The sequence below is a fragment of the Mustela lutreola genome, chromosome 15 (genome assembly GCF_030435805.1).
Source record: "Mustela lutreola isolate mMusLut2 chromosome 15, mMusLut2.pri, whole genome shotgun sequence".
Classification (NCBI taxonomy): domain Eukaryota; kingdom Metazoa; phylum Chordata; class Mammalia; order Carnivora; family Mustelidae; genus Mustela; species Mustela lutreola.
This window is the reverse complement of record NC_081304.1, coordinates 11,187,227-11,259,129: the sequence shown is the minus strand read 5'-3', so window position 1 is coordinate 11,259,129 and position 71,903 is coordinate 11,187,227. Positions and strand designations below refer to the sequence as shown.

The 71,903-nt window shown below is 44.1% G+C and overlaps 1 protein-coding gene across 2 annotated transcripts; it reads right to left on the bottom strand.

Annotated features, from left to right (window-relative positions):
- Positions 1-41,806: 41,806 nt before the first annotated feature.
- LOC131816326 (uncharacterized) lies at positions 41,807-63,328 on the bottom strand. 2 transcript variants are annotated; one of them, XM_059148969.1, is made up of 5 exons: positions 63,115-63,328; positions 54,916-55,112; positions 45,235-45,362; positions 43,070-43,243; positions 41,807-42,050 (listed from the first exon to the last, which is right to left on the bottom strand). In XM_059148969.1, the coding sequence occupies exons 1-5, from the start codon at positions 63,180-63,182 to the stop codon at positions 41,820-41,822; spliced, it is 798 nt and encodes a 265-aa protein (XP_059004952.1). In that variant the 5' UTR covers positions 63,183-63,328; the 3' UTR covers positions 41,807-41,819. The 2 variants fall into 2 exon arrangements, with proteins under 2 accessions (XP_059004952.1, XP_059004953.1); XM_059148970.1 differs by having other exon boundaries at positions 43,070-43,216.
- Positions 63,329-71,903: the final 8,575 nt, after the last annotated feature.

The following is a 71,903-nucleotide window of genomic DNA, read 5'->3' as shown; positions in this document are numbered from 1 at the left end:
ATGGTTGGCATTATTCAGTGCGAGGAATAGGCAAAAGAGATGTGGCAGAGAGTCAAGGGGTCTGAGAATGGGAAGATTTAGAGCACTCACTGTCTTAACCTCAAAACCTGATTTCCACAATGCTTTGGGGAAGATATTGTTGGAAGGGAGGCCCTCTGTGGCCCTTTATCCCTGATTTGTAGTATCTTGTGATGACGTGCCTGGATGTAGGTCTCTTTTTGCCTCTGATGCCGTGCCCTAGTATGGTCTTCCGCATGAAAGGCTCTTTTCGCTCTTGAAAATATATATTTTTCTACTTGCTGTTTTCCGTTTGGAACTAGAACTCGTGTTCGCATTATTTGGCTGTTGGACCTTCTGGACTGATCTTTTCTCTCATACCTCTTCCCTCTCCACCCAATCTTTTTCAACTCCTTATTTCTGTTTTTGTCTTTTTCTGGAAAAGAAATTGTGATGATCTTGATCTTCAAGTTCCTTCATGGAAATTTTTATTTGAGGTACTTTCTATTTACTTTTTTTGTTCTCTGATAAATAAATTCTTGTTTTATGGGTACATCATCGTCTCATAGGTCTCCAAGGATGTTATTTAACATTTAAAAAATCCTGAACTCTGTTTTCCTTCCTTCCTTCCTCCCTCCTGTCTTTCCCTCTCTCTCTCCTTTTTGCATCCTTTCTCCGTTCCCTCTGTCTCTGTCTCTTTGTCTCTATCTCTGTCCTCCTTCTCTGTTCCTTTTTCTTTTTTTTTTTTTTTCATAATTATCCCAACTTCTCGGCGCGTTGAGAAATAAGGCAAAAAAGTAACGTAGCCGTGAGATCAAAATACCACTTTTGTTAAACTATTGGACGCTTAGGTAGGGATATGGCTTAGAATGAGAGCCAAGTGGACCTGACTGAACCCCAGAATTGTAGACTTCCGTACGCAGTCACGGGCAATGCTGGACTGAGACAGGCCTCCTCTCATGGTAAGACTTACATCGGGGAAGAGCAGGAGAAAACACTGTCTCTGCTGGACAGATTCTCCTTCAAAATGGAAGCGATGCTGAACCAAGCCTGGCCAGTTCTTCTTCCTCAATTTACCCTTCTTGCTCTGTAGGAGGATCAAGTCAGGGATTGGGAAAGACCAAGCATGTGTCACATTTCCAATTAGAAGGAGACACCAGAGCTTGGTAAGTTTCCCTGCTAATGTCTCCTTGGAGAAGAGGGTCATTGCCTGGCTTCTGTCCTCCTGTACCTAGGAGAAGGTGGAGCAGGTGAAGGTGTTGACTGTTATGAATATTGCCTTCCATCTCATCTCCAGGATTACTCCTTGTGTCCCCCTCCCACCCTCTGTGATATCAGGTACCCCCGTTTCTGAGTCTCTCTGAGGTTCTCTCCCTAGTCCTCTGTTTTTGTTTTTGTTCATGGCCGCCATGCCCTGTTAAAGAAGTTACTCCTGCTTGCTTTCCATTCTGTACAACTTTGTTGCTCGTGGGTTTTCCTTCTCCTGGAGTGTCTTCCCTGGAGAAGTTACACTTTTATTCCTTTTCTTTGTAAAGAGGGGCACAAAAGCAAAAGCTCTGGATTTTTATTCTCACTGGGCCACGAACTAACTATATGACTTTGGACACTTGTTAGAAGGTCTGAACATTATAATATGTGTAAAATGCTCAGATCCATGACTGACACAGTGATAACCATTAGTTTCATCATCATAACCTCATTTTCTTCTTAGCGGAGTTTTGGGAAAGGGAGGGCGTAAATGTGAGTGTTCCCTCGCCATCTTTGTAGGTGGTCTTCATAGTTCTCACTTTTATTGGTGTTTTGTCCGGATTATCATTTCTGTGAAGGCAAGGGTCCATGTTTCTCTTATCCTTTACTGTATCATTACAGTAGGCACACCACAGAGCGTGGAGTATTGAGTTCAGACAATATTTGTGAGCAAATTACTGAAAACAGATTCACTCATAATGCTCATGTAGGAGGCAAGATTGTACAGGACATAAGAACAAGAGATTTTGAATCAGCCTTGTTGAACCTGAATTATTGCTGAGTCATTCACTTGTATAATCTTGTACATGTTCTTAATTCCTCCCATTCTCAATCTCTTCAACTGTAACCTGAGGATAAAAATAGTGCAGACCTCCTAGAGCTAATATGAGGACCAAAAGAACTATATTGTGTGAAGCACTTAGCATGATGCCTAACACACAGTCATCACTCAATAAATACGGGCTGCTGTTACTGCTGTTATTCTAATTGTTTCTTTTCTACATGCCATTATGGGGCTGGGCACATGTAGACACATCATTTATTGAGTGTCTAGGGTTTGGTGTTTCCTGTACTTAATCCCATAGTAGTGATGAGTGTGGTTTCTAGAGTCTGATGGCCTGGGTTTGAATTCAGGACTCAGCTGAATAATTTTGAGTGAGTTACTTAAGCCTCACTACCAATGTTTGGAGAATGAGGGTAGGCGTGAGGCAAACCCCATAAAGCTCTTAGGACATAGCAAGCTCCTAGCACGTAGTAAATAAATGCTCGTAAATGTCAGTGATGATGATGACAGAGAAGGTGGTGATGATGATGACAGTGATGATGGTGATGGTGATGACAACAGTGATGTCAGTGGCCATGTTGACCATGATGCCAGTGGTGAGGATGCTTATCCTGTTTTGGGAAGTACTCGAAGGCAGAGGGGTTGGATATCCATCTGTCCTCCTGATTGTGTGACCTTGGACAAGCTACCTTCTCTCAAATTTTAGCATCCTCATTCGTAAAAATAACAACTAGTCCATGCGGCTGTTGGGAAGTTCGGGTGGGACACTATATATCATTAATTCCGGGATGCATATGTTTCTGCAACCAGGGATGCACCTTGTGGTTCCTGCCAGATAGGTGAGCGTAAGTTTGAAATTTTATTCAGCAAGTACTCATCAATGGAGAAATGACCACAGTGCCATATTTTTTCTTGCAAAACAATGACTGGTTCATGAGATCTAAGAAAGATATTCAGGAGTAGATAAAGGCATGTTATTTATTTATGTTTTCCTCAACTACGTGCAGGAGGCTTTCTTATCCCATGCCAAGCAATGCAATTGAAAGCAGGAAAAATTGTGAAAGCAGATGCGGATGAAAGACATGTCAAAGCTGTGAGAAGCTGTTGTGATTGATTGTAGCAAGATCAAGGCAGCATCAGCATCAAAACTTGCAGAACGGGTGTCAGTGTTAAAAGAATAGCCCAGAGGGAGAATCGTTGATAGCGTGAAGGATGATTTTTGTGTGGGAAGAAAGTGGACATTGATGACTTTAATTTGAAAACCAATTTAAAACATTCAGACTCTGAATGTTTGATTTCTCTCATATTTTTTTCTCATTAAGACACAATATATAGTAAACAATTGTTAAATTGTAAGTCTAAAGCAGCTCTTTCAGTAGGTAGACAGTAAAAATTCATCTCCTAAATTTGCCGATGTCTTATTTATTTTAACAGGTGTAGAAAATAACAGTATGTCCTTTGGTTGATGGCATTTTAGATTTGATGAAGACTAGTCAAACATGGAGAATTCTCTGCACCATGCCATAGTTACTGTATTTTTGTCCCATTTTACCCCAATAGGATTTACAAAAACTCAGAAAAAATACATATCAGTGGTAGCCAGCATTCAAGAGGTTTCCTAGTGATTCCTGCATCCTGGCTTTCATGCCCTTATGTGATCCCCTTCCGCACTGAATAGGGCTCACGTGTGTGGCTAATAGGACATCTCAGCAATGACAGAGCATGGCTTCGTAGGTAGGTCATTCAAACATTGTCGAGTCCGTCTTGTTGGCTTAGATCACTCACTCTGGGGGAAACCAGCTCTGGTGTCATTAGGCAGTCCTAAGCAGGGGGTATAATGAGGAGGAAATGAGCCCTTTTGCCAACAGCCGCAGCGGTTATAAATATTTATGTAAATAGTATCATTCTCTTTGTGTGTGTTTCTATAACCCACTTTTTGATACAATAAGCTTGTGGATCACTTTTCATGTGAATAAATAGAGACCATCATTGGGAATGAATGCAAAGTACTCCTTAGTGTGCACCTGCTGTATTTTGCTTATCTAATCCCCTACTAATGGACTTTTAAGTGACTTCTAATCTTTCTCTCCTGTAAAGGAGGCAGCAATAAACAGTCTCGTATAATTGCTAGTCTTGGGACTGCTGATGGAAAGGTATGCTCATCCACATTTTGATACGTGTTGGCAAGGCACCTTCCAGAGGTCTTGCCCATCACTGTTTTATTTTTGTGTAACAAAACCGATCTCTTTACTTTTCGAGTCCTGTTATCTTAAAACCTAGTAGCCATTTGTTTCAAAGACTCGGCATCGCTTTGTGTCATTTTTCTATAATTTGACTAAAAAGATAAAACTTTAACTGGAACACACAGGTTTTTTTATTTCCTTCTTTATTAGGAATAAAGTGACATCTTTTCTTCAGGGGTCAGGTGGTTGAGGTAGGGCTTATTCTGGATAAATCTGTATTTACTAGTCTTATTCCTCAAGTTATTCATGACTCATTCTTGGAATAAAGGCAAAAACAAGCACATAGAAAGAGACAAATTAAAAAAAAAAAAAAAAAAACTCATGTTCTTCAGTGGCTTCTCTACCATCAGTTCCACCCCAGAAGGGTTTGGATTTATGACTTTGGTGTGTACCCTTCCATTCATTTTCTTTTGTATTTACCTATGTGACATGTGCATAAACAGAACATATAGACAATAGAACATAGTTCTGTTGTGTGTTGGCTTTAATAGAAATGTGATCCTCATATATATTTTGCAGAGTACTTTTTCCATCCAGTACTATGACATGGTGGCCTCTGACAGTTTCTTTCTTCTTCCAGACTTAATCTCATTCCCCATAACGGATATGGAGTATCTCGTAACATGGGTGTAACCATAGCTTGTGGAACCATTTCCAGCTGATGGACAGTTAGGTTGTTCCACTAGTAAAAAAGATAACTCAGTCAGCAACTTTGTATACATGTCTCTTTAGGGGACTCTTTCCCTAGGAGAGACAATAGAAGTGGAAACTCCATCAAAGGAGAAGCATATTTGAAATATAATTGCATTTATATCAGTGTTTCTCCACCATTTTTTCATTATTACCTTCTGCTAAGAGGAAATTAATTTAAACAAAATTAGTAAATTTAGAACGCCTGGGTGGTTCAGTTGGTTAAGCATCGGCCTTCAGCTCAGGTCATGATCCCATGGTTCTGGGATCCAGTCCCACATCCGGTTCCTTGCTCAGTGGGAAGCCTGCTTCTCCCTTTCCCTCTGCAGCTCCCCATGCTTGTGCGCTCTCTCTCTCTCTCTCTTTCTGCCAAATAAATAAATAAATCTTCAAAAAAACCCCTAAATTAATAAATTGACTTAGATGAATTAAAATAAGAATAAATTAAACTTCTTTCTGATGAGACAAATCAAGAGCCAAAGAATATGATTTTGTGGGGGCAGAGTTGAACATTGTAGCATCTAAGATATTTTTTGCCTCCAAGAACCACTTTTGCCCTCTTAAGAGCAATATTGCCCCCGCTGAGAATGCACAATTTGGATAAACACAAGCGGACAACTTTTTGGTTTGGTGAGCCTATCGAGAAGACATCTCTTTTTTGAGGGAGCTGTAAGATGCCACATTTAGGTCTTAAACTCTTGCAGCAGTTAGCACTTGTGGCTTGCTGAAACTCTTAAAAAATATTTACCGAATTGAGCCAAATGTTGACAATACAACGTCTAAGAGCTCATCGTCTTTACCATAAAGCACAACAGAGAGACGCTACTTAATTTGTTCTCCTTCTTCAGCCACTAATTGATATTGTCAAGAATCACTAGAATATAGAGGGAAAACACACGGAAAAGAAATAATTGGGCTCCAGGCTGTCACTCCTGGGAGCTTGCTCACGCATTCCTTTTGTAGTAGCTTTGCATGTTTAAGGAGAATGGAATCTGGCCCAGGAGGCTCCTCCTTTGAAATACACTTTGCCACAAGTAGGATGTCAGGAAAGCCAAGCCCTCACTTTGGTTATGTGAGAAAAACCTTGATGGCTTTGAAAGAAATCGGGGCCCTTCAATATTGGAAAGCTGCAACACGAGAGCCATGGCATTTAGAAATAATTACTCCTAGCTCTGTAGTGTGAACCTAACAATCATACCGATGTGAAAGGAAGGGGGGCTTTCAACCATCACAGGAAGAAGACTGAAGTCATTAGCAGGGAGTCTTGGAATAGGGGCACAGACACAGCTGCTATCTGTGTGTGTGTGTGTGTGTGTGTGTGTGTGTGTGGTGGTGGTGGTGTCGGGAAGGGAGGGAAAGGAGGCTTATGCCTCTGTGTTTCAGAGAAGCTCTATTCTCATCTCTCTGCCCTACCCCGGCTGTGTTATCTTGGGCAAACTGCTTGGGGACTCTGGTCCCCAGCTGAGCTGGAGGAGCTGGGAGCCAAAAGGTTTTGCTCAAATCACTTGGGTAGAGAGATTTAATGTCAAAACATTTAGAACTGCAGCTGAGAGCTAATAAAACGCTAATGTCGGAATGAGGAGGCTTCCTGGAGTTGTAAGGAACGTTTTTATGCATCTGTGAATGTTTTTATTTCCATAGTTATGGTTTCACTTTAATGTGGATTAGGAAAAAAATACAAGCACATCAAACTACTGATTTCACAGACAGTATTTATTGCTTAGGATGTAGTTTTTAAAAAATAAATTTGTTGTGAATTGATTTAAGTAAAAATAATATGTAAGGGTTGTATATGATTTTTTTTTTTTTTTTTTGAAGAGTGTAGATGCTTCTGGAATGAATTAAGTTTGGGAGCAGTGATTTATGCCGTTCCTCTCTGCCACTGGCTACATTAGCCACCCTTCAGCGTGCACCTGTCAGAAGCAGTTAAAATCATTCACTATGTCTTCTGTAGGTGAAAAGGAAGAACATGGAAGGAATTTCCAAGATGAATTTCAGCGCCCTTGTTAGAAACCCAAAACGCAAAAACACTTCTTAAAAATAGGGTGCACCAGGCTGAGCGCTATTCTAAATGTTTTATATATGCGGTTTCATCGAATCCTTAAAACCACCTTGGGAACTAAATTCCATTTTGATTATCATTGTCCCCATTTGACAGATGAGGAAATGGAGGCCCAGAGAGCTCTTTGCTTAAGGGTCTGGAGCTAATAAGGAAAGAGGGCAAGATGTGAACTCAGGCAGACGAACCCCGTGTTCTCCATGCTTATTATATGATTCTACACAACACCCACCATGAGACATCCCTCCTGCTGGAGCAGTTGGGACCTCATTTTGTTTTTTTAAGACTTTATATTTTTAGAGAAATTTTGGGTTTAAAGCAAACTGAGAGGAAGGCTCAGAGATTTCTCATAACCCCCATAACTCCCCTCCCCCTGACCCCGCCACTTCCCCAAAGCCCACCCTCTCATCACCTCCCTAGAGGGGTCCGTTCGTTACACCTGAAATATCCACAGTGACGCATCATCATCACCAAGAATCCATAATTTACCTTCAGGTTCATTCTTGGTGGTGTGCGTTTATGGGTTTGGCCAAATGTCTAGAGACACATAGTCCTCATGATAATATCACAGAGACTAGTCTCACGGTCCTCGAAATTGTCTCTGGCATTTTCGCCCTGCCTTGAGCGGGGGTGCCCAAGATCCAGCATCTCTAACAAGCTCCGGGTGACATTGTTCCGGCGGTCCTTGGACCGCACTTGGAATAGAAAGAACCTTCTGTTTTTGCAGGAGGCATGGTTCCTGTCCTGTCTTCACTTACACTGTCTCCGTGGCATCAGCTGAGCTCAGCCTGTGCACGAAGCTGGATACAAATTCATGGCAGGGAAACATGATATTTGGCAATCGGTGGGGATCCAGATTCAGCACATATGCGTCTATGGATTTCTCCCTTCCTTCGTTCGTTGGCTAAAAAGGGATCATTTTTAGCGTTTCTCCAAGAAAAACGCCAACAACTCCCTCAGGTCCACAGGGCACAAAGGCGTAGCCCTCTCTTTTTAGGGAAAGAGGGTTCCTAAGGCACTTGGAGAGGGTTCAGCATTGGTCTTGGGCTGCAAACTGGGTTTTTACCTTTATGTAACACTTTGGCCCTTTTCCTAAGTGGAAGTGTTTCGAAATTGTTTGACGTCCCTGCTCTGGGATGTCTATAAAGAGACAAATTGTCCTTTCATATGAGCTGACTTGGCAGGAGAGCGTGGCCTGTCCCTCTCGCTGTCCAGAAATCGCCTAACCCTGTGGCCTGTAAACTCTTCCTTTTTTGATCCTTTCCCAGGGTCCACTTGGAGACCGGAGTCTGCCAGTAATGCTCCCTTGGTCTGCATTTAACTGTAGGAAATTGTCGTAGGTGTAACTGTCAGCCCAGGATCCTCAGTGTACGAGAAGAACAACTTACATGTTTGAAATTCAGGCTCATTTCCATTTCAAGCCCCCATGTCACTAGAGTGGAAAACATTTAATTGCAGTTTTCTTCCTATTTCTTCCTATTCTGGGATTGGATTTAAATGTGGGGGAGCTAGATGTCTGATGATCTTAGCTACTCTTTAATGTACTCTCTCTCTCTCTCTCTATATATATATATATCTATATCTATACAATTTTTATTTATTTACTTGAGAGAGAGAGAGAGAACACAGTGGGGCAGAGGAACAAAAGGAGAGGGACAAGCAGATTCCTCTTGGAGCAGGGAGCCAGGACGTGGGGCTCAGTCCCAGGATCCCAAGACCAAGATCTGAGCTGAAGGCAGATGCTTAACCGGCTGAGCCACCGAGACACACCAATGTACTCTTTTTATAAGGGTGTTAGATGAGACATCTGCCACCCATTCTGGTCCACCCTCATTGGCCCGAGCATGTCACCATAGAGACTTCCTTGTTCCCATTCATATGCTTCCTACATGGCTTTACTTGCGTTCAAGATTTCCAACAAATATTTTATCTAAGCTGAGAGTCCTTTCTAGGCTAGACTTTTAAAACATTAGAGCCAGGAAAATATTATTTTTCCCTAGTTTTGAAGTTCAGTCTCATTTCCCTTTCAAGCCCCCATGTCACTAGAGTGGAAAGCATTTTTTTTTTTAAATTTTAAAAAGATTTTATTTATTTACTTGACAGACAGATCACAAGTAGGCAGAGAGGCAGGCATAGAGAGAGAGGAGGAAGCAGGATCCCCGCTGAGCGGAGAGCCCAAAGCGGGGCTTAATCCCAGGACCTGAGCCAAAGGCAGAGGCTTTAACCCACGGAGCCTCCCAGGTGCCCCTAGAGTGGAAAACATTTAATTGCATTTTTCTTCCTATTTCTTATTCCTATTTCTTCATTTACATCATCCCCTGAACCAATAAGCATGTTGTGGGGGAAAAAAAAAAATGGAAGAAGGGCCACCAAAGAGAAAACATGGGTTCAATTTGAAATAGATGAACTTGCTACAAAATCTTGTGCCCTAGATGAATGCTGTGGATCTAGGTGTGTTTTTTTGACTCTTTTTCCACCCTGGACATATTTTAATGATGCCATCATTCCCCTAAAAGTGAATCTTCATATTGTTCTTCTCTATTCTGGTTCACACAGTGCCTACCCAAAGAAATGTGGAGTCCCAAGCAGAGGGAGATCCAGAGCTGGAGAAGGAAGGAAGGTAGCAGAGCATACGTGAGAACTTTGTAGGGTCATGGCTTGGAAAATGCAGTTGATCTTGATTGGCCCAGCTATGGGAGTTTGCAACAAGGGTGATGAACTAGTGGTCATTAACCAGTGATCAAGATAATACTAGTAGCAAATTTGCCTCACTGTGTATTATAGGGGGTGGTTAAGGAGAATGACTTTGGAGTGAAAAAAAACCTCCATTTGATTTCTGGTCCTGACACTTCTTATAAAGTTGACTTTGAACAAGGTACTCTACCTCGCCGCTTTTTAAAATGCGGATAATAGGAGTATGTGGTAGGACTGTTTGAATGTTTGAATGAGATACCGTAATGCTTGCTTGGAGCTTGGTATAATAAGTGTCTGACCTTTTGCAAGCACAAAATTAATGGTAACATAATAGAATTGTACACATTGGGTTGGTTTTCTGAAAAATTCCTCCATTTAGTTATCTTCTAGGAGCTCCTTTGCATGGTCCTTATTTATGAAGATGGAAAAAAAAAACCTAAGAGGGACAAAGATCTCTATCGAAGTATGCTTAAGGTCTTTAAGTAGGTATAGCCAATGATGCAGATCTGCCATTGTTCCCTCTACCATAGAAATTATGGTGCTAACCCACTTTATTTTGAACACGTTGATTTAGAAAACCCAAGACCCTGGTTTTAATACACAAGACTTGATGCAACTTGTGAAATATTCCCAAATGCTTGTTGTGGGAAGACTAGGTTAGGCCATACTTGTGGAATCATAACCAAAAAGTAAGACACATGCTTTGTCGTTGGCAAAGGAAAGGATATTTTTCACCTGAAATATGCAGCTCATTTACGTGAATTGAGGCTGGATGTTTACAAGCTGCAAAGTTATAGACAGTTTTCCAAAAGTCCATGAGCAGGGACTGGTAAAATTTCTAGTGCTCTAAACTGAGTCTTATCATTACAAAGTTCCTGTATATGGATGACTCTCAGTCTGTTGTCACTAGCATGGTTTGGGGGCCTCTGCTCTGAATTTCTGGATTCCTTTTATCCAGGAACCTAAGCTTGACAATATCAAACATTTACCAGCCTCTGAGTTCCAACAGATTGGTTGCTATTATGTCACCCAGCTCATCTCCTGGGATGTCTCCATGGAGGCCCTCTTCCTATGTATAGATCCTCCTCCATTTTTTATATGTTCTACCTTTGCTTTTTTTTCTTTCTAGCCTACTCTCAGAGAAAACAAAATAAACATCATGGAGATTGACCAATATCACCTGATATGGCAGAAGATATATCTTTGTGTAGTAGTATAATAAAATTTACCTCTTTCCAAACTTCTTGATTTTTTTTTTTAAGATTTTACTGATCCATTTGGAGAGAGAGAGAGCACAGCAGGTGGTGAGACAGGGAGAGGGAGAAGCAGGTGATATAAGAATTCTAAGTTTGGGGGCACCTGGGTGGTTCAGTGGATTAAGCTTCTGTCTTTGGCTCAGGTCATGGTCTCAGGGTCCTGGGATCGACTTCTGCATTGGGCTCCCTGTTCAGTGGGGAGCCTACTTCTCTCTCTCTCCCTCTGCCTGCTTCTCTGCCTACTTGTGGTCAAATACATAAATAAAATATTAAAAAAAAAGAATTCTAAGTTTGTATGCAGTCAGTAATATGTCATCAAAATATATAAGGCAGTACAATTTTCATGATAAAAAATAAAACAATGTAATTGAAAACTATATCTATAAGGCAAATATGGACAGAACTACAACTGTATTGGAAAATTTTAGCATATCTGTCTCAGTGGCTGATAAAATAAGTGAATAAAGAAAACCAGCATCCATATACAAAATTTGAAAAACACAGTTAATAAACTTATGTATGTATAGATCTAGGGACCTGTACATAACATGTAGTCAACAACTAAAGAATGCAGATTTATTTCAAGTGCACAATAAAAATTATATGTGGAAACATAGAGGAAATCTCATCAAATTTAAGAATGCACATCAATGTTTGACTTCTAAACAAAATGCAGAAAAGTTAAAAATCAAGAACAACCAATGATGCTGAAATAAGTAGACAGGCATATCCAAGAAGTGAACTCTGCCCTGCACATCACATCATATATAAAAATTAATTCAAAGTAAATCTTAGACCTATTGGTAAGAGCTAAAGCTATAAAATTCTAGAAGAATCCATGGAAGAAAATCTTCATGGTCTTAGGGTAAGCAAAGATTTCTTAGGATAAAAAAGTGTGCTAATCATAAAATAAATGAATCTATTAGACTTCATCAAAATTAAAAAATTTAATTCAAAAGACGATGTTAAGAAAATGAAAAGCAGACCATAGACTCAGAGAAAATATTGACAATGCTTACATATGACAAATGATTTATGTCAAGAATAAAGGACTCTATATAGCTCAATGATAAAAGGACAATAACCCAATGAAATTGGGTAAAAGATCTGAATGGATACTTTATAAGAGATACTGTAATGGTAAAAAAGCAATGAAATGATGTTAAACATCCTTAGATAAATGCAAATTAAGACCACTAGGATGGCTAAAATTAAAAAGGTTAACACCAGCAAATGTTGCTGGGATGTGGAAAATTTAGAACCTAATTTATCACTGCTGGGAATGTAAACTTGTAGAAACTCTTTCAAAAAAAAGTTGGACAGTTTCCTTTCTCTCTTTTTCTTTTCTTTTTTAATTGAATTTTTTCCCCTTTGTCTTTTTCACTCCTCACCCCACCCGCCTCCCTTCTGGCAACCAATTTGTTCTCTGTATTAAAGGGTCTGTTTAATTTTTTTTTTTCCCTTTGTTCATTTGTTTTGTGTCTTAAATTCCACATATGAGTGAAATCATGTGGTATTTGTCTTTCTCTGATTTTACTTGGCATTATACCCTCTACGCCTACCCATGTTGTCGCAAATGGCAAGATCTCATTCTTTTTTTATAGTTGAGTAATAACCCTCTTTATATATATCACATCTTCTATATTCATTCTTCTATGGTGGATACTTGGGGTGCTTTCATATCTTGGCTATTATAAACAATGTTACAATAAACATAGGGGTGCATAGATCTTTCTGAATTAGTGTTATTGTTTTGGGGGTATAAATATTCAATAGTAGAATTACTGGATCACACAGTAATTCTGTTTTTAATTTTTCAAGGAGCCTCCATATTGTCTTCCATAGTGGCTACACCAACTCACATCCCTACCAAAGAGTCCACAGGATTCCTTTTTCTCCACATCCTTGCTAATCCTTATTTCTTGTGTTTTTGATGTTAGCCATTCTGACAGGTATAAAGTAACATCTCATTGTGGTTTTGATTTGCATTTCCCTGATGACTAGTGATGTTGAATATCTTTACAGGTATCTGTTGGCCATCTCTATGTCTTCTTTGGAATAATGTCTGTGTAGGACCTCTGCCCATTTTTTAATCAGATTATTATTTTTTTTTTTTGGTGTTGAGTTGTATAAGTTCTTTATATATTTTAGATATTAAATTTCTTATAAAGTTTATACCTTTTTTATATGAATCAGAAGTTTCATTCGTAGGTATGTTCATAAAATAAACGAAAACATACATCCACAAAAAGGATTGGACAGGAGATTTTCCCTGACTTATGATGGAGTTCTATCCCAATAAAGTCATTGTAAGTTGAAAATATCATTAAGTCGAGAAGGATACCTAACTTACTGAATATCATAGCTTAGCCTGGCCTACCTAAACATGCTCACAACACTTGCCGGGCAAAGTCATCTAACATAAAAGCTATTTTAGCTCATGTAACTTACGGAATACTGTATCGAGAATGAAAAACAGAATGAGCATGGGGGATAGAATGGTTGTTCATGTATCAGTTGTTTGCCTTTCTGATTGTTGGGTTGATAGGTTGCTGCAGCTCACTGTCCCCACTCAGTATCATAGAGTAGATCAGACCTCATATTGCTAACTTAGGAAAAGACCCAAATTCAAAATCTAAAGTATAGCTTTTATTGAATACATATCACTTCTGTACCATGGTAAAGTCTAAACACCGTAAGTCGAACCATCATAAGTCTGGGACCCTCTGTACGGAGAGATGTTTATTGTAATGTTATTTATAAGAACAAAAACATGGATGTAACCCAGATGTTCGTTGGTGAATGGGCAGATTGTGACATGTCCATTCAATAAAATACTCTTTCAGCGATAAAAAAAAAACAAGCTACTGATCCATGTAACAACATGCCTGTGTCTTGAGAACATTATGATGCATGATAGAAGATCAAGGGTTTATGACTTTATTCATGTGAAATCCTCTGGTAGAGGACACTAGTCTTGCAGTGACCGAAAGCAGTTTAGCAGTTGTCTGGGGCTGAGGGTAGAGACAGAGAATATTTTCGATTGAAGAAAATGGTCTTTAACTTAATTGTGGTGGAGGTTACATAAGTGTCTACATTTTTCAAAACTCACTAGACTGTATATTAAATGTGTTCATTATATGGGAGGCAACTATACCTAAATAAAATTGATTTAAAAAGAAAAAAAATCAATTAAAAATATTCAGAAATGTGCTTCTAAGTAAACCATGGGAAGAAGAGGCTACAGAAATAGAGTAGTAGGAATCATTAAAAAAAAAAAAATCACTGTTCATATGGAACCTAATTTTTCATGGAGTTCTAGGGTAAACTAGTGTAAATTTAGTGGGAAATAAGATTGTTTCCAAATTATCACTGTTGTTATTAAGGGGGGGACAAAATCTACAGCGATGTGAATAATTGGAGAGAGGTGCTGTTAGAGTTCTAAATGGTTGAATCAAGCATCAGCTCTAGTCTGGGCTGGAGAGCCCATATCACCTCTCCTAGTTTAAGCTATAGATGCCTCTCACTGCAATTATAACTCTATTAGAACAGGCACGTTATAGGTCCTCCATAATGCTTTGCATTTCGCTCACGGGGTGTACAACGTTGTGTGCTGTTCCCATTCCCTGACTTCCGGGAAGCGGGGAGAGGGAATATTTGACTCAACTCCAAATGATGGGCAATACTGACCTTTGGAGAGAAGAAAGCTACATTCAAGGTATCAAAGAAACCCCTGCCAAGGTTTGCCCTAATGATGCTACATCCGTTAAATCTGCCTCTCCTTCAATTCATGTTTCTAAAAATACATGGAACAACAGAGAAAATGCCTGTGAAAGAATGCTAAGTTAAAAAAAAAAAAAAGAAAAGCAGATTAAGAAATTCGGTAGACGTCTTCATCACAACTGTATATAAAGCAGATGGATAAGAAAAAGGATGGGAAAAATGTAGCAAATTCCTAACCCTGGTAGAGCTGGGATAGGAGGATTCAGGGTGAAATAAACTTTCGTTCTCCGATTTTTTACCAAAACAAAGGAAATTCGAATGCATCAATTCTGTTCAATGGCAGGGCCCACTTCCTCCCTTTCAGAAATGCCTGTTTGCGAGGCAAGGTGGGAGGGAAGATTGAGGGTGTTGACTTTTGACAGACAGGAAGGACTGAAATTCACCATTTGCTTTTCAATCTTTAAGTACATAATCAAATTATACAAAGGTCAACAGCAGGCATCCTTTCCAGCCTTGAGTCTCAGAAGAGAGGTACCAAAAGCTCTCCTTCCCAAATTCCCTCTCTCACTGACCCGCCATGACCTAGAGATTTCAGGGCTGTGGCCGGGAACAGGGTTCTGGTCTGGAGCAGAAAAAAAACCAGGGAAGGCACATAAGCCCGAAGGGAGCATAGGAGCAGGGAATGAGCGGGGTTTTCTCATGAGATAACTTCTTGCCTAGAACCAAGAAGGAAATCAGCAAGGCCATCCACCCTGATAACTCAGTCGGCCATGGGCTTGGACACATCCTGTCCACCACAGCCCAAAGGAAGCTTGGACTTCCGACTTAGATAAACGTGGGAGAAGAACCATTTGACCTTGGACAAGTTACCTTTGCTGACCCTCAGCATGCCCCTTGAAAAAGGTGGGTGGTAAAAGCTATCAATATTATCCAGACTTATTCTCCCCCCCCCCCCCCCCCCCCGCCGATATTTTAAACATCAGAATCTCACTCAGGCCAACTTCAGCACAACAATGGAGACCTTATCTGATGGCTGCTGGAGTGACCTCTAACTGAAGAAGAGAAAGAAGGAGGAGTAGAAAGCCACCAGCAACCCAGAAAACGATGATGTCTGCTTTCCTTTCTTACTTCTCTCTTTGTCCTGTCTTCATGCTTCCACCCCACCCTCCAGGCCGGCTTCTGAGCTAATTATGGGGGCGGGTGGGTGGGTGGATTGCTGTATAAACTTGGCTGTGAAAGTGGTTATTTTAAAAATACTTGCTTGGGGACTTTCCGTGTTGGTGACACAGGTCCTCAGAATTGTCTCTTGTATTGACTGAAGGGCTACAGTTTCTGCTTCTTGTCTTGGCTGCTACGAAAGGCTGCCTGAAGGGCCTGGAAACAGCCACACCATGTTTTCCACTGCATCAAAGTGGGCTGTTGGCCTAGGATGAGATGTGTCCGTGTCCTTCTTCCGCACACTAATTTGTCCTCCACAACCTGGTTTTGCTGGGTTGTAAAATTTCAACAGCTGGTAAAGAGTGAGGGGAGTGGATGAGAAAGCCCCCTCCACTCTTTTTTTTTTTTTTTTTTTTTTTTTAAATTTGCACAACTGCGGAGGAAATTGTTCATGACAAGGACTAATGTTTTGTGAATTAATATACCCCATTCTTCGTAGGCATGATTGCAAAGAAATTGACCAGAGCGGAGAGGGAGGGAGACTAAAGCCAGAAATACTAACAGATTGATTTTCATCTTACCTCTATGGAAAAATTTTACCCTGTGAGTCAGGACATGCATCCGTGAAATATAAATTCTCACTTTTAATGACTATAAAGAAGGTCATTCTACTGTTTCAGAGTTAAAATCGACAGCCTTGATCCGCAGAGTGGCTGGCCTTTTCCAAGTTCCAAGAAGAGACACTGACTGGACCAGCTTGGGCAAGCTGCCCCTTTCTAGACCCATCATCTGGGGCCACATCACACAAAATGGCTTCCAAGGGTTTGCCACTCTGGATAAGGGGCACAGCGACAGGGGCATGGGACGCTGGACCTCCCCTTTGTGAAGCATCAGCCCCACATCCTCAGGAAGTGAAGACTGGATTTATGTTAAAACCCCAGCGCCATATTCGACAAGAAACAAAATGAGCATTTGTTTCTTTTCCTGAAGCATGGCCCTGTTTCCTGAGAGCTCAGAATGACGGAACCAACTCTTGGTTCTGCTGATGTCTCTATGCTGGGGCGGGGGTAAAATGGTACGTGTTTCTAAAAAACCCCAAGAAACTGTTGAAGTAAGCAAATAGCTGTCAGGGGTATCTTTTAATTTCCATTTTATTCATGAAATAGTCACTCCTGGTACTATTTCAGGTCTACACAGAGCTGAAGCTCGACCTCCTCAAGTTATTTTGAGAATCCTCATGGTAGTCCTTTGGAAAGGGGGGACATCATAATCCCCATGTCACAAACATGTTCAGTGGCACTCAGGGGAGGTCACCTTGGAAACTTGTCCAAGGTGATGTGAATTGGGGTGCAATTTCACTCAGGTCCCGGCATTCCTGGCCTAATGTCATGTTCACTAGACAAGGCAGGGTCCTTTTAAGAGTTTCACCCTCTCCATAGCTCCAGACATTTATTTCAGCAGAACTTGGTGTCTGTTCGAGCTTGGCAAGGTTTGTTCGGTCCATAATGACTGTTGGGTGAGAGCTTGGCGTATGGGTCCTGCCCTGAGTTAAGCTTAGGGGGCAGCTTCAGGATTATAATATTGAACAAATAGTTCTAGGGCTGTTTAACTTATTTTATCCTAAATCCTACTTAGAAAATGTATTGAGTATTTTGAATTAGACCAGAGAGAAGGGAAACTCGAAAACTTTCCTACCCTTTGACCAAGCGTTTTACTTGAAGATGTTTCTAATTTTTTCACCAGTATAAACAACTTTGCAGTGAACCTTTTTTTCCCCTTCTTCTTCCTACACACATCTTTGTAGTACGGTTTCTGGTATTTTCTGAGGATAGATTCTTAGAAATGGAATTTGGGGGTGCCTGGGTGGCTGAGAGGGTTAAGCCTCTGCCTTTGGCTCAGGTCACGATCTCAGGGTCCTGGGATCAAGCCCCGAATCGGGCTCTCTGCTCAGCAGGAAGCCTGCTTCCCCCTCTCTCTGCTTGCCTCTCTGCCTACTTGTGATCTCTGTCAAATAAATAAATAAAATCTTAAAAAAAAAAGAAATGGAATTTTGGATTCCAGGTATATGGGATAATTAATTAACTAATTAACTAACCAACTAATTAATTAATTCACCAATTAATTACTGTTTAAGGGTTTACAACCATAGCAACAGTATGAGAGTGTGTTTGGTCTTGCTTTCGTACGAACAGTGCATATTATCAACATCTGATAAATATTTGCTGTAATAATTTTGATCTCTTTAGAGTTTAAATGAGGTGTAGCGTATTTTCGTGTTTGTTCATGATTTGTGTTTCTTTTCCTATAGTCTGTTTTTACCCTTCACGCAGTTTTGTTTGTTTCCTATTGAGATGTTTGCCCATTTCTTATTGATTTGCAGTAACTCTATATTTGATATTATTTCTTCATCCACTGTAACAGCCGAAAATATTTTCTTCCAGCCACTATCGGTCTGTTTGTTTTTAACCTTGTTTTTGGTGTCGTTTGTAGTATAGATTTTCTATTGTTGTGTTGTCAGATCTATCAGATCTGTTCATTTACACCTTCTCAGTCTTATATCTTGCTTAGGCAGGCTTTCTTAGCCACAAATCAATAAAAATATATTTCTGTTTTTTTTTTTTCTCCTAATGCTTTTGTGGTTTATCTTTCGGTATGTAATCTATCTGGAATTTGTTTTTGTGTATGGCATGAGGGAGGGATCTAACTGGTTTTTTCAAAACAGAAAATCTTGACACAATTATTAAATACTGTTTCTTTTTCTCCTCACTTTATTTTTTTTTTATTTTTTCTTAAAGATTTTATTTATTTATCAGAGAGAGAGAGAGGGGAGAGAGTGAGCACAGGCAGACAGAATGGCAGGTAGAGGCAGAGGGAGAAGCAGGCTCCCCGCCAAGCAAGGAGCCCGATGTGGGACTCGATCCCAGGACACTGGGATCATGACCTGAGCCGAAGGCAGCTGCTTAACCAACTGAGCCACCCAGGCGTCCCTTCTCCTCACTTTAAAAAATGCCACATCACCTACAATATGCTCACATATTCGTGCTTCTGTTTCTGGGCCGAAAATAATAGATTCTCATATGTAACTGTCACCCAGTCAGGATTAGACAGATTTGCAGTTTCCGAATTATCAAAACCAAACTACTTTTCTTTTCTTTTCTTTTTTTAAACTTTTTTTATTTCTTTTCAGCGTAACAATGTTCATTGTTTTTGTACCACACCCGGTGCTCCATGCAATCTGTGCCCTCTCTTATACCCACCACCTGGTTCCCCCAACCTCCCACGCCCCCGCCCCTTCAAAACCCTCAGATTGTTTTTCAGAGTTCATAGTCTCTCCTGGTTCACCGCCCCTTCCAATTTCCCTCAACTCCCTTCTCCTCTCCATCTCCCCTTGTCCTCCATGCTATTTGTTATGCTCCACAAATAAGTGAAACCATATGATAATTGACTCTCTCAGCTTGACTTATTTCACTCAGCATAATCTCTTCCAGTCCCATCCATGTTGCTACAAAAGTTGAGTATTCATCCTTTCTGATGGAGGCATAATACTCCATAGTGTATATGGACCACATCTTCCTTATCCATTTGTCCGTTGAAGGGCATCTTGGTTCTTTCCACAGTTAGGTGACCGTGGCCATTGCTGCTATGAACATTGGGGTACAGATGGCCCTTCTTTTCACTACATCTGTATCTTTGGGGTAAACCCAGTAGTGCAATTGCAGAGTCATAGGGAAGCTCTATTTTTAATTTCTTAAGGAATCTCCACACTGTTTTCCAAAGTGGCTGCACCAACTTGCATTCCCACCAACAGTGGAAGAGGGTTCCCCTTTCTCCACATCCTCTCCAACACATGTTGTTCCCTGTCTTGCTAATTTTGGCCATTCTAACTGGTGTAAGGTGGTATCTCAATGTGGTTTTAATTTGAATCTCCCTGATGGCTAGTGATGACGAACATTTTTTCATTTTTATGTCTTCATTGGAGAAGTGTCTGGTCATATCTTCTGCCCATTTTTTTATATGATTGTCTGTTTGTGTGTCCATTTACTATAGCACCAAGAACCATAAGATACCTGGGAATAAACCTAACCAAAGAGGTAAAGGAACTATACTTGAGGAACTACAGAGCACTCATGAAAGAAACTGAAGAAGACACAAAAAGATGGAAGACCATTCCATGCTCTTGGATCAGAAGAATAAACATTGTTAAAATGTCTATACTGCCTAGAGCAATCTATACTTTTAATGCAATTCCGATCAAAATTCCATCAGCATTTTTCAAAGGGCTGAAGCAAATATTCCTAAAATTTCTTTTTTTTTCTATTTTTATTTATTTATTTATTTTTAATTAATTTTTTATTTTTTATAAACATATATTTTTATCCCCAGGGGTACAGTTCTGTGAATCACCAGGTTTACACACTTCACAGCACTCACCAAAGCACATACCCTCCCCAATGTCCATAATCCCACCCCCTTCTCCAAAACCCCCTCCCCCCAGCAACCCTCAGTTTGTTTTGTGAGATTAAGAGTCACTTATGGTTTGTCTCCCTCCCAATCCCATCTTGTTTCATTTATTCTTCTCCTACCCACTTAAGCCCCCATGTTGCATCACCACTTCCTCATATCAGGGAGATCATATGATAGTTGTCTTTCTCTGCTTGACTTATTTCGCTAAGCATGATATGCTCTAGTTCCATCCATGTTGTTGCAAATGGCAAGATTTCATTTCTTTTGATGGCTGCATAGTATTCCATTGTGTATATATACCAGATGTCCATCAACAGATGAATGGATTAAAATTTCTATGAAATCAGAAGAGACTCTGAATCGCTAAGGAAATGTTGAAAAGCAAAAATAAAACTGGGGGCATCACGTTACCTGATTTCAAGCTTTACTACAAAGCTGTGATCACCAAGACAGCATGGTACTGGCATAAAAACAGACACATGGACCAGTGGAACAGAGTAGAGAGCCCAGATATGGACCCTCAACTCTATGGGCAAATAATCTTTGACAAAACATGAAAAAACATACAGTGGAAAAAAGACAGTCTCTTCAATAAATGGTGCTGGGAAAACTGGACAGCTATATGTAGAAGAGTGAAACTCGACCATTTTCTTACACCGTACACAAAGATAAACTCAAAATGGATAAAAGACCTCAACATGAGACAGGAATCCATCAGAATCCTAGAGGAGAACATAGGCAGTAATCTCTTCGATATCAGCCACAGCAACTTCTTTCAAGATATGTCTCCAAAGGCAAAGGAAACAAAAGCGAAAATGAACTTTTGGGACTTCATCAAGATCAAAAGCTTCTTCACAGCAAAGGAAACAGTCAAAAAAACAAAGAGGCAACCCACGGAATGGGAGAAGATATTTGCAAATGACAGTACAGACAAAAGGTTGATATCCAAGATCTATAAAGAACTCCTCAAACCAAACTACTTTTCTTGAAAGGAATAGTCCTATCTCAACTCTGCTAATGCATTTGCCACTCAGATCTTCAGCATTTATGGCTGATTTTCTTTCTTCTGTTGCACGCTGTTCTGTGTTACTCCTGAAATATCTTACCGCGTGAACAGGCCCAATATCTCCAATAGGCGGTAGCAGGTCTGGTAGCTTTACCTCTTGCATATCCCCCGCGACACTTCAGTTTTATGTGGAGCCCTGAACTTAGCCAGTTTCAACAGACTTTGCCTTTGGATTATTCTTTAGCCTTGTTTTTGTTTGCTTCCAGGAGAAATCACAATATCCTGGGTTCTTAGAAGTCGGAAGGAATCGTAAGTCCTCAGAAGCACATAAAACTTCCCACTCCTAGCACTTCTGACTTTTTGGTTTGAGGGCTAGCCCTAGAATTTGAATTAAAAAAAAAAAGATTTTATTTATTTATTTGACAGACAGAGATCACAAGTAGACAGAGAGGCAGGCAGAGAGAGAGAGAGAGAAAGAGAGAGAGGAGGAAGCAGGCTCCCTGCTGAGCAGAGAGCTCCATCTGGGCTCCATACCAGGACCCTGGGATCATGACCTGAGCTGAAGGCAGAGGCTTTAACCCACAAAGCCACCCAGGTGCCCCTAGAATCTGAATTTTTTAAACACTAGCTAGTTAGTCTCTCACTAGTTAGCTAGTCTCTCACTTGTAAATAAGGTGATAATTGGACAACCAGAGCTGTGAGAACAAAACCTCTGGTGTGGCAAATGATTCTCCAGTGCCGGTGCTTCTAGTTTCTAACAAGAGACGCTACAAATAAATTCCTGGGTCTTACTATTCCAAAGACTCCTTGGACATTTACTTCAATGCAAAAAAAAAAAAAAAAAAAAAAAAAAAAAAGGAGATCTCCTAACAAAACAGAACCAGCAAAGCCAAGAAAAGAAAGAAAAGAAAAATCTCAAAGCACTAGATTGTGAAACTTCTCTGTTGAGTGTCTTGTACCCTTTTAGAATAAAGGAGAATTAGGCATGACACCTTCAATAGCCTCCTCTGAAAGCACCATCAGAAGAAAGATTCCAATGCTAACATCAGTCTGTTGCTGTGGAAGCTGACCCAGAATGAACCACTGCTTCCTTTTTCACCACCATCTCTTCTGGAAATTATTAAGAAATAGATGCCAGAGACAGGAATTTGAGAAAATGCCAGCAGTTTGCTTGATCTGGTTCTTTAGAGATGCAAATGTGCAAAAGGAGTTACAAACACGATGGATAGAATGATAATATTTTATCCTGTCATCTATGTATCAAAGCTTAATTGGGTCTTGCTTAAAAAAAAAAAAAGACAAATGGGTGCTCTGTTTTTCAAGAGGAGAGGAGACGTCTAGATCTTTTACTTCTGATAATTCAAGTCCAGACTCCACAAATTAGTTCATTTATAAAGGATTCCATTTCTCAATGCCAATGTATAGACAGTCCCCCTACTTAATGATCGTTCAACTTAATGACCATTTTTTTGGGACTTTACAAAGTGTAAAAGAAGAATACATTCAGTAGGAACTGCACTTCAAATTTTGAGTTTTGATCTTTTCCTAGGCTAGTGATAAGTGATACCAAAAGTGATCTCAAGTTTTTTCCTTTGGCTCTTTTAAAGAGAGGTGCCTGTTGTAGGTTGAATTGTGTCCTCCCCATCCACAAAATTCAAATGTTGAAGTCCTAACCTCCAGAACTTCAGAACGTGACCTTATTTAGAAGTAAAGTCATTGCAGATATTGTTACTTAGGATGAGGTTAGACTGGAGTGGGGCCCACGTACACAGAGAAGCCGCATGAAGATGAAGGCTGAGATCAGGATGATGCACGGAAACAAGAATTGGCAAAAATTTCCAGCAGGTCTCCAGAGGCTAAGAGGAAGCATAGAATGGATTCTCCTTCTCAGCCCTCAGTAGAAACCAATCCTTCCAACCTTGGTCTTAGTCTTCTGTCTTCCAGAACTGTGAAAGAATACATTTCCTTTATTTTAAGCCCTCCAGTGTTTGGTGCTTTCTCATGGCAACCCCAGGAAACTAATACAGGCTTACCTTTACTTTCTTGGAAAGTAGTTGATTTTTCAGGTATGGATGGTTGAACCAGAGGAATCAGCTTTGAGGCCGGGTCATTGGAGACAAGTGATAAAGACTGATTTACAATCGGATTTAATTAAAAGCAAACTGTTATTCAACACTTCCTCTGGAAGCATCCATACTGGATGCTCAAGGGGGCTTTAAAGGTAAGATATGGATCACCTCCTTAAGAAACAGTCTAAGAAGGGATAGGAAAGCATAAGAAAAGCAGACATAGCTCCATAAAATTGTCCTGTAAGATAGGTCCAAATGCTCCTGGACTTAAGCATAACAAATTATGTTGGGACGATCAAGACAAGTTTTTTTTTTTTATTTTTTTTATTTTTTAGAAGAGACCATATTTGAACTAGTCCTTAAACACTGATAAAATTTTGATGGGTAGAAATTGTTGGGAGAAGAAGGAGAGAAAGTAGAGGGAGAAAATTTCAAAATTGTTTTATTCTGTTGTGAACCAGAATTGTGGGGATTTGAAAATATGATGTTTATAAAGTCCCACTTATGGCACAAAATTTGGAATTATTCTTATTCCTCAAGTTACAAACACAGCTTGTTGTATAATTTCTAAATGAGTAGGACTGAATGGATAGTAAACTGTGTTCAAATTGTTACTAAATGTAGATGCCTCTTTCACCGGTAAAGCCAATTATTCACTCTTCCATGTCATTACTGTAATTATTCCAGAAACCAATCTGTTGTTTGTACGGTTTGGAAATTCTATGATTGTAGCAATTATTACACTATTATTTTAACACTTATATAAATAATGTATGATCTTTATGTGTTATGTGTTATGTTATGTATATTATCTAAACTTTTATTATGTGCTGGTGCTAAGCCCAATATGGAAAAATGTGCCTAAAAAAAGATAGATAGCTTTGCAGCTATGTTAGATGTGGGAAAATGCTCCAAAAGCAATGGCACAGGGGTTATCATACACAATAAGGGTCATTTAGAAGAATTCTCTCTGCAAAACATGAGAGCTAATGTTGAAAAAAACCCAAACAAGTGGGTACACCTTAGGTTTACAAAAACTCTGTAATTGGACAAAATAATGAGGAAACATGGAAAAACGGATAGCTACCCATCTGAAAGAACAGTTTTGCTTGTAGCTTTATGTGCTCAGAGAATATACACTCCAAACTTTGTAGATGTTCCCACAGGATAATTGCTCCTGAGATACACGAATTGAAGAAACACACTCCTTGTGCAAAATAGGACTGCCTTTAGCCAAGAAGGTCCACCAGGGTCGGAGGCAGTAAGGGTGGAAAAGCTCAATAAGCTAGAGAAAAGATGAGTGGGTTAGCTTCGTGGGAGCATGGAGGAGCAGGAATTGGACTGGAAAAGGGTCTGAGGAGCACCCACGATCTGCCTCCATCTCCCAGGTAAAGCAGGCAGTAGGGCAACAACTGAAGGTTTTGAGGCGGGCAGTTGTGTTGTATCTGAAAAGGTAGATGCTTGCCAAAGCTGAACATTAAATGAATGATTCCTCAGAGCCATCCTGTAGGATGTTATTACTACCTACACGGGGCAGACATCATGTGAGATGTACCCAGGTCCAGAGATCCAACACAGGTGTGCTCATCACATTTCTCTCCTGCCAAGATAGAGTATGTCATGTCCCCCATCCCTGCCTTTGGCAGAAGGAGACATGACAGGTACTTGCTCCTGATTCCTGGAGTCTCCGAATTCTAGGGAATCAGGGAAAGCAGCTCTGTAATGCTCTGGGTTCATATAAATGGCAGCTCTTTTTCTTTCCTTTTTTTAGTGTACATTGCTGGCAGAATCACACAGCTGTTCCCTGAATCAAAGATCAACTTGTGAGATTAGTTTTTACTGGTGGTGTAGGGTTAATTGCTTCTGTAAAACATCTGTTCCATAATGAGAAAACAAAGATTCCTTTGCCTCGACTGAGTATAATTACTTGTGGCTACCAGAGGGAAAGTTTCGGGATCATCATCAAAATGCAATGAGGATTGTTTGCAGGGGGACTTTTCTTCTCTATTTTATTCTTTCTAGAAAAGTAGCGAGGAGACTGTAGGAAGATCTGTGTTTATTACTTCTTTATAGGCTGTGAAAGAATAAAGCAAAACTCCCCAGTTGGGGTAGGCTTAGTAATACAGTTGAAGCAGACCCCAGTGAATTAAGTTCAGTCAATTCAAAGGAATTCCATTTTGGAAGGAAGTGAGGTTATATCAGAGTTATGGGTTTGTCCAACCAAGCCCATAAATAGTGGCAATTCTAGGGCATCATTCACCCCTTTGAGTTTAAGATCTGCTCTGACAAAACATGACTATTTTGGATGCCTGGGGCTTGCTCTCATCTGCAGTTCAGGTCCGGATCCTATGGCTGGAGCCTGACTATGATTCCATCTCCCTAACAGAGGGCTACTGTCATGTTTGATTGTTGGCTGTCTCTCTCTCCTTCTCCATGTGTCACTTCTGCCATACTCACCATCACATGCCTCTGCCCCCTGAACTCTCCATTCTTCCTACAGTTCTCCCTACATCATAACCAGGCCCTGACCTGACTTTCTTCCTTGAGCCTTGTGAGCTCCTCAGGCTCGACCCTACTCTGTTTTCCCTAGTTTCCTAAATGCATCCGCTTCAGGTTTTTCATTTCTGCCTTGCAAGTTTCCCAAACCAGATTCCCTCCTGGAGCTAGTGTAATAAGTTGGAGGACATTTGTTTCTCTCTTTTTACTCTTCCAAAGTCCTTGTCCTATGCAGACCACTCTTCCCCTGACCAGGAATGCTGGTCAATACTTATTCCCTCCCAGGGGACTTCATCTTTTTCCTTCCATTACCTTCTATTTGTGGGAATTTGCAGGGCATATCCTAGTCTTCTGAGCTCCAGATCCATGTAGTTAACCAACTGAATAGCTCCTCTTTGATGCTGTCTTTTTTCTTAGGGCTTCTATATAAAGTCCAGGCCAAATGGCTGAAAACAATAGAATTTGCTAGATAACATAGTTATGTTAGAATTACTTTTCTTGGTAAAAACAATAGCTTTTCAGCTAGCATAAGGATTGCTATGAATGAGCGCTCACTGGAGAAAGGAAATTATTTGGGTTGTGTGTGTTGGCAAACATGGTTTGGAGGAGCCCCTTATCATGAGCAAGGTATGAGAAGCTTGCAAGGTGGTAGCCTATTCTCCTAGAGTGAGTATCTGAGGCCAGGTCCTTGAATGATCTTGTGTTCAGCCTCTGACTCTTGGACGGTTCTGGGTTCCTGAATCCAACTGAGAGTAGTCGAGTGGTGCTTCTGGAAGGTTGTGGTGGTTGTCTTGGCCAAAACTTTTCTAATTAAGGTCCCAAAAGGCAGAGAGCTAGGACTTCATTTAAATCTACAACACAGATTACATGACCTGTTTTGTCTCTGCTTGCCAGTAAGTGTTGAATAAATGTCCATGCAGGAGGGAGAATTTGGTCTGACATTTTCTTTCCTTATGACCTAATAGGAAGGTTGGAAAAGAATAGCTAAACCTTCCCCACCCTAAATTTTAGCATCTCTCATTACGTACAGAAGGAACTTAGAAGTTGTTCGAGACCCTTAGGTCAGCTCACAACATAAGTACATGTAAACAACTTCAGCCATCAAATTATGAATTGAAACAGACTTAAAACAGAGAAGTATGAAGTTCTTTATTTGGACAACTTAGAGTTGTTGCTCTAAAGGAAAATGTCTTTTAAACTCCAGGAAATATCTAGTGGAAGGTGGAAAAGGAGGAAGTCAAAGATTAGCAGATGGCCACATGAAAAGTCAAGAGGGCAAGGATGCAGACGCCCACTCTGGGAAGACAGCTGTGGTTGAGCTGGAGCCCTTTTGAATCCAAGGGTCATGATGAGAAGACTGGTTGGGAAAAATGTGTTCCATCGCAATTATCTTTGCCCATAAGGATTTGTGACTTATTTGCTTCCCTTTTTCCCTTTAAAAAAATTTATGTAAATTCAATTTAGTTAACATGTAGTGTATTACTAGGTTCAAGGTAGAGTTTAGTGATTCATCAGTTGCATATAACACCCCGAGGTCATTATATCCAGTGCTCTCCTTAATGCCCATCACCCAGTTACCCCATTCTCCGACCCCACCCACCTCCCTTCCAGCAATGCTTGGTTTGTTTCCTATGATTAATTCTCTTATGGTTTGCCTCCCTCTCTGTTTTTTTTTTTTTTTTTTTTTTTTTAAGATTTTCGTTTATTTGAGAGAGAGAGAGAGAGAGAGAGCACAAGGTGGTGGGGGGAGAGGTACAGGCAGAGGGAAAGGGAGAAGCAGACTCCTCACTGAGCAGGGAGCCTGACATGGGGCTTGATCCCAGGACCTTGGGATCATGACTTAAGCTGAAGGCAGCCACTTAACCAACTGAGCCATCCAGGTGACCCTCCCTCTCTGTTTTTATCTTATTTAGTTTTTCTTTCCCTTTTTATGTTCATCTTTCTTGTTTCTTAAATTCCACATATAAGTGAAATCATATGGTATTTGTCTTTCTCTGATTGACTTATTTCACTTAGCGTATTACCCTCTAGCTCTATCCATGTTATTGCAAATGGCAAGATTTCTTTCTGATGGCTGTGTAATATTCTACATATATGGACTATATATATCATCTTTGCTTCTCTTAAATCAAGACCAGACAAGAGCCAGATACCAGCAAGTTCATGACAGCAGTGACCTACCAAATAGTAGGACAGTGTGGTTAAGGACAGACCTCTCTGGTGTGAGGAAACACCAGTTAGGGCTCAAGCCCTGCTTTGTCATTGTCTTCCTGCTCTGTTTCCTCTGGTTTGAGATGCAAGGTTGGCATCTTGGGGACCAAAAAGCAAACAGCAAACAACTCCCAAGAAGAGATTTTATTCTGGGGTGAACATTGTCTCAACTAACAAAATATTTTACTGTGTATATTAATCTCTGGACAGGACAGTGGTAAGAAAGAAAAGTGGATCAATGAGGGAAGGATATGGCTTCCACTCCTCCTTCCCTACTTTCATTTTTTAATGTTGTTCAATGGATCCCACATGGACATCCTTTCACGCCAAGGCAAACTGCTTTATTTCTTATTCAGTCATCACAGCATACTGGTCTGTTCCTCGGCTTCCGGATGGATGGTGTTTGCAACCTCAGCAGGGACATGAAGAAAGAGAAAGAAAGAAAGAAAGAAAGAAAGAAAGAAAGAAAGAAAGACTGATTGGCTAGTCCAGAAAGGAAAGGGCTAGGGACAGTATGGTTTTGAAAAACTGAAAGGAACAGCTGGTAAACCTTCCTGAAGGCTATGGCTTTTCGTTTTCCAGATGCTAACTTCTCTACCTTAAAAAGAGGCACAGAGAGAATCATCCCAGCTGGGAGGTAAACCAGCTGGCTGACGGAATAGCAATGATGTATGCATTGGCTCATCTCCTTTCCTGCTCTGTGGCAGGGCCTGACGTCTTTATACATGGTGTAATAGCTCTGGAAACCCAGAGCACCTTTCTGTGAAACGCTCCCAGGCCATCCCGATATTTCCAGAGTATGGAGGTCCAGGACTACTTTTGTAAAAATTAATTAACTCTCCACTTCCTTATTTATTTTGTTGAGGTATAGTGGCCATAGAACATGACTTTCAAGTGTACAACATATGTTCGATATTTGTACATATTAGGAAGGGATCACCACAATAAGTCTAGCTAACATCTGTCACCATACAGAGTTACAATTTTTTTCTTGTGATGATGACTTTTGAGATCTACTCTCTTAGCAACTTTAAAATATGCAATATGGTATTAACTATGGTCCTCATGCTGTATGTTAGATCCCCATGACTTAATTATTTTAAAACTGGAAGCTTGTGTCCCTCATCCCTTGCCTCTGGCAACCACCAATCTGTTCTCTGTATCTACAGACTTGGGTTTTTTTTTTGTTGTTGTTGTTGGTTTTTAAAAAATTCCACATGTAAGTGAGATCATATGGTATTTTTCTCTGTGTGACATTTCCCTTAGCAAAATGCCCTCAAGGTTCTTGCATTTTGTTGTAGTAGCAAGATTTCATTCTTTTCTTTCTCTCTCTCTCTCTTTTAGAGAGAAAGATGGAGAGAGTGCAAGTGTGGGGGATAGGAATAGAGGGAGAGGGAGAGGATCTCAAGCAGACTCCTTGCACAGCACAGAGCCCAACGTGGGGCTCATCTCACAACCCTGAGATCATGACCTGAGCTGAAATCAAGAGTCGGATGCTTAACTGACTGAACCACCCAGGTGCCCCAAGATTTCATTCTTTTTTTGTGGCTAAATAGTATTCCATAGATGTGTATATCTTTATCCATCTGTCCATCAATGGACACAGGTTGTTTCCATAGCTTGGCTATGCTGAAGAACTGCAACGAACATAGAGGTAGATATATCTTCTTAAATTAGTGTTTTCATTTTCTTAGATAAATACCCAGAAGTGAAACTGGTGTCTTATCTGGTAGTTCCAATTTTTTTTAAAATTAAAGTATAATTAACATAGAGTGTTATATTAGTTTCAGGTGTACAAAAAACAATTCAGTATTTCTGCACATTACTCAGTGCTCACCATGGTAAGCATGCTCTTAACCCCCTCTGTCAGTTTCACGCATTGTTAGTTCTATTTTTAATTTGTTGAAGAGCCCCCCTACTGTTTCCACAGTGGCTGGATCATTTTACATTCCTTCCAAAAATGCACAAAATTTCCAGTTTCTTTACATCCTCACCCACACCACTTGCTATCTTCTGAGTTCTCTCTCTCTCTTTCTTTCTTTCTTTTTTTTTTTAAATAGTAGCTGAACTAATGCATGTGAGGTGGAGAGAGAATACATTTGAAAGTAGTTTTGTTCTCTACTGGACGCCCTGATGATGGTATCTTTTTTACCTATGTGAGTATGAATAAGAATACTTCTCCAATCTATCCTTTCGTGTCTCACTCTGGTGCTGTCGTTACATGAAGACTAGGCAGGCGGATCCAAGCAGAAAGACACCGTCAGGTGCCTATGGCATGAGAAAATGGGAGAGAATCAAGCAGGGCACATCTTATGGGAGTAGGGGAAGTTCAGTGCAAGTGTGGACAGGGCCCAGCTGAGCCGGTGAATGCTTCGTGGTAGACTGGCCAAATTATATCCCTTGGACTGAGATCCTCATTAAAGGCCTACACCTCAGAGACATTTTGGCCGACCGAGGTGCATCATTATGAAGACCGGGCATGATAACAGTAATTTAAATGAAGTTAAAAGAGCAGTCTAGATGAGAACAGGTACTCATGTTTCAACCGCTCTCAAGAAGTCTCCATGGGATGAAGAAAATTCACTGGAGGAATAAGGAGCAAAATCATCTTTTGAAGGTGACCTTGACCAGCCGTGGTGAGCGAGGTTGAGAAATAGGGAGCTCGTTCCACATCTTGAAGGGTTCTGTTGTTTTCTTTCAAGTCATGCCAGTACAGAACCATTTTCGGCAGCAGCTGGGTCTACCCTGTGACTCAGTCATGTTCTGTCAGAGCTCTGCATCCAACTCTTACCTTGTCTTTGCTAGCATAGCTAAGTGGCCACCTAGTCCCCCACAAGGGGAGCTGCAGAACCACTCTCTCGGGGAATCCTCAATGGAGAATGTGGCATATTTCCCTGCACCTGTCCCTAGCTGTGCCTCACTGCTGTCTTTCATACCCTTTGTACCCGTCAGGGTGACGGTAAGCTTCTTGGTAGAAAAGGAGGGGTCATTTTCTTGCTGCACTTTATGACACCCAACAGAGGAAATGCACAGCATAGGTGTGGGAGTTTGGCTGACCTATGGTAAAAAATAAACATGGTTTCCTGTTTGCCTCTTATTTTCATTCCTAAGTGATTATGAGGAGTTGCTGGTACTTCCTGCCAGGACGAGCATTTTATGCAAGCAAGAAGGTGTCATTTGGGGACCAAAAAGTATCCATAGGAAGAAACTTGCAAAAATCTTCACCTCTCACTCACCAGTATCATTGCTTAGAGTAATACTGAGTATCTTAAACTGGGCAAAATCATTGTATTATTTGGAGGGTTGGAAGAGGGACACCTGGGAGCATTATAATTTTCTCATGCATCGGAATAGCTTGAAGCTATTCCAAGCCAAGAAAATAATCAGCTGTCCGTTTGTCCATCTCCATCCATTCATCCACCCAACCTCCATCCATCTTTCAGTTGCCTTTTTACTCCCAACTAATTTTACACAATCTAAGATTGATCTCACACAGTCTTGTGACTTTTAATAATTCCAGGTGTACAGACTAGCTTTCCCATGAGACTGCAAGCTCCTGAGTGAAGGGAGACCATCTAATCCTTGAAAATGTTCTCATCAGCATGTAAAGCAAAAGGCCAGGTGCCTAACAGGTGTACAACATATCGTGTTAAAACTGAATGAGCGAGTGTTAAAACTGAATGAGCCCCGGGAGCCCCACCTCCCCTGGCAGGTAAAAGACCTCCAAACCAAGCCCCCCTCCTCTTTCTCTGAAAGACTGCTGCGGCATGGCTGTTTTCAGACTGATTTACAAGATGGGCAAGACGGCCTCAATTACTCAAAACACACAATGCTACCTCAGGGAATCGTCTGCCAATTGCAGGAGAGCCTGCTGACATCCACTTTTCGTTCTTGGAGCTTTCAAACCTCCTGTCTGCCCTCTGCCACGAACACATTCGCCTCTGAGTCACCTGGAGGGCTCGCCAGCATCATCAGTGCTCCCTGGTAACAGTTGCTGCATCGGTACAAAACCACGCTTGGTGTCCAAAGCCTGGGCGCCATGTTTCATTTTCATTCCTCCAGTTCTTGGCCATTCAGTGAATAGCCTTTGAGTACCAGGCATTGGACTGGGCATGGGGGAATACAGAGGGACATTAATCCGTAATCACCACTTTTTAGGAGAGCAGAGCCCTCAAGATGGACAACAGATGACCACAATTCATTATGATAAACATCGTAACAGTGGAGCAAAATAGAAAGGAGCTGATTCCATTGGCAAGCCAGGTGGAGGCTTCGCCAAGAAGGTGACCTTCCAGTTGAGTCCTGATAATAAGTGGGAGGCCCCCAGGGGAGAAGGAGAGGCAGGGCAGTGGTGGTCGAAGGGATCTGTGTGCACAGAAGTGGACGAGTGGAAGAGTCCAGGATACCCAGTGGGAAGACGCCACTGGGTGTGAATGGAGGAGTGTGGGTGTGAGAAGGTGGAGCTCAGAGGAGGTGGAGGGAGAGGAGCCCTGGGAGGGGAGGCTGGAACAGGTACAGAAGGGCTGTGAGTGGGTGGCATGCTGAGCATGTGAGCTCTTGTTGATAGTCAACGGGGAGTCATTGATGGAGTGGGGAGACAGAATCATATTTGTGCCCAGAAAAATCTACTGAGAGAATGGTTAGAGAGCTATTGTAGGTGTAGAGGAGGAATGATGAGCGTAAATTTAAGATAGAAGAGGGAGGCTGGAGATGAGGGGCATACTTAGTCTGAAAGATGCTTAGGAGGTTGGTGCCATCGGTGGGTCACACACACACACACACACACACACACGCACACACACGTTAAGATCAACTCCAAGATCCCAGTTCCAACAGCTTGGCAGCTTTATTAAATGAGATGGGGGAATGTGGGAGAGATTGAAGATGTGGGAGGGAGTGTGATGTTTTGGACTGGACGTGCTGAACTAGACCCACCCAGGCAAGCCTGGAACTCAGAGAGGGAGGGACAAACGTCCAAAGGGTGTCCTTTTGGGGTTATAGAGCTCTGCACTTGGCTCACAGATCGCAACTTTAAGGCACCATGGGAAGCTTTTTCTTCTTGGGCATTGGATCAGCTTGGGTACGAGTGTGTCACTGAAATGTTCTAACAGCCTGACCTTATGCAAGCTGAATGAACCTCAGGTCCCAGGCTGCTCGCATATCTGAAAGATGGAGGATGTTTACACCCATCTGTGGTGTTGATGTACGGATCCACAGTGAGGTGGTGAGGTGCTGAGACCCAGGAGACCCTCTGCAAACACTGTAATCAGCGTGGGGTAGAGTTCTGAAAAGACCGTACTAAGCACTCGCATGGGCTCGGTGCAAATCTAGTTATACCCAAATTCTCAATAATTAAAACAAACAACAAAAAAAATCCAGGAGATCCTTCTGCCTCCTCAGCTAGGTGCAGGGTTTCATTATGCTTCCCCAAGCCCTATTTTCTCACCTTATTATTTCTTGAGAAAGGCCGCTGCTTCTGAAGGACACCGGGCCCTGACATTCAGCTCGCGGGTTCCCTTTCCTGGCATTCCAGAAAAACAAGTGTTGGGAAAACAAAACAAAACAAAAAAAACCCAAAGCCTACTGTCCACACAGCAGTCTTCAGCGACTTCTGCAACTGCTCAGTTACATGGCTATTCACGACACGCAGATTATAGGGTTATTTAGCTAAAGGCTCTGTGGCTCGACCAGATAAAACTAAATAAAAAAGAAACATGCAAACGTTGGATGTTTTTGGAGCATATGGCAGCAGTTAACTTCTAGTCAGCAAGAAATAGGAACAAAACCAAACCAAACCGTGAGGGTTTCTTTTTTTTTTCCTGTTTTGTTTTGCTTTGTCAAGGATGTGGATTATCAGGGACCCAGGAGTGCTTAGAAGGAGCAGCCTTGTTTAGAAATACCTTGTATGAATAAGGAGGCTAGAAGGGAGGGATTCTTGCAGTGTTTACGTGGGCCTTGTTTGGGTGGCTGTTGTCAGGCCTGTGTTCCGGAACTTATGTCGGGTGGTGGTCTAAATAAAGATCTTGAGGCCAACCTGGGCAAGTAAACCTATTCCAACAAATGGCCACCATGTACTTGGTTGCCAAAGCCAGAAACCTACAAGCTATTTTGGAAACCTTTTTCTCCCTCACCAGTGGCATCTATTCAAACATCAAGGGTTGCCAGGGTACCCCAGACCGGGCCTCTGACCCGTGGCTGTCTCTCTACATCTTTTACCTCCCCCCTGGGTCGGAACATCATATCCCTAGCCTGGACCATGGCGCTGGTCCCCCAGTTAGGGTCTTTTGTCTCTGATTCTCTGGTTCTCTCCATATGGTAACTGGGGGTCATCTTTTAATAGGCAAAAACCACATGGCTCTCTTGTTGTTGAAACCTTCACTGGATTCCCACTGCCCTGGAGGTGCGGTCGAGCCTTTGCTGTGGCTTCTGAGTTCCCTCCCAACACCTGACCTCTCTTCCCCCTCGCCTGGCCCCATGCTTGCCCCTTTGCTGTCTCCCACTCCAGAACATGGATCCCCGTCTCCGTTTCCTGAAAACATTGTACTCACTCACCATCAGGACTCCATAAGAACGGTTCCCATGCCCGGAAGATGCCTCTGTTGTGGCTGACTCATCTTGACCTCAGTTTAAAGGTCACTTCTTCAAAGAAGCCTTCCCTGATTTTCCCAGGAAAGCCTAGTCCCCCAGCCAGTATGCCACAGAGAATCCTGCATTTGCTGGTGGCCATCCCCCATGGAGCATACTAGATTGCCACTCCTTGCTGGTCTGTCCTTCCCACTACCTGTCAGGCCCTTTTGTGTGAGGAAAGGAGACCACATCTGTCTCGTTCCCTGGGGTAGCCCTGGACGGTGCCTGGGACACTGTAGGGACTCACTCAAACACTTGCCAAATGCATGAATGGGCCGGAGATACAGATACTTGCCAGCCGATGTGAGGGCATCCCTGGGGAAGAGGCTCTTGGAGCTCCCGCCCCACGTGCACCGGGGAGGACGCATCCCCACAGCCAGCTTGAGCAGGGGACAGTCAGAGTAGAGACTGCATCAGACCTAGCACAGTGATGACTGCCATGTTCTGGACCTCAGAGCTCGTGGGTGGGGGTAGGATGTGCAGGCAATGGGTGCTGCAGGGGCGATAGGGACTGGGGGCTCCATGCAAACAGGGATTGCCATGCTCACGGTCAATGCCCAGGGTCCGAGCTCAGAGGGCCCCGTCTCTGCTCTTCCTCACTCCCTATCCCCCTGCCTCCCTCCCCGATCAGTCACCCTTAAGATCCACAATCCCGTGCAAATGTAAACCCCCAGGGATGGGAAAGGACCTCTCTCCGGATTACCAGTTGTGACCACACATTCTCCCCAGCCCAGGCAAGCCCAGTCCTTCCTACGAGCTTCGCAGATTTCCTCTTCTTCCTGCCACCTCGAAGCACGGGGGAGGGTTTCCGAAGGCACCCATCTCTTATTCTATCTAGTGACGTCGTGGAGGTCGTGGTGACAAAGCAGATGGAGAAGTTTAATTAACAGACAACAAAAAACGACAGTGGCTAGAGTCTCAAATGCAAGGTGCCCCTGAAACACAAAACTGGAACGAATCCCATTTATTTGGGATTTCCAGGCTGGCTTCCTCCTTGTAAATTGCCAACAGCAGCGGCTTCCCTCCACCGGGCGGTGCCTCCCAGACAAGGCTCCGGACACCTGGCGGTGCTGTGGTGCGGCCTAGGGGCACCGCTCCTCATAGCAGAAGACTTTTTTTTCACTTTCAGGGCAAAAAGTAAGGTGTCAGAGAGAAAGGCGGAGTTTCCAGGTGGCCGTGAGGGTGCGTTTTGTTGGCTAAGGGGTTGCTGTGGTGGAGTTCGCTGCCCCAGTCCTATCCCTCATCCTTTCTCTCGAATTCACTGCACATGAGCAGGCGCACACGTCTGTGCACACGCAGAACGCCCCACCCACGAGCACCTGCACACACATGCACACACATCTGTGGGCATATGCACTCACCCACACACTCAGGTACACACATATGTACACGAGCCCAGATTTGAGATTTAGCGTCAAGCTTCGGAGAAGATAAGGAAAAAACAGACGGCTCCCACCTCGTTCTCACTATGTGCCAGACCCTTCCTCCACCTCGCCTTGGTGAGAGGCTCACCCTCGTCTCCCTTCCTCGCCTGAGAAGGGCCGAGGGCACGTCGGGTGGGGAGCTCAGCGAGCTGCGGAGCTCCAGCACCCCATTCTCTAACAAGGCAAGTGAGTAAGCATTTCCTGGCTGCGATGGTAGAAGCAGGAGTCAGTCCCAAACCAGAGAAAACGCTGACCCCCAATTCTCTTCCCCCCAGGGAACAGAGATGGGCAGGCAGGCTCACTGTGGAGGCAACCCTAACTAAATGCCCCTCAGTTTTATGGACCCTGAGTCAGAGGGGAGGGGAGGGGGGCTGGGAGCGGGAAAGTACTGGGGACTGAGGCCGGTGGGGAAATGTCAGTTTTACCCCTCGCTTTGCCCAGCAGAGGCTCTAAGGAAGGGCCTTGTCTCTGCAAGGCCCCCGGCAAAGAGACCCAGGAATGAAGGCGGCCGGCGAGGGCCCAACTGTGAGACAAGCATGGGGCCACAGGGTCCTGAGTCTGACTGCGATTCCCTGTCTGTGGTCAGGCCTGAAAAGTCACACCGAGGTTCCAGACTGCTCAGCGTCCCATGCGTCTTGCCCCAGGTCCCAGTGGTGAGGGGCAGAGCTGGTCCTCAAACCGACCTTAAGCTTCTCACCATCCCAGGAGCCTGCTCCCCATCCCCTTGCCTTTCTCCTAACTTCCTCATTTCTGGAACCTCCGGCCACCAAAGATCCAGCGGCTTCTTGCGGGGTTCTCCCCATGGAACCCTCCCCCACCTGCTCCCCTCACCTGCCGGGAGGCGGGGGCCCTCACTTGTACATCAGAGCCTCAGAAGGCAACAGCCAAAATGGAAAGACATTATCTCCAAGCAGTGGCAGACGAATCCACTGGTGTTTGTCAGAGAGGCCTGGGTGACGTTATCAAGACAGTTCAGAGAAGAGCAAAGATCCCAGAAACCGCAGGGCAGAATGGGTAAGAATGCATGTGCTGCTCTGAGCAAATGTGGAATGGAGATGTCCTCTGTTGGGCAGAGGACAAGCCTGGGAGGGCGTGTCCAGGCCCTAGAGGGTGCTGGTCTCTACCTGTACAGAGAAAAGGCAGGTATGTGATGGCACTGTTAGACTTTCCTGGATCTTAATAATAGGGGTTTATCTGAGTGGAACAATAGTGCGAATTAAATGAGCTAACTCCACAAAAGCTTTGGGCACAGGGCCTGGAACGAAGTGATTACGCAGCATATGCTGGCCAGTTGCGATCATTATTACTTCTCACTTATGAATCTTGCCTTGCTTGAAGCTGAGAATGGAAGAAAGCTTTGTCTAGGTAAATCTTGCTTTGTGTATTAATGGGTTCCTGCAAAGCTGTATGTGAATCAGATATATTGCTGGTTGTGATTTAAATTGATGGTTCTTCCTTTTAATGCTGGAACACATGGCTCAGAGTTGAATATGCTCTCTCTGGGTCTCAAGCTTTCAGTGGCTTCCATTGTGATGGTACAGAGCTTTTCTCTGCTTTGGAGTGGGTGGAAGGCTACACCTTGTTTAAAAGAAAGCATGCCCAGGTTGGATAGTGTTGATGTCAAGCCCTCACTGGTACCCCTACAGAGCTTGGCCTTCTGGACAGAATCCTCTCCCTGAAAGCAGCAGCAGGTGGGAAGGAGTGGCTCACAGAATAAAAGGAGAGAAAGCCAGAAATTTAGACACAAACTACCAGGTTAGGCACAAGATATGCAGGAGGGTTTCTTTTTCTTTTTCTTTTATAATATGAACTTAAAAAAAAAAAGATTTTATTTATTTGAGAGAGAGAGAGAGAGAGAGAGAGGAGACCGTGAGAAAGAGCATGAGAGGGGAGAAGGTCAGAGGGAGAAGCAGATTCCCCGTGTTGCGGGAGCCCGATGCGGGACTCGATCCCTGCACTCTAGGATCATGACCCGAGCTGAAGGCAGTTGCTTAAGCAACGGAAACACCCAGGCACCCCTGCAGGAGGGTTTCTTAATACAGATGGCCAATTAGCCTGCAGGCAGGTAGTGATGGGGGCAGCATTAGGCAGCCCTCTACCATAGATCCTTCTAGAAAAGGAACTGGATAAGTTCCTGACTCCATGTGTAGCCCAAGGACTGTGCTAAGGACTTTGCATTTTCTCATTTCATCCCCCCGATGAGAGCCAGTATTTTCAAAATTAAGGCTGTTTTACAGAAGAGGAAGTCAAGGCTCAGGGAAGTTTAGCCCCAGATTCCTTGGCCAATGGATAATGGAACCAGGACTCAAACGCTACAGGATTCCAAAACCCACATCCCTATTACAAGATCCCCAGAACCCTGTCTATGCGGAGGAGGCAGAACAAGGACCCTGCCCCACCGGGCTTCCTTGCTGGTAATTTCATCTCCAAGAAGGCAGATGAAGCCCACTGAGAGATTTTCCACTTGCTACTTAAACCAGAAGACTGGCTGGGAGCACAAGGGTGAGGGCAGCTTTGGGGGACAGTGACCACTGGGTCAGAAGGATACCACAATGGTGAGAGTGTAGGTTCTGGAGCACCATCTCCTGGGTCCAAATTCTGCTTCTGTGACTTAGTAGCTCTGCTCCTTTACCTCGCCTTGGCTCTGTTTTCCTCTTTGGAAGATGGGGATAATAGTACCCACTTCGTAGTGAGCTCTCAGAAAGCTGATGAATCGATACACTTAGTAATAATGTTAAGTATTAGTATGCAAAAAATTTTGACTGTGGGTGTTATTGTTACTTGAGTTCATTTTTGTAATGGAAGATTTAGATGGACATAATCATAGACTCAGGACCTTAGGGAAAAAAATTTAAAAGCCTGAGGTCAGCAAAGCAGGTACCTTTGCCAGAAATTATAAAGGGGAATCTGGATTAAGACAGCTCAGCAAACTTTTCCTGTAAAGGCCCAGATAGTAAATATTTTCAGCTTTGGGTCTCTGTTATAGTCAGTCAACTCTGCTATTGTAGCAATAAAGCAGCAGTAGACAATATGTAAACAAATGGGCATGTCTGTTTTCCAATAAAACTTTATTTATAGAAACATGAGGAAAGCCAGATTTGGCCAGAGAACCACAATTTGTGGATCCCTGGCTCAAGCAAAATGGGAAACACTAAAATATAAAATTCTGCCTGTGTAATTGAAAATGATGTCAGTAAAATGAAAAGCAAGCAGGCAATTAATCAACATAGTTACAAAGGGAGTTGTTTGCCTCAGATTGAAAGAGGACATTTTCGCAAATGACATATCTGAGGGTTAGTATCCAAAGTATATAAAGAACTTATACAACTCAACACCCCCCAAAAATAATCCAATTAAAAATGGGCAGAAGAAATGAACAGACATTTCTCCAAAGAAGACATCCAGATGGCCAACAGACAAGAAAAGATGTTTAGCATCACTCGTTATCAGGGAAAAAGCAAATCAAAACTAAAAGGAGATGTCCTCTCACACCTGTCAGAATGGCTAAAATCAAAAACACAAGAAACAAGTGTTGGCGAGGATGTGGGAAAAAGGAACCCTCATGTACTGTTGGTGGGAATGCAAACTGGCACAGCCACTGTGAAAAACAGTGTGGAGGTTCCTCAAAAAATTAAGAATAGAACTATCCTATTATCCAGTAATCACACTACTGGGTATTTACCCTCCAAATACAAAAACATTCATTCAGAGATACATGGACCACTATGTTTATAGTATTAGATACAATAGCCAAATTAGGGAAGCAGTCCAAGTGTCCATCCATAGATGAATGGATAAAGAAGAGATAAATGTACATATCCACCTGGATATTGTCTTTGGAGAAATGGAATATTACACAGCCATCAAAAAGAATGAACTCTTGCCATTTTTAATGGCATGGTTGGAGCTAGAGAGTATAACACTAAGCAAAATAAGTTAGAGAAAAACAAGTACCATATGACTTCACTCATATATGGATTTTAAGTAGCAAAAAAAAAAAAATGAGCAAAGGTGGGAGAAAAAGAAAGAGAGAGAAAAGCTGAGAAGCAGACTGTTAACTATAGCAAAGAAACTGATGGTTACCAGAGGGGAGTGTGATGGTGGAATGGGTGAAACAGGTGATGGGGGTGAAGGAGGGAGGACCAGGTGTTGAACAGAAGTGTTGAATCACTCTATTGTACACCAGAAACGAACATAACCCCATGTATTAACTATACTAGAATTTAAAATGAAATTAAATTTAAAAAGAAACTCCAAGAAAAAAAAAGGCAAAAGAAAGGGGACCTGTGCCCCAAGGAGGAGGAAATGCAGTGTCTTCTGAAAGGCATACAGCTCAGAAATATGTGAAGGTCTATAGCTATATGGTGGTGTCAACAGAAAGATGAAGCCCTCCATGAATTTGTGAAAAATGTTAAGGATTTTTTTAAAAGAAAGAATAAGTTTTGTTTCTGTTTTGGGGGTTGTTTAGTATGTTTAAGAGATGGAAACAAGGGAAGGATGGGGCACCTTCCTGGGAACAGCACTATAATGAAGCAGAAGCCATGGCTTCTCTAACTGTGGCTACATGGAAAGGGACCCAGAAGTGGACCAGGAGTCCTATCAGGAGATGTCAGGCAATGGTGGCAAAAGACAACCCAGTGAAAACTAGGGAAAGAGATCAAGGCCCAGAGGAAACCTGGCATTACCAAAAATGGCAAGAGAATGAAAAAACAATCTAACAGCGCCTAGATGCAAACACTAGCTGTCTCTAAACGGTGTGATTTGGGTCATTGTTATTTTCCTGATTATTCAACTTTTGAGTAGTTTTGATTATAAGCACCCATTGCTTTTAAAATCAAATGAAAATGAAAACCAGTTAAGATGGCGGAGGCTTCCTGGAGGAGCAACCTTAGGATGGACGCTTAAAAATCATGAGAAGATTATTTTCACCCAGAGAAAATAGAAATTTCTCACTGTAAGTCTGATCTGCCAACTAGCGATGTGTCCACAATGTCCACAGACATTGATTGATCCATCAGTCATTTTATTACTTTCTTTTAGTGAGGGCAGAACATGCTTCCTGGTAATCACCCAATACTTGCCTTACCAGCTTCCCTTGGGGTTATGGCATGGGCAAGCTGCACCATCCTGGTCAAGAGTTGCTGAAAAATCTACTGAGTGGCTCCCAGGAGAGGTTCTCCTTGTGTGTGCACACGTACATGCACATATATGTGTGAGTGTGTGTACACATGTGCATGTATTTGTAGCATGAGGAGAACATTTGGCCTTCCAGTGTTTGGTGTATTCATGTGAGGATGTGGTGTTTGGTGCAATGGCAACTACTTTGTCACCACATGGAGTAAATCCCAAGGTTGCCATCCAAAACTCTAGTGATGATAGACCAGGAAATGGAAACAGTGGGGTTCTTGATTCATTGTACTGTAGCCAACCTTTCCCCCCATCTTTAGACTTCTGAGAAAAACCTATTGGATATCCAGTTCTGGTTAAGTACTGCAGTTCCTAATTGTCTCACTCACAGAATATTCACACAGAGGCACGTTGGTGGCTCTCAAGCTATCTAAAGTTTAAGTCAGGTTTGAGAATGTCTCAGCATTCCTGAGTCTCTGGACTCTCACTGTTGTAATGCAAAGCCTTGCAGTAAGGTGCCAGAATGCAGTTTTAAAATTTTTATTATTTCATGTCATTAGATTTTGTTGCTTTAACTATTGGGGGGAATAAAGGGATCTTAATGTGACTCGCTGGCTTCTCTTTCTCATGGTTGCTGTCATCTTTTTTCATACCCAGCTCTGTGGAAGACAAGGATAAATCCTGGAGATTCGCTTCGGTGGTGCATGAAATGCCCATTTTCTGTAGGTGTGGACTCATGGGCATGTCTTGGGGAAATACCAGTCTTCGCATTTCCTACAAGGTGGAGAATAGTGGCAATAGCATATAGCTTAGCAGGTTCATATCCTGGCTCTGCCCTGAGTGTTGATAATCTTGGGCAAGTTACTTAACATGTCTCAGCTTTTCTTGCTTCATCGATAACATGCGGATGTTGATGTGGCAGAGGTCATAAAGATTAAGGTTTGGTAAAATCTTTAGCACTATACCTGGTAAATGGTACAAACCCAGCACATGGATGCTGTGGTTCCCAATCCATGGGAAAACAAGGGTGAATTTGTCACCCTGCCAACTGGTGAAGGGAACAAAGTTGGGAAGAAGTGATGATGAATGAAGGTGGTAGACAGAGAATTTGTTAACAAAGGAGATTCCAAGACCCGACCCAAACCCTCTGAACTGAAATCACTATAAGCCTGGGAATTTACATTTTAATTAGGCTTCCCAAGTGATTCATATGCACACTCAAATGTTAAAAATCATAAGAGTGTATATTTAGAAAGGCATTACAGTAATGGTTTTAAGGAAATGCATTTTGGAATGGTACCACTTGAACTGACCCGAGTCCAGAAGGTCACAGGTAGGATAGAAGGATAGGACCGAGAACCATCTTCCCTTATTACAAAAGCTTCCCTTTCCCCCAGAGCTCTGTCTCCTCTTGAAATGGTCTTATTTCAGAACACCAAGCTGCAAACATTTGCCTTCAGATCTCCCCCTAAACCTAAGGTAACCATCCATTAGGTACTAGGCTACCTTTAGTCTCTTGTGGTAGATGAGATTATTGTTCTCAGTTCTTCATTCCCTCCTACCTACGAACTTGCAGTCAACAGAAATGGAATGAGTGTATTTCTCTGCAGGCTAGCAAGTGAGAAACACATGGTGGTTGCAATGGTAAGTCAGTAAATTTGGGGGATGTTTGTTACGCAGCATCCTTGTGGCCAGAATTGACTAATACCTTTCTTAAAAGGGGAAATAACTGGGGTTTGCTAGTGTTCTCACTGAAAGACTTAACAACTCTTTTCATGGGGAAGCTTGCTCACCGTTGTGGCAAGGGCCTGGAAAGGGGAGAAGATTTGTCCAAACTGATAGCACTTGTGCACGTTGATGTCTCCAAAGCGACTGCGGCGCTCCTTCCGGCCGGCCAGTCTCTTCTCTGCCTTCATGTCCATGAAGTGCCGGAAGGGGCCCTGCTGGGGCAGACGGGCCACATGTACCTGTAGCGAGGAGCCGAGGTAGCACGTGGTTCCCAAGTTCCACGTGCTCACACCGAGACAAGGCGTGTTTTTGACAACAGCCAGCTCTTGTCCCTGCCTCTTGATATCAGTTAGATTCCCACTGACCTTTCTAAATTTTCTGTGACCTTGGGAAATGGATCAAAGGGGCATCCTTTCTGTTTGTTGCTGGGAGTCCTGCATGCTAGGTTGAGTGTCAGGGCACTGAGCTCTAGTTATGAGCCCGCCCATCGCTATAGGACCTTGGCTCAACACCCACCCATATGGTAGATTCTTTACAAGGTCTTTTTCCAGCCTGGAAATGGCACAGATTATATGAAACTGGAATGTCAAGAATGCCATGGGTTGAAAGCTATCCTTCTTGGGGGCAAGGAGCAGGAGGCAGGGTGTGATGTGTGTTGAAGGGTCCTAACTTGCGATTCTAATCTCGCTTCTATTAGAGACTGAGAAGCAGAGGAGCCCTGCGTACATTCCACTAGGAGAAACACCACCATAAGGTGCACAGTGAATTTCCCCAGCCAGAGAGTTCCCCTTCACTGCACCCTCTGCCCAGACCCAGCTCTCTACTGGAGGTGGTCCTGCTGGGTGCCCACTGCTGGGCACGTCCAATCCCTGCCTTCTGACTGCCATGATGTTTGTTTTCATGGGGTCGTCCTGATTCTTGATCATCTCACCCTCACTCAGCTCCCTCTCCTGCCCCAGCCTCTTTGTGCAGACAAGAGAGCATCAGATTATGCCTACATAATTGGTTTCTTCAAGGAGCTGCTACCCCTCTTGCTTGGCCCATGTGTGGCCAGTGGGAGAGTGGTGCCCAGTTTCAATTCTGACCAGGGGGGCCACCCCAGGCACGCCCTGCCCTCCGTGTCTGCAAAGGAGGCTCAGCAAACATTATCTCTATTCACACTGTAATACTTTTACACCCCACAGGGCAGGGGCATGGCTGGGAACATGGGCAGGGGACACACTCCTGTGGCTGATGGCCCAACATGCCCTCTTCCTGGCCGACACACCTGCACGGGTGGGGGTTACTTAGGAGTGGGTGGCCGGACACGTTGTAGGGCCCTCATCCCAGTTAGGGGTTTGGGCCATTTCCTGCCTCCCACACAGCAGGAAACACGGATGTGTCTGTTGTTTTACTTCTTTCTAGGATTGCCCATAAGGAGCCCAGAGGACACAGCACTAGCAGCTCTGGGGGCGGGCAGAGGGGCTGACCAAAACCTGGGGCCCCGAGGGATGCCAGAGATCCAGCATCCCACTTCCTGGATGGAGAAACTGGGACCCAGCCAGTGGGAGGGCTTTGCTGAGGTCTCTCTGTGACCTTCTCTTGCATCAAGTATAAATTCACTGCATTGCTTCGGGGTTGGTGACTCTGTTCCGAGGATGGTGCTATTCAGAGCCCACCTTGGAGAGTGAGGGCATGAAGCAAGCCGTGGGAGTGTAGATGGGGCCTGGGGTGCCCTGAGCATTCTGGAGGGGCCAGAGCCCCCCGGGAGGGTCCCAATGAGAGACCTCCCATTGAGGCTTCTCCCACTCTCCTTTCCCTGGTTTGCCACGTGGGCCTTCTCGGGCAGAGCCAGCATCTTCAGCATCATCATCACCTCCTTAACCCAATTAACACGTGCCTCCGTTTCTGCCTGGGTCTCCTCCCCCTCCACCCCTGCCCTGTCTTACTGCCCCCCCCCCCACCTACCTCCCTCCTATTCCTCTTTTAAGGCTCTGATTTTGGCTTCCAATGAAGGGCCTCCCCCAGCCAGAACAGGCTCCTTCTCCTCTGGGCTTGCAGACGATTGACCCCAGAGGGGGTCTGTGTGTCCCACCTGGCTTCCTGTGAGTGTCTCACTCCACTGACTCCTGCTCCTGTGGTCTTTGTCAGGGCTTCGCTTGCTGAGTGTACTCCGTGGGGGGGGGGGGGCACACCCTCAGTCCTCAGCGTGCAAAAGATAGGGGGAAAGAGGGATTTTTGGAAGACTCACGTCATGTATTCGTAAGCTCTTTGCTATTGGAAGAGAAAAGTCCCAGCTTCGTCCCACAGCTTTGGTGGTGCTCAGACTCGAGATTAATGGTGGATAAACAGGTCCCAGCGGGATCGGTAGCTTCCAGTCTGTTCCAGGGAAGTGAGGAGAGAAATGCCACACTCTTAGGATCCATGCACAGCGCTAGACCTAGCGTTCGTATCTTTGGGTTTGACCCCCACCCGCAGAATAACAAGGGAGGTTTGCGCCCCAGAGAAGGAAGCAGACCCTCAACCCAGAGCCCAGAAGGAAAGCCCTCATTAGGAAAGACACATGGAACCTGTAGGATATTCTGATTTGCTTTCTGGAATCTGATCAGCATAGTGGGCCGTTCTCTTTGCTAGGTGGATTATTGGCAAATTGTTTTGCGGATGCCCCATGAGTTGATTGCTGCTCTGGGGAGTTAACCGAGTAGAGAAGCTCATTATGGGGTCCAAGACGGTCATTTAATCAGGTTAACTAAATAACAAATTAGGGGACCCTCTTGCTTTTTTGGATTTGCGAAGAATTATTTTTTCATATTCACGCAGAAGCCTGCCAACCTTTTCGGGCTGGGCCGGACGGTAAATAGGCTGGGCTCGGCGGTCATATCCTCTCTGTTGCAGCCACATGGCACGGTTATCGCGACACAGAAATAGCCACAGATGACACGTAAATGAGGAGCTGTGGCTGTGGTTCAATAAAACTTTATCGATGGGCACCAAATGTCACTTTCATAGGATTTTCATGTATCACAAAATATCATTCTTTTGATTTCTTTTTTTTTTTTCCAGCCATTTAAAAATGGCAAAACCGTTCTTAGTTTGCAAGTCATCGAAGACAGATGGCAGGACAAATTTGGCCTAATGGGCTGCAGTTTGCCAACCCCTGCATTAGTGGATGCTTCAGTACACCCCCTGTCACAAGGAGACAAGGGCTAATTTCCAAAATAGAAATGAGGATTCTGAAGTTTTCTCAGCAGTTTCAAAATCACTGCGCAAGATAGACAACTGGCCCGTCACCAAGCCTGAAGCAAACCAAGCCAAGGCTGGCTGGCCTAATTCAAAGACAAGATCTAGGGTTCCCAGGGACCTTGAAGCCATACAGTTCATCTTCTAGACATGATGCGTGACCCACATTGAAACCAGTTAGGGACACAAGGCTCGCTTAGAGATACAAGGCTCTGGAGTCCTGGAGTAAATGATCTCATCACCGTGACCCTCAACCCCTGATTTTCACCCTGGCGACTTTGATGTGAAGCAGTTCTGCTTCATGTAACCCAGCTTCGTAAGGATGTTGGACAGAATTTCTACCCCCACCCCACCCCACCCCACCTCCATGCACCAGACACGTAACTGAAGGCAGGACTCCTCCTCTAGGCTTTCCTCTACCAAGCCAGCCGTGACCTTCGGAGTTGCTCACTAGACCTGCGTCTGGGTGGTACTTGCTCGTGTGGCTCCTGAAAGCATTCAGCAACCCCCAGCTGAGGTATTGCACTTGAACAGAATTTCAAACTAGAGAATGAAGTAGGCTTGACAGCGATTTCCCCAGGATGCCAGAGTAGGTAGAAAAAAAAAATAACTCAGAGCGATTCTTTCTGGCGTCTGCCACGATACTTCAGTTTTGAGTCCACAGTAAGGTTCTGATATTTTCCAAAACCTTCATGGGTGGAAGTAGGGTGGTGGAGGGCTAGCAGAGCCGAGCCCAGGGTCTTGTACACAGCGGATTCTCAGGAAGTGTTTATAAGACAAATGAGAGGGGGGAGGCATTTTGGGGGGGGGGGCGCTGGACTGCTAGTTGAAATCCCTCTCGGGGCTCTATGGACATGTGTTACTCTGGGGGGGAAAGGTCCCCTCTAGAGCCAGACAGACCAAATCCTTTCCTAATTTTACACCACCAGCTCTGTCTCAAACAGCTGTCTCTGGCTCAGTGCTATCTTCAAAGAGGAATCGGGGGCGCCTGGGGGGCTCAGCTGGTGGAGCGTCTGACTCTTGATTTTGGCTCGGGGCATGATCTTAGGGTCGTGGGATGGAGCCCCGCCTTCGGCTCTGAGCTGGGCCTGGAGCCTGTTTAATATACTCGTTCTTCCTCTGTCCCTCCCTCTCCCTCTAAAATTTAAAAAGGAAAAAAAAAAAAAAAGAGGAATGCAGCTTTTCTGAGCTTTGCCAAAGTCTCCTCGGTCAGTAAGTGTCTGCTTTCGGCTGCACTGGCAGTCGGTCTTGCTGGAAGCCAGCACTGTTCGGCAAGTGGGAGGAGGCAGCTCCCCCTTCCTGCCCGCACCCCCCCTCCCCAGCTCAGGATGTGGTCCTGGGTTGTGGAGTATGCCCCTCCGCATGGGAGAAAAGCTCCAGAGGGTTAGAAGGGATGGGAGGGGGAGGAGGCTAGGGCTTCATGTGGTTCTTCTCCCTTACAGAGTAATTATGACATTTCGGCAGTTTTTATGTTCTTCTCTTTGGTAATTTTTTCTCGGGGTGGGATGGGGGAAAAGAATGGTTGCCAGGGAGATGGAAGGGAAGTTGGAAAGAGGCTGCCCTCTGGGACTGATTAAAACCGGAGAAAGATACATGGAGTCCTAGAAGACAGAGAAGGTTTTTAAAAAGATTATTTACAGCCGAAAAACTAGCTTCCTGTCCTCCGTCCAGAAAGCACTTCTCGTCTGGTCCAGGAAGGGCATCTTTGCATCTTGGCATTAGACTCTGAGCTCTTGAAGGCACCGTTTGGGTCCTGTTGGTCTTTGAAGCCCCAGCACCCATCCTGAAGTCTGGCATATAGTAGGTGCTCAATACATGCATGTGACAGAGTAAATAAAGACTGAATGAGCGAGGGGAAGACATGCTGAGCACCAGCAGCTTTCTGGGCAATGGATTTTGTGCTCAGCACGATCCTAGCTACTACCCACCCAGGGGTGGGCTGTCTGCAAAAAGGAACAGCGGTCTAGACCTGGGAGAGCACCTTGAAAAGGTGCGAAATGTGTTGAATTTCAGCCTCTTTGCTGCAAATATATGGAAAACTCCTTTATTGCTGCTCACGTGTCTGGCCCGTCCTGTCTTCAACAGTTTCTCTTTAAGGGGAGTTTGGCTTTCGGACAGTGGGAAATGATCAGACTTTGTCTCCAGCAGAAATTCTCTTCCCTGGTGGTGTGTGGGAGCATTTGGGGGCGGCGGGTGTGGAGGATGGGGCTTAAAAAATTCCAAAGCCAGCCGGCACCCCAGGCCGAATGCACCTGTGTTTCGGCAGGTGGGACCCTGGGCAAGCCCTCCAGGGGATTCGACCGAGAGCAGCCAAGGCTAAGAACACCCAGGGAGAGTTGAGTTCACCTGCGTTGACACGATATTACTAGACAGCTGCTCCTCTGACTGCAAGTTCGTGGCCAAACCGGGGTGGGAGGTAGTGGGGGGACGTTTAAGGGTGGAAATAATAATCCTGTGGATGATAGTCTTTGATTGGAGTCAGCACTTTTTATTTTTGACAGTGACTTCAATAAGTGAAAAAATAAAACCTTGAGACTTTGTATCAAAAAGTCATTTAGTTGGATTTTAAAGCTTTATTGCTTTTTGGCAGCTTTTGAAGGGGGTTGGGGTAGCGAGGAACATTTAGTGTTAAGAGAAATGTCATGATTTTTTTAGAGTGAGGTTGACATTATTATTTTCTGAATCCCCAGCTCCTAACGTGGGGCCTACCATGCAGCAGATACTTAGAAATGCTGGAATGATTACAGCAGTTACTGCTTGCTGGATGCTTCCTGCTATCTTCACCTCATTTCATCTTTAGAGTAACCATGTACAATAGGTCCTATTTGAATCTTCATTTTACAGGGTGTGGTGGCCGACTTCTAAGATGGCCTGAGATTCTGTCCCCTATTATGGATGCCTTTTATAGTCCCCCTCCCCTTGAGTGTGGGAATATGATGGGATACAGCTCATAGGTATGTTACATTGTGGCAAAGGTGAAGGGATTTTGCAGATGTGATTAGGGCCCCTGATCAGTTGACTATATAAATTAATTAAAAGGGAGTTTATCTTGGGTGGGCCTGACCTAATCAGGTGAGCACTTTAAAAGAAATTCAGGGGGCTTGAGACTCAAGTCATGCTGGGCATGCAGAAGGATGTCACCATGATTTTTTTTTCTTTTTCTTTTCTTTTTTTTAAAGATGTATTTATTTATTTGGTGAGGAGAGAGAGAGGGCACACAAGAGCAGGAAAGGCAGAAGGAGAGGGAGAGAATCCCAAGCAGACTCTGCACTCAGCAGGGAGCCTGGCATGGGGTTCGATATCATGACCTCAAGATCATGACCCTGCGATCATGACCTCAGTTGAAACCAAGAGTCTGATCCTTAACCGACTGTGTCACCTAAGCACCCCAATATGTCACCAAGATTTCTAAAGCTGCAAGCAAATGGACTCTGGTGACAACCCTGAGTCTCAGATAAGAGCTGAGCAGAGGACCCAACTAAGCTGTGATTGGACTAACCCACAGAAACTGAGATAATGAGTAGGCGTTGCTGTGACCTTCTAACCCCGCGGTAATTTGTCACACGGCAATAGAAAACAAATACACTAGTGAAGGAATAATGATGCAGACAAGTCACAGGACTTGGCCAAGGTTGCATATTAGGAATGGTGGAACTGTGTGTGGAACCCTGCTGTTTCTGACCCCTTACTGTTAGTGACATTCACTGTTTTACTGTTAAGTGAAACCGACTGTTTCACTAACGTCGGTTTGTGAAATAAGGCTCATCTGCTTCAGCTCACCGATGTTCCATAAATATAAATGGAACAAAACCAAGGCTGATACCAAACCCTGCTGCTTGGTGGAACAAAGTGGAATCAGAAGCAGGATGTGTCAGCATACATCACACGTGGTTTCTACACACAGCGGGTGTCAGAGCTAGGGTGTCTTTTCAGACTCTTGCTCCCAGCTGTCCCCACACGTGGACACATTCTCACTTACAGGAGAAGGGCTGAGGAAAACCCTTCTAAGAAGGACCAGGAGCACAAAAGCCAATTTACGGAGCGTCAAAGAAACCTCAAGGAGAAAAGAGACATGGCCAGTGGTCACGTAGTGACACCCATCTGTTTTGCTCCCGTTGAGATGATGCAACCGACTTTTCTGATTTCCAGAGTTTAGATCATCATGATTATTAGGGTTGCCCTTCCTTAAAGAAAAGCTAATCTTTACTGCTAGTAGTGGTAATGTACATTTTAATCTAGCTTTTCCTGTGTGTGTGTGTGTGTGTGTGTGTGTGTGTGTGCGCGTGCATGTGTGTGTGTAAAAGTTTGTTGGTGGGGAAGGGGTGTCTTGGAATGTTACTGTTTTCTTCCAGCCAGCTTGAATGTATCTTTCTCTTTTCTCCTCACTCACCTGTCCTCTTTCTGCCTGGGAGGTAGATGTGATGCATAGAGGTGAGCAGCCATTTTGGGAGCATGAGGACTTATCCTCATGATAAGAAGAAGTCTATGAATGGCTTGGGTCTCTGATGTCATCATAGAGCTCCCGCCAGCCTTGCACTGCCTTCCTCTGGACATCTTGTCATATGGGGGACATACACACCTTTCTGTTGGTGGAATTTTTTTTTTTCTTCTCCCTTCAGGTCACATGTAATTCTGTCTGATACGAAAATCTAAAAAATAATGTACACTCCCCAAGTATTTGAAACATACTTGGTAAGTATGTTAACACAGTGTTAACGTGTGCAAGGAATAATCATTATAATTTAAGGATCCTTTCTAGAGTATAATGAGGGTGAGGGGGGAACTCAGGGATGCCTCTCTCCTTCATTACTGACTCATAGGAAGGATGCATAATGGTGTGAGAGGAGGAATAGGGTGGCTGAAATAGATTTGAACCACAATAATGAATCACTCATTGGCCCTGATGTGTTTAATTTTGTCTAAGGCACAGAAGACCCAAGAAGGAGCTGTTCTTTGTCTTTGAGCAACTCTGACGTGAGCATCTGTTTGAGATCTGAAAAGTATATTCAGATTCGGGGTGAGATGAGTGGGGTTGCCCACTGCGCATGTCATTGAGGTGATCGCCTTGTATCACTGCATACAGGATCTGTAACAAGAAGGGGACAGAACCACTTTTCCCTCCCTGGTCCAATCACAGCTGAATCACTGAATTCAGCTCGGGGCATCTAGGTATATCGTCCCTCATTCATTGTGATTTGGGGCATGGCCGAAGGACGTGGGAACAATTAGACTGAAGGAGAGAGAAGCCACTGGGAGACACGGCAGCTAGGAAAGACTGCTTCATAGCAGAGTGATCAAACCCAGCTCACCCCACCATCTCACCCTGCCCCAACAGATGGAATGGGAACCAGTGATGGAAGCTTCCAGGAGGCAGTTCTGGATGGGGATTTGGATTTGCTTAGGATGCTAACAGCTGTAGCTGCCGAAGACAGAGTGGCCCAGCTCAATAGATGGTCCTGTCGTTGCTGGCACTTTAGATGGAACAACTGTTTGCAGAGATGGCATCCAGGGGACCCCGCGGGTCACGTGTTCGCACCTTCGCTCAAGAGTTAGAATTACTTAGTGTCTACTGTGTGTCAGGCTCTTAATGGTCACACTATGACCTTGAAGATCTCTCCTATCGTGGTGATTCTCTGATGCTCTGAGCGCAGTGAACTCGGTTTTGCACAAAGCAGAACCGAAGCACCCAAATCCGGGACCAGTTGCACCAAGTCATGTGGCCTGTCAGCGGTGGACCCATCCCTGTCTCTGAGCTTTTGCTCTGTCTCCTCTCCTTTCTCTTTCAATCATCTGCTGCTTTCAGAGAAAACCAAGTCATGCTCTGCTAAGCCATTAGGCTTGGGGAGCGTGTTTAGACAGGATGTGCAGTTACCCAATACTGGGCTGAGTGATGTGTTTTCCTGACTCCGACAAATTGAAGCAAGCTCTCCTTTTGATCTACAATCTTCCAAATCGCCCCAGACCCCCCTCCCCCCGCCCCCGAGCGGAGGCGGGTCACAGGCAAGGGATGTGGTTCCGATTTCATACAACACATGGCTTTCTGACTAGGGAGTGGCTGAAGATTCCTGGTGCACTTACCCATGCTTCGCTCAGCCTCGAGATTCCAAAGATTGCTGTGCAAACCGCACACTTCTCAGGGAGCCCATTTCCCCCAATCCTTAAACGTGTATGAACCTCCCCCCCTCCCTTTTTCTATTCTCTCTCTCTCTGTCTCCCTCTCCCATGCACGCGTGCACACACACACACACACTCTACCACTCCACTGTCGATCTGTACATCCTACACCCCCTATGGACGTTTCCAGCCAGGATCTCTTGCCTGGCAGGCCCTCTGTGGGGTTGGGAGTGCCTCTCAGGCAGCGAAAAGCAGCCTCGCCTTTGCAGCCGGTCATTCCACCAGCAAGGGGTCCTTCAGCGGAGGCCTCTCCGAGCTTCTGAATGCATCAGGCTTGCAAGACGGAGGGAGAGCAAATTGGCAGCTGTGTTGGACCGCCTGACGCTGGGAAAAACATCTGTTGGAAAACTTGCTTTGTAATTTCCTGAGCCTTTTGGGGTCAGAAGTGGGTAGAAACCCCCAAATGGAAGAAAAGCCTAATTACTTTCAAGTGGGAGGAAAATAAGAACCAGAAGGGCTCACATGGGGGCCTGTGGCTGGTCTGTGGATTCCCAACCTCAGGCTCCCAGGATAAATGCTTCCAAAGCTTCCCCAGGCACTACTTTCTTCTGGAGCGAGCCCTGGCATTCTCCTGGGATAACTGACTTGGCCCAGACTGGACCGGAGCGGGTGGGAACACTGCTCACATTCACCCTCCACCAATATTGCTCTGCAAGGCTGGGGGTGAGCTGGAGAACAGCTCGGGGCCCCTTCATGCTTTCACTGCAGGCGAGTCTTTGATCACCAGGCTCGTTCACCAAGGTCGTTTCAGCGCTGGAACGGAGGCTGATGCAGAGTGGGTGCTCCCCGGAGATGGATGGAGTGAGGGAATGCGTCTGCCTTGGTAGCCTACGCACCCCCCAAAGTTCTCGTTGCTTGCATGACTTGTGTGAATGGCTGCTCTGGAAAGCTAAGGTCAAAAAGCAAGGGGGGCTCCGATCAACTGAACAGAACTGGAAAGGAATACAAATTCGGCAGGTCGGAAGAGTGGGGGAAGGGCATACTGCTCTGGGGAGGTATCTGGAAAAGCCCTGGGCTTCCTGGAGTGCCGTCAGCAAGCCTCTGAGCTTGGAGACAGGAGCCGACCAGAGATTTCCCCCCACAGGCCTTCAAAGTTTATAGGTCATCTTCAGCTGCGTCTGCAGCAAAGATTTTGCACTTGCTTGGCTTCAAGGCTGAGGTCTTTATCCCACAATAAAGGGTCTCCCCTCTCTCTCCTACACTGCTCGGCTACATCTCTTCTCTTTTCTTACCCTGCAATTCTCCTTAAATACTAGTTTCAATCCCAGGGAATAAGACCGAGATTTGCAAAAAAAACAAAACAAGACAAAAAACAAACAAACAACCCCCCCCACCCCGACTTTTCAAGCTCTCCTTTATCTGGTTTGGTTGTCGTGGTTTTCCTTGGCCCGAATATGCCTAAAGCTGAAAAGGTTTTTAGGGAAGCGAAACTCTGATTTTCAAGAAATGAGCTCTGGTTGCATAATGAAAGCCCTTTCTGATTCCCCCGCACATAGGTCTCTGGGGGTAATTAGGAGAATTTATGTATCCCCTTCTGGCAACGATCTTTTGTCCCTGTGTTCAGCATGTGGAGGAAGTGATAGGTCCATGTTAATGATCAGAAAAGGTTGTATCTTCCAGGTAGCAAATGAGGCTTAAAGGTAACTTGTCATCTTAAAAATACCCCCTTGCTCTTCCTTCCCCTGTCCCGAGGGGCCCACTTAGTGGAAATGCCATGTTGATGTATTTGCAGGAGGTCTGACTTCTTTAGCTGGAGGAAGGTGGAGATGCAGAGAGGACTCGCCCCAGCCCTCTGGGCACAGAGAGGAGAATATACAAAAGGAGAAACAAGAAGACGTGCTTCCAGCTGGCCTAGCTGCCTTCCCGTGGATCAGCTCCGTGGCCACTGCCTCCCACTCTGAAGACACCTGCCACGGACACTAAGCAATTCGTTCCGCAAAGTAGACGGGAGACGGCATTGGCAAGGCTGTTTCCTGCCTTGATAGGACAAGGATGGGGCTCAGGTCTGTGCTTTGCTGGGCTCACAGGCAGCCCAGCATGGAAGAACCCAACTCAGCAGAAGCCAGGGTGATTGATGGGGCGAAGGGTTGGGGGTCCCTTGACCAGAACAAAGCCGCCTCCCCCCAGCCCCCTCAGCCCTGGAATGGTGCCCTCTGCTTTTCCTCCCAAGGATCAGTTTCCCTCACTGAGAAGATGAGACCGCCTCTGGGACCCACAGCACAGAACGCGGCCACTGAGCTAACGGGCTTGCGCGACCTTTCTTTCCACTGTTCTGGGCCTTTCTGGCCCAGCCCCAGATTGTACCTAAGTATGGAAACTAGAGCTCTGGAGCCAGAAGCTCGGTCATGAACAGCAGGAGCTCTGCGGACTTGCTGGTTTGCAACCACAGTGTTTTCCTACCCTGGCAGCTCTGTGCCTGCGTGAGAAGCTCCCGCTCCAGGACACCATCGTATAAACCCAAAGGGAGCCTGCAAATGCACGGGCGTGGGGTCTGTCCCCAGCCCCGGGCTGGCCTTACCCTTGGCGTCTCTTCGCGGTTCTCTTTTGCCAAGAGATGGGCCTTCCTTAGTAGCCTTGTCCTCTCCTTTGTCTTTGGCTTTGTCCTTAGAGATCTGGGCGCCTTGCCCCTTCTGCAGCATCTGCCCATCGGGCAAGGGCTGGCCTTCAGGCAGATCCTCTTGCTTCTTGTTCTCTTTCTTCCTCTCAGGGGGAGCTCTAAAGGATACAAAATCCACCATCAGCGGTGATGTTCTGAGGGACTCAACAACCCCCAAGTGAGTGGCCTGAAGAGGAAGTTACGGGACCGGAACTTGCAACTTCATGAAATATTATTTAATCTGGGAAGAAAATAAATGGATGCTGTCAGCTTATTCTTGTGTATTTGCACAGCACAGTCATAAGAGAAGGGTGGGGGCGATCCTCCAAGTAGCAGAACAATTGGAGAACAGGGGTCCCACAGCTAATGCTTCCACCGGTGCCACGAAGGAATTCCACACTTATGCGCACGGATATATTGCAAAGAAAACAGGTCTTACGCGGAGGAGACACAGGAGGTCAGGAAACATCTAAGAGCTGGTGTGTGTGTGTACATATAGAAAAAAATATATTTACATAAAATATGTATATGTATATTAAAGATTTTCTTTATTTGAGAGTGACTGAGAGAGAGAGAGAGAGCACGGGTGAGGGGAGAAGCAGAGAGAGAAGCAGACTTCCCGCTGATCAGGGAGCCCGATGTGGGGCTCGATCCCAGGACCCTGAGCTGAAGGCAGGCGCTTAACCCACTGAGCCACCCAGGCGCCCCCTGCTGTGTGTATTTTTACTATCAAGCAATTTTCTTTTTAATTATTTTTTTATTTGAGTATAGTTGACACACCATGTTACTTTAGTTTCAGGTTTACACAGTACAGTGATTTGACTTCTCTACACTTCAGGCTGTGCGTGCTCTGCACGATGTAGCTACCATCTGTCTCCGTGGTATTTCTTCTTTATAGGGTAGGGGTAATCTACTGCTCATCCAACTGTGTTTTCTGTTTCTTTTTCCTCCCCATTTCCCATTATATCAATTATTTGTGTTTGGGGAGAATATTAAGCCATTCTTCAGTGATTTTCTTTTCTTTCTTTCTTTCTTTTTTAAAGATTTTATTTTAGAAAGGGAGAGAGAGAAAAGGCATGAGCAGGAGGGGCAGAGGGAGAGGAAAAGAGAATCGCAAGCAGACTCCATGCTTAGCACAGAGCCCCAGGCGGGCTCGATCCCAGGACCCTGAGATCCTGGCCGGAATTGAAACCAAGAATGAGACATTTAACCGACTGCGCCACCCAGCATCCCCTTCAGGGATTTTCCAACATCCAAGTCACTGCTCTGGACAAGACCCACGAAGGAAGAGGGTCCTTCCTGATCTGACCTGATCTGCTCCTTTCTCCATCTTCTCTTCTACTCCACCTCCCTGCCCCCCAGCCCAGTGCTCCTTCAACACGAGAACCATCTCAGTGCCCTGGAAATGCTGCTGGCTCTCGGGCTTCTGGGATCGGCTTGTCTCTCTCCCTCTGCCTGGAATGCAACCTTTTCCCCCACTTCCCTTCCTTAAATACTCATCCACCTGGAGAACTCCTACTCATTACTTCCTCTATGGTGCTATTCATGACACCCCCCAGTTCTCACCCTGAGATATAGACCTTCCTCCCTCTGTTCTCCATTATCTTTTTTTCCCAAGATTTTATTTATTTATTTGAGAGCGAGAGAAGGCATGCTTGAGAGTACGACGGGGGGGAGGGGCAGGGAGAGAGGGAGAAGCAGGTTCCCCATTGAGCCAGGAGTCCGACGTGGGGCTCGATCCCAGGACCCTGAGATCATGACCTGAGCCAAAGGCAGACGCTTGACCAACTGAGCGACCCAGGCGCCTCTCTGGCATCTTTCAAGTATCTCCATTTTAGTAATGACGAGTTGTGCAATAAATGGTCTGTTTTCGTACCTACATCCACGGTTAGATTTTATGTTCTATGAAGTCACAGCCTCTATCTCATCTTCCTTAACACATAGCACTATATCTAGCAAGAGGCAGATCCTCAATCCGTATTGGATGGATGGATGGATGGACAGGAGGATGGATGGATGGACAGATGACGAAGTATTAGGTAAAGGTAGAGAAGAACAAGACAGTAGATTCAAAATATGAACTATGTGGAAGGGAATGTCAGATGGGCACATGTAATCAACCTCTGATCTGCAGTGATGACCAGAATTAGGTGGGAACAGAAAGTCAAGGCTGGGACTTCTGGTCCCCGTGAAGGTTGCATCTGGGATTCATCTAGAATGTCCGACTACAGTAAGATGCTCAGAAAGCTGGACGTAATTTTTGCTTTGGAATTCTGTGGTTAGCGCTAAGTGGCAGCATTCTCTGGTGGATTTAGCTTTTTCCCCTGAAACCCAAAGAAATGTAATCTGAAAACTGGCATCCTAGAGGTGATAATTAGAAGAAAATGGTTAAGGATATAGAAACATCCCAGTCTCTGTGTGGAGCCTCAGGTTAGGACCTGTCATTGAAATACCTTCACTGATATTGGACAGAAACCTGAACATTTCTCCATGCCATGCAAATCTTTGAAAAGTGCATCATTTTTCTTTGATGAGTCTAAACTTGGTTTCTGAAGTTGTTGCTCCTGAAACTTTGCTTCCCTTAGGATCCCTCTCTCGCTTCTCTCGAAAGATCCACTAAGCAGTTTGTAAGCTGCATAGTTGCAAGTAGGTGGAAAGTTTTTTTAGGGAAACAAAATTTTTTAGTTTAAAAGAACATCTGCTCTGTGTCTGATCACTAGATGCCTCCAACTTTTCTAGCAAGTTGTAACATTTGTACTGACAACCCTAAGGCATATTTTGGCACATTATGAAAATCTACACTCAATAGATATGTTATTATACATGCCTTTAGTGCCCTATTCGAGGACCCTAACGTGCCTCCCTCACTTTGGATTGCTTGTTTATAAAGTTGTAGCTGTGCTTTACTGTTGACCAGACCTAGGCAGATAAACGCCAATGAACGTGGGTTCACAGGACTCAATTAAGCCTTGCCTTGCCATCTGGGGGCCTTCGGGGAGCTGGGGATGTCCTCCATGAGAGCACATCCTGACACTTCAAAAATTATACTCACACAGTGTTGAAGGGAAGAGAATACGTTTTCAAGGGGCCCAAGTCAAGCAACCAGTGACCAGATTGCCATCTGTTTCAAATTAAATGTGTTTATTATCTTTGCATCTTGTTCCACAGCTCCACATCGTCAGTTAGAAAATATCTTTTGGGATCTTAACTTACGCTCCAAGGCATGTGTTTATAAGTTTAACTGGCTGTTTGCTTTCACATGCAGGCAGTGATCTCTGCCTTCACTTTGACTCCGGGCTTTGTCGAGGCTGTGGGAGAGGGCCTGTGGGTCCTGGTCATTGATACTCAGGTCTTGTTGTCCTCGTTCTGTCTCTGTTTTTCTTTGTTTCGTGAAGTCCCCAACTCTATGTTAATCGTTCACAGTAGAGAGCACATCAGATAGAGCCAGAGCTTCTCTGGCCAAAAGAATTAGGAGCTGAGAGCTGAAGGTGAGAAGAAGCTGTACAAAGAGACACTAAGGGATGAGCATCTGGACAGTGAAGACGGTCCCAGGAAAGGCTCAGAGACGGTCCAGGACTAGAATATTTGAGGAAGAGAAAGCAAACCATTGTGGCTGGAGAGGGCAGGGAGAGGGAAAGTGGTGTGAGATGCAGCGCAGGGAGGCCAGTGTCAGGTCAGGCAGGGCCCCATGGGACATGTTCAGGGTTTTAGATTTATTCCAGAAGCAAGCAGAAAGCCAGGAGCACTTGGCATGTTTGGATTTGCATTTCATGAGGATGAGGCTGGCCAGTCTGTGAAGAAGAGATTGGAAGGAGGAAGACGGGTGGGGAGGCTGTGGGGGAGGGGCTTGCATCAGTCTTGGTGGAGGTGGTGGGGGGAGGGGGAGTAGACTCGGCAAGCCTCCCCTCCCCCCCCCCCCCCCCGCCCCGGTCCCCAGCTAGAGGCGACAAGAGACAAGAAGACCCAGAGACCCGTTGGCCTTCTGACCTGAGCAACAGGTTGAAGCTGGTGCTACTTAGAGAGAAGGGACAGTCCTAGGGGCACAACGATGTGGAAGGGCGAGGGACCGGAAATCCGTTCTGAAGTATGACCTGGGGACACCTGATTCTCAGCTCTAGGGAGACATGAAGAAGTCCCGTGGTACTAAGTCTCTTGAAAGGGTTAAGTTTATCATTTATTGGTGTAACTTTAGAAGTAATGACAAAAACCTCTGGAAGACCCTGTCGTGGAGCTTGTGACAACTCAGGTTGGGGGACATCAGGGATGGCTCAAGGGTCAGCAATAAATCTGGGGAGCGGCATAGCGGGTGGGAATACGTAACACTGGATTTTCTCTTCTGCAACTTCTCCTTCGATCAGACTTTATTCCTGCGGGGCGAGGAGTGGGTGCGGGGAGTCCGGGAGCTGCTGAGGCTGAGAGGGATGAGACAGACAGACATCCAGAAAGGAAGATGAGAAACGTGACCTGGAGAGAGAGAGAAGGACTCGGGGCTGGGAAGGCATGCTTAGGGGATGATACAAGGTATTGACTTAATATTGTCCTTTGAGTTTCAGTGAGCGGAACTCATTTGTTTTTCAGCACCGTTACAAATGACGTTTTGCTCTGTAAAGCAAGTGTGGAAAAGCACGCACTGAGGGACCTCGTAGCATTTCCTCAGCCGCGCCCCTGCCTTTCTATTCACTCTCAGCAGATTCTGTTTGTTTTTCCACCCGCCTGCCCACTTCCGAGCACACGCTGTCCCACTCTTTACCTTGCTTATCTTCTTTTCTGCTTGCTTATCTCTTTTTCTCTTCTGGATGGTGCTTTTAGAAAGCACAATATTTGGACGGCAGAGGGGCAGCCTACAATGCAAAATGCATTATCTGAAGGTTCTCACTGGCACCTGACTTGGAAGAATAAGATGGTCCCTCTCGATTTCTGATTGCCAATCTACTGTCTCAGAGTCGTGCAGGGGAAAGTCTTTGACTTAGGGTAGAAGAAGCCTACGTTTAGGCGACAGAGAGGCCTGAATTGGTCCCTTAGCTCTGCCATTTTCTATTTTGTGACTGCATGCTTTTGACCTCATGTCTCCAAGCCCAATGTTTTCATCTGTAAAATGGGTATAATGATGTATATACAAATTGTGGGGTTGGTGTAGAGTTTAAGTGATATGACACAGGTGAAGGTCTTAGTATGCATGGTACCTAATTCATGCTGGTAATCACAAGTAGCCCATCATATCATTCCTATAAAACCTACCAACATAATGGCTGTCAGTTGGACCGGAAACAAACACCGTTGGTGGTCTGTAAGGCCTTTGGCAAACATTATGGTGTGGGTGGAGGGGTGCCGGGGTGCTGGGTGGGGTTTCTCTGTCACAGTCTAGCAAAGTCTGCGAACTGGAAGCTTACAGTGTGCTTAACCCACCTGAGAAATCAGATGAAAAAGTGTAATGAAAAAAAAAAAAGTGTAAATGAAAAAATGGGGGCCGTTCCCACATAGGGTGGATTGCAAACTTCTCTTGAGAACACAGAGCTGGTGACATGGGGTCCCCACTGCTCCCTATGGTGACTGTTAGCCGTGACTTAGAAACAGCTGATGCTATGGTTGGAGGTGCCCTTTCCCAGCTCCCTGCCCTTCTTAGACAGCATGGTCTTAGACCTTATAAGTACTCTCAATAAGCTTGTATGGCTTTGGGCAAATTATTTTTTTTAAGATTTATTTATTTGAGAGAGAAAGAGAGAGAGAAGAGTGAAAGTATGAGCAGGAGGGAAAGAGGGAGAGAAAATCTCAAGCCGACTCCATGCTGAGCACAGAGCCCTACATGGGGCTCCGTCTCATGACCCTGAGATCACGACCTGAGCCGAAACCAAGAGTCAGACCCTTAACTGACCGTACCACCCAGACACTCCTTGGACAAATTATTTAACTCTTTAAGTCTCAGTTTCCCCATCTGTACTCTGGACATGATAGTAATGCTTATCCCAGAAGGTTCCTTTAAGCATTAAATCCCATCAACAAAAATCTTCCCACCGTGCTGGGCTTACAGAAAGCCCCGGGGGCTAGCTATTGTTATCATCAGAACACTTTGCGAATTTGTGGGCATCTAATGGAAATACAAACTTAGATGAATACTGGCAGAAGTCAAACTCGGTAAGACAGATGTATGTTACAGGGATATAATATTTTAAAAAAATACCAATGAGATTTTCTTTTTCATACACCCTTGTACTTGATTCGTTCCCCACTCTCCTTTCAGGGAAAAGGTTTGGGGGTAGATAGTCTCCGTTGTCTGTCATATGCACCTTTTGCTTGTTCCCATCCTGGAGCTCACCCGCTGGGTTATATCAGTGAACTGTCTTGCCTCTGCTGTCCAGTTAGGTGTGACCAATGGGATGTTCCAATAGGGGATGGAAAGAGGGGAGGATAACGATGCCAATATTTATTCCTCTGGCTGACTCCTTCCCTGAGGATTTGCCTTGACCTGCTAGGACCCTTCCCGAAGGCTACAGGTTCTCTCTCCACACTCTATCCTTGTGGGTTTGGTGGCCCTTCCCCTCAGGTCATCAGGTCTTGGGTCCAGAGGTCCACTGTTCCCTGCAGTTCCCTTGTACCTCTCCCATATCTTTGCAAAACTACTTTGATCTATTCTACACTCTAAGTCATTGGTTGATGGAGTGTCCACTATCTTGGAGAAAATCAGAATTCTTACAGCCGAGAAAACAGAGTCAATGCTAAGATCCAGATTTGGAGGTGGCATTTTGAGCCCACAGCAATAGAGAAATCAAGCTTTGTGAAGAAAGAGTTTTTTGCATTGCTCGTGGTTTCCCTTAACAGGGAAAGAATGAGGCTAGATCAAAAGAAAACCATCGTGCGGAACGGCAGAGGAAATGACTTAGGGACAATTTCCACCAGACAGAAAGGGGAAGTAGAAGGTGTGGCCATGAGAGGTGGGAACGCAGCTCTGAGAGGGTAAAACCTGGATGTGCACCACAGCTTGGTCACTGAGAAGTGGTTGCCTCTCCCCTCCCAGGCTTCTCCTTGCCCCAGCCCACTAGGCTTCAGCAAAATTGGGGTGATGAGGTATTAGAAACGCTCACAGAAACCCCAATGGTTTGAGGGAGCCTGAGCACATCTTGGCTCACCCACCACAACCCCCTGCTCTGCACTTTCCTACCATGTCCACCAGGGTCTGGAGGCGGTGGAACAGCCAGGGAGGAGGGGTCCTTGAGGCCCGGGGTTTCTGTCTGTCCTGGTGAGAGGATGCCCAGGAGTGAGAGTGGCTGTATCCTGGCATCAGCCTATCATCAGAGCAAGGAAGTGAGACGCCATAAAGCACCCACACCTGGTGATCTGAGGGACCCGCAGGGACGTGCGGGGTCAGCAGCAGGTACAAGATGGACACCCACAAAGGACAGCAAGATGAGCCACACCTAACTAAACACCAAACCAGGACATCCAGGAACAAGACCAACTGGTAGCTGAGAACACCAAGGATCCCTACAAGGCTGTATCAGCTTCCTTCTGCACCCAGATGCCATGTTGGAGGGAGGAGGAGTGAGACAAGTGACTTCTAGAGAAAGGGAAGAAACCACATTTGAATTGATGTAGTATTTACCCATAGGAGGCTGAGTTCATTTCAAAGCAAAATGTTTCAAACTTAGTCAAACAGAATAAGTTATCCACATCAGCGATTCTCCCCACCCCCGCCATCAAGGAGGCATGGCGGCTCCAGAGTGAGAGAGAGTGATGACCGACAACGAGCTTCATTTGCTCAGTACCTCTGAGTGTTCTGTGTCAATGTTGATTTCCTCACGAGACTGACCCTTTACAGTGGACCTTTGCCCCAGAGCCGCTGAGTCACGTTAGGCGTGGTGAATGCATTTACTTTAACACGGTCATTACCTTTACTTATTAAATCATCTTAATATAACAACATGGAAGGAAATTCATACAGAACAATATCCGTATCCCCTCTACCTTATCAAAAAGTCATTCACTTTTTTTTTTTTTAAATGGCTTCTTGTTAAAATACTGGGTGACAGACGGGCTATACCCTGGGCTTAAGGAAGGCTGTGCTCCCAGTTGTAGAACTTGCCCTGGTGCCATAAAGGGAGAGAGAGAGAGAGAGGAGCTGGTTACCTGACGTTGTCACGCGGCGTCAAGCAGTTGCTTACTCGGGAGACCTTCCAATTAGTGAAGTGGGACATTCTTAGGATGGTGTCCAGAGTCAACGGTGTTGATAGGATTTCACACTTTATTTCCTACTCCTTAGCCTTTGCCCTTATACAAAATCCCAGGATTCATGGGGATCTCTCTCCATCCTTTCTCTGGCATCCTAGACCCTGCTTCTGGGGGTTCTAGCTTCCTTTGGAATGTTGACATTATGATGTTCCTAAAAGAATTTTGCAGATGAAATTCCTGGGCCTGTTTTAAAGGGGGGTGGGTAGTGTTGAGGAAGAGAATTTAACTTTGCTTTCCTCTGCATGTTTTCAACCCTTTTTGTTCTAATGATCGTGATGTTTTTAAGGAAGGGTTTTACTTGGGATGGAAATTGTGTTCTGAAGAAAAAAAAAAAAAAAAACAGCATTCTGAAGCCTCCTCTTGCTCTCATGGGCATCAGTCTGATTTTCATCAGTCTGAAGCCTATGCTGTCCTAAGCAGTTTCCTGTTCATGTGCCTCCCTGCGCTTGGATCACTAAAGAAACACAATCAGATCTGTCCATATCCATGAGTAGGGGAGGTGCGTACTGATTGCAACAAGATGGCTGACCGGGGTGAATCCAGAAGTGACATTAGGGATTGGGAAGTCTATCTGTGATGGGTGAAAGCAGCTGGTATTTTGAGGTGCCCTTTGGTGGTCTGTATAAATAGTCCCAAGGGTGTTTTCTCACCAATCCCTACAGTTCTTAGAAGGGCCTTGGGCGATGACAGCCTTGGGGTCCTGTGACAACCACTGGACACTTGTGGGCTTTTCAACTGTGAACATGGAGGGAGGTGGGCGGTTCTTAGAGAAATCCCAGGAAAGAAAATGGCGGAAACACCAACTCAAACCTAGACACAAAATCTATAGAAAAATGAGTGAAATAAACCATTTAAGACTTTATAGTTTTCCCCACTAAAAACCAGGGTCTTGGTACTAGAGGCCTACTGTATTAGTTTTACTGGCATCACCAGATATGAAATCACACCAGCTTAATAAAATGGGAAAAGTCAGGATGGCTCAGTTGGTTAAGCATCTGCCTTCGGTTCAGGTCATGATCCCGGGCCCTGGGATCGAGTCCCACATAGGGATCCGTGTTCAGTGAAGATTTGGCTTCTTCCTCTACTGCTTCCCTTCTGCTTGTACTCTCTCTCTCTTTCTCTCCCTCCCTCTCTTTCACAAAAATAAATAAAATCTTGAAATAAAATAAAATGGGAAAAGTCAGACCATGACAAAGCAGCTTGGCACTGAAGTCCTAGCTTCAGTCAGGATTTCCTCCTTGACCCATGAATAACTGAGAATCACTATTTAGTTTCCAAACATACCGGGGTAGTTTAGGCTGGGTTTATTTTCTTATTTTTGTATTTTATTTTTTGGGGAGGAAAAAAATATTATCATTTTATTATTTTTGATCACTTGATTCATTTGGAACAGATGATGTTCAAAACATATGTTAAGAAGTTCAAATTTTCCTAATTCTGTTTTCTTTTATGACATCACTGCTTTTATAGGTCTGTCAAATATAGACCGTTTCATGTGGCTCTCCTATATATTTTCAGACTATGTTACTGATGTTCACTGTCCCTGCTTTCTTATATTTTTCTGGTTTATTATGTGATAACCTTCCTTGTCCTCAAATACTATCTTTTCAAGGCTATTCCAACTGGCATTTCTGTGGTTAGAGAATCTTTTTTTGACCAGTACTTCTCTAGGTAATCCATGTGTCTTTATTCTGATTAAACTCTATTTGGCCTAATGTCTGGTATGCCATTTTTTTCCCCTATCTATTATACTTTTTATTTGATCTCTGCCCTTTCCCCTGCCTTATTTTTGACACTTTATTTCAGCATATTTTCATTAATCTGTTTATTCTCTGCCTTGAAGTCTTTGGAAGTTATATTTTCTGTTTCTATGATAATCTCACCAACAGACTCAACTCTGATGACTTCATTTTTTTTTTTTTTTTCCTAAGTCAACCCTTGAGCTCCAAGGCGTGTTCAGGGTTAAAATACACACCACATGTGGATAAATCCACCAGTTTCTCCAGAAACTGGGATGCTTTTATCTGTTCACTTATCAGCCTAACAGATATAACCAATGGAAAGGAACATAACATATCCCTGAGTTTAGGGGAGAACCAGGAGCCCTAAGGCATATCTCCTCTGGTGATGGAATTTAATAAACTGAGTTCCATGAAATTGCCAGTGTTTATTTGGTTTTGACTCACAAAAATGGCAATTTAACGGAGTCCAGTTCAATATTTTACTTTGCCACCTTGTTATTTATTATTGTTATTTATTATCAATATTTATCATTTATTGTTATTTATATTAATTATTTATTATTATTTATTGTTGTTTTTATTATTTATTATTGTTATTGTTATTTATTATTATTATTAATTATTATTATTATTGCCTTTCTTACATTGCTTCTTCTTTGCACCTTTTTCTGTTTCCCACTACAAATCTCTGCATCTCTCTCTCATACCCTCCTCCTTGGCTCTTGCTTTGTCTCTCTTCTGTGTCTCCAAAACTCTGGGAGAGGAAAGGGGAGACTTTGAGTCCTGAGTCGGGTACAACGTGCGGTTGCAGGCGTGGTTCTGTTGCTGGATGGCCTGGCGTTAACGTTCTCCCTCAGAGTGACTCTGTGTAATTTACTTACCCTTTCTGTGCCTTGGTTTATCATCTACAAAATCAGGTTCATAATGGTCCCAGCCTCTTGTTGTGAAGTTTAAATCAGCTAATGTAGCTAAAGGATATAGAAAAACACGAGTGGGATTCTCAGTAACTCTGAACTAAGTAAGTCTCCTTTTCTGGATTAAAGTCTCCTTTTTTTTAGTTTGACAGGATGATACATTGAAAGACACTCATCATATTTGATTGAGGGAGAAGAGGTCATGAAACAGTAGTTGCAATTTCATGCTGTAGGAACAGTATCTATATTTATACATGCAAAAGAGATACAGAGAATTTCCTAGATTGTGGCTTATGTATCACCTTGTGCTTTCTAATTTTTCTAAAGTGAACATGTATTTTGTGTAATAAACTATGTAATAAAATGTAATAAAAATGCTTCGACTCTGGCTTATTTATATTTTTGTTCTATGCAGCGTTTCAATTACTGAGTTAGGAAGCAGAGACTGTGTCTATAAGCCAGAGGACCGTACGTTGATGTGGCCATTTTGATGGGGTTCAAGCTGTCGGGAGACAGCTCAATTCGATGGGTAACCTCAGAGAGATTGAGAACTTGGAAACAGAAGCACAGAACCTAAAGCCATGAGCCATGGTGCAGGAAGGAGGAGGGTCACGTGCTGCAGCTCATAGGTCAGTCACGGGCGCCTCGAGTGAATGAATGAGCTCAGACGTTGGAGCCAGCATCGAACACAGACAATGAGGGGAACATGCAGCTGAGATGAAAAAAACCCTGCAGCCCCACAGAGAGGGGTGCAGAGAGAAGCTGCCTGAGCTCCTGAGGACACCCCAGCCTTTAGTTCCAGGGCCCCCGAGAGTGGGGGCTTATGTGTAATCCGTTGCAAGCGACGTTTTCCATGCAACCTCAAAATCCATTCCCTGCTTGGGAAGCAAGCTGGAGTGTTTCTGTTTCTTGCCCACAGAGGCCCAGGGAATCTCCACCAGCTGCTTACCATGTCCCTGCAGCACCCATTCTTACCAGCCACCCCTCATGTATCCGATTGCTTCTGTCTGCCGGATTTTGTTCTGTTTTCCAGTCGCAGAAGGAGGGAGAAGAGCTTTGCTTGCGGTGGTAGCTGGAGGGTCAGCTCTGGCTTCCCGCCGTTACCAAGAACCATTGGCTCCCGTCCATCAACATAATTACCGAATCTTAAAGCACTGGAGATGGGAGCACACGTCTCACTGGGAATCTCAGTTTCGCAGAAAGAAGCAAAGTCAGGACATGTCCCTCCGAGGCAGGGCGCGAGGGCTCCGAGCAGTGAAATAATGAGGCCAGCCCTGGCTCATGTCATTTTCCTTCATCTCTAACTATCAATGTCAGAGTATTAAAACAGGGGATTTCAACCCAAGAAACCTAAGCCGATTGCACGAGGCCATGGTGATTCCCTCTAAGTCAGACAGAATGGCACTTGAGGTCACCGAAAACCCTGAGGTTAGAAGATTTTCTTCCTTTCTTTTTTTTCTAAATATAGAGGATGAAGATTTCGCTTCGTGATAGAACCAGACCTAGCATTTCAGTCTCTTAATTCCAAACTCGCCACTCCCGCTACAAACGTAAAGGCCACCCATGTCCTCTTCCTGCCACCCCAGGGCCCTCTTGTGACTTGGGGTCGTGCTTATCTTGAACCGTACCCCCTTTCCCCGCCCAAGTATTCCAGCAGTGGGAAGACCCTGAATTGGAACTTTGTAGGACTGACTGTCTGCGGCGTTGTTCAGGCAGACGGATGCTGGAACAGCGTCACTTTTCCATGGGACATCATGCGAGACTACAGAAGGATGCCCAGGAAGAGGTTTAAGGAACACTCATTGTTCAATGAGGAACGCAGCGGAGAGCTCCATGTACGGGAGCCTGCATGTCATTCTGCAAGGTGACGCACTTTGCCCGGGACCTGGCCTTCTAAGTGAAAGCTGGGGATCATCTGTTCTTATCTTGGCTTCTTAATTGGGTACAGAAATGGGTTCCAGTTTAAACACAAAGCATTAGACACAGCACAGCTTTATGTCATTCACTAACCCAGAGTTATAATTATGTACACGGAGAAAGGCTGATGTTTGCCTTCATACTCTTTATTTTTAAAAAGAGAGAATGAGAATCACTTAAACTAAAACAGTAGATTTTTCTTCTACTTAAAAAATGCCTACTTTAGGGGCACCTGGCTGGCTCAGTCAATTAAGTGTCTGCCTTCGGCTCGGGTCATGATCTCAGGGTCCTGGGATCGAGCCCCATGTTGAGCTCTCTGCTTAGAGGGGAGCCTGCTTCCTCCTCTCTCTCTCTCTCTCTCTTTCTGCTTCCCTCTCTGCCTACTTGTGATCTCTATCTGTCAAATGAATAAATAAAATCTCTTAAAAAATGCCTACATTATAAGGTGATGAATGTGTGGATTCATTATTATTACTCTCTGTGCATTAAAATGGGTTTCCAAAGTATTAGTACTTGAAAAAACTATTAGCTCCTGTGGAAATGACTTCACATATATACGGAAAAGAATCCTCATGAATTTCTTGAAAATGTAATAATTCTTTGCTAGATGCTTAGAATATCTTTACTCATTTAGCCATGCATCAAAGATACATTGAATGCAAGCTCTATACCAGACATTGTGTCAGGTCCAAAGTAGGGAAGTTTTATTATGTAATGGAACAAGTCTAGAACATTCTCCGTGTGAGGGGGCCGTGGAGAGCCAGAGAAGTAAATAATTTGGGGGAAGAATAAAAGCACCCAGGAACTCTGGTGAGTGTCTTCATGATGGAAAGGTTTGGGGAGATGTGAAAGTCCTGCAGGCGACTCCTGAGTAATCAGGGGACTCTTTGTTCTGATCGCTCCTATCTAGGAGGGGCAAGGGGTACTTACGTTTAATGGGCACATGCTACGGGATAGTCACAGTATTGGATCATACACACACACACACACAGACACACACATGCACACACACTTCCATATGTGTATATATTGGATACATGCAAAGATACTAGATGACATACATTATGTATATGTTTATAATATTTTGAATAATATAATAATTAACATTGTAATCATTTTAAATGTAATTAATAATGTAATTACTTAAAATGTGATTATTGCAATCAGTCTGCGATGGAAATCTTACTCGCCCATTTGAAGGAGGAGGGGTTACCTCAGAGTCCCCTGTGTAAGGTCGTACATAAGAGGAAGAATGAAGATGTGTACTGAAATCTACTGAATTCCAGAATCCATTGTTCTTCCACTTATGTTGATATCCAGAGAATAAATCAATCAAAAATCTTAAAACTCAAATTTTATTATGATATATGATATCACTTATGAGGTGTGTAAAACTTGGACAGGTTCTTTAAGTTCTCTAGGCTTCGTCGGACCATCTTTAAGATGGAATCATTGCACTCTCACTGCCTGTCTTAAAAGGTTGCTGAAAAATTCAATGAAATAAGTCCAGGTACTCAACTGTACTGAGTAATACACACAATGGTGTCATGAAAGTACAGTGCAAAAACAAGGACCCGCCATCTTATCTTTTTGATGGTGCAAGAAAACCAAAGACGATTACTTAAATTCAGCCAACGTGGTAAATAAGATCAAGAAGAAAGACAACTTTTTTTTTTTATTACGACTTCAGGAAAATACAAATTAAAAAGTCTTTTTTTTTTTTTTTTTGGAACAGTGGAATGTTGATAATTGTTTAAGTTGAGTGTTTGGGTACAAGGGATTCTTACTACTTTTATGGATAAAATTTCAACAGAAGTGCAAAAAATAGTTTCTTTCTTGACCACTATAGGTTAGATAGAATGGTGGTTAAGAGCAAGGATTCAGGAACCAGAATGCCTAGCTTCAAATCCTGTCTCTGCTGCTAACTAGCTGTGTGACCTTGAGCAAGTTACTTGACCTCTCTGTGCCATGATGGCCTTATCTATAAAATGAAGTGAACATAGTACTGACATTATGGATTTTTTCAGAGAAATAAGTTGATATTTGTTAAGTACTTAGTAAAGTACGTACAAGTACCTGATAAAATAAAAATCTTTTGGGTTCTGAATAACAAGGAAAATGAAGCTCAGAAAGGTCAAGGAACTTAGAGTCCCAGAGTTAGTAAGTGGCTGTGCCTGGGTTTGATTCTGGGTCAGTCTGACTCCAAACCTTGAGTCTGTGTGCCATGCTGTCTTCCAGTGGGGACCTCCTATAATTCACCCAGGTCCTAATTTGGCAAATGATACTGTATTTACTGTAGTATTGGAGGGCGTTTCTGAAGTCTGGAGGGCTACTGGATGAGTCAGTTTGAAGGAAGCCTGAGAAACATGCCCTTCAGAGGCCAAGAGACTTACCAGGCGTGCAGCAGGAGACACTCTCTGAGGAGTCCTAGGCTTTCTGGAAGGCTTTGCAACTCAGATTCCTGGGGCGCTGGTTTTGTGTCCCTCCCTCCACACAGATCACATAAAAGCTACCCATGTCCATGATGCTTCCTCTGTTCCAGATATTGTTCTAAGTGCTTCAGACATCATGCAATCAGTGCACAGTTATTAATCTGGATTCTCTTGGACAACCCCCTCAAGCTCTAGAAGACTGAGTCTTCCTGCAGATTGACTACCATTATTTGCCATTGAACTGATGTGTTAGCTCTGGTGTGAAATGAAAAACAGAATGAGGCAGATTGTGTGGGCTGCTCAGTCCTATATAAGGGTGAGAACATGACAGCATTACCGTCCTCTCTTCAGAGTGATGTTCTCATTCTTTCTGAATCAAGTTCGCTGAGCCCATCCTACCTGTGTGACAAAGTGGCAATTTATCATGATACTGGAAGGAGAAATAAACACAGGAGGGGATGACAACTTGACCTTATTTCTTAAGGAAGAATTTGTTTTAAAAGCTTAGCTACTTTGATACAGAGGGAAATACTCATAAAAAGTATTGGTGGCACATGTATTATCCAAGAATGTTTCGTCCTTATTGGTTTGACTAAAGTATATTTCTGAGGTCAAAGCTCCGTGGTCAAATGCCACACTTGGATGTTTTGGTGTCAGTGGTGGGATTTTTTTTTTTAAAAGCCTAGATCTGGATTTTATGACCCTCTCCAATTTGGTGGCCAGTCCCCTGTGATCACAGGGAGGGTAGAAACATGAGCAGCAGTGCTTTGCTGAACAATCGATATATTGCTTTCATCACAAGAGATGGTGGGCATTTTCCTGTTCGACCTCTTCAATGATTCTGTGTGGGAACTGTATTTATCTCCCTTCAAAAGTGGGAGAAACTGAAATCCGGGAGCTGATGAAACTCGTTCGTGTCCCACTGCATACCCAGCTAGTGGTGGGTCCAGGATCTCTATGTAAATTATTGGCGATACTTCTATTGTTGCTGATCAAACTGTAACAAATCTCTGCTGGAAAAGTTTGATGATCTTAGGTCATTGGGCTGCTCTAACAGAATACCTGAGACTGAATGGCTTCTAAACAAAAAACTATTTCTTCCAGTGCTGGAAGCTGGCAAGTCCAAGATCAAGGACAGCACTGGCAGATTCAGTGATAAATGAGGACCCCTTTCCCAATCATAGATGGTTGTCTTTTTGCTGTGTCCTCACATGACAGAGGGGGCAAGAGAACTCTCTGGTTTTTTTTTTGTTTTTGTTTTTTGTTTGTTTTTTTACAGAGTACTAATCTCATTCACGAGGGCTCTATCCTCATGTCCTCATCACCTCCCAAAGGCCCCACTTCCTAATACCATTACACTGAGCCTTAGGATCTAACGTGTGAATTTGGGCATGGGGCTTCAACATTCACTCTACAGACCTGATATTCATAAAAATAGACATAGCACGATACTGAAAATATGAACTTACACATCAATGCCCCCAAACACTTTAATTCATGAAAGTAATTTAAAAACAGCCACCCTAGATCCTTAGGGAATTATACATAGCTTTTGCAAAGCTGCTCAGTGGAATGGTTTAATACTTTAAGAACAGATTTTCCAGTTTTTTGGGGCTATGGTGAAACACTGCCAAGTTGTATCATCTGCAAATTCTTGGGATACTCAAATATAGAAGGGGAAG

Bases quoted from the DNA above. Each gene is read 5' to 3' on its own strand.
- LOC131816326 (XM_059148969.1), bottom strand. From the start codon at position 63,182: ATGTCCCACTTCACTAATTGGAAGGTCTCCCGAGTAAGCAACTGCTTG. The intron at 55,113-63,114 runs GTAACCAGCTCC...TGTATCCTTTAG, and splicing joins ACGCCGCGTGACAACGTCAG to AGCTCCCCCTGAGAGGAAGA. The intron at 42,051-43,069 runs GTGAGCAAGCTT...TCCACCTTGTAG, and splicing joins TCCAGGCCCTTGCCACAACG to GAAATGCGAAGACTGGTATT.